The 71009-nt window shown below is 41.3% G+C and overlaps 5 protein-coding genes and 1 long non-coding RNA gene across 9 annotated transcripts in view; 2 read left to right on the top strand and 4 right to left on the bottom strand.

The window, feature by feature from the left end:
* Positions 1 to 2994: 2994 nt before the first annotated feature.
* On the top strand, positions 2995 to 5665 carry gnat1 (guanine nucleotide binding protein (G protein), alpha transducing activity polypeptide 1; the record flags this gene model as incomplete). The annotated part of the gene is made up of 8 exons (XM_083971634.1): positions 2995 to 3100; positions 4175 to 4217; positions 4307 to 4448; positions 4539 to 4696; positions 4791 to 4919; positions 5005 to 5134; positions 5243 to 5396; positions 5475 to 5665. 8 exons carry the CDS (start codon positions 2995 to 2997, stop codon positions 5663 to 5665), a joined length of 1053 nt encoding a protein of 350 aa, XP_083827760.1.
* A 1086-nt stretch (positions 5666 to 6751) lies between these two features.
* edem1 (ER degradation enhancer, mannosidase alpha-like 1) lies at positions 6752 to 18463 on the bottom strand. Its single transcript, XM_083971177.1, has 12 exons — positions 17863 to 18463; positions 15959 to 16031; positions 15388 to 15491; positions 14239 to 14410; positions 12560 to 12743; positions 12267 to 12441; positions 11664 to 11784; positions 11395 to 11565; positions 11232 to 11305; positions 10784 to 10880; positions 9095 to 9280; positions 6752 to 8992 (listed from the first exon to the last, which is right to left on the bottom strand). Exons 1-12 carry the CDS (start codon positions 18330 to 18332, stop codon positions 8903 to 8905), a joined length of 1917 nt encoding a protein of 638 aa, XP_083827303.1. The 5' UTR covers positions 18333 to 18463; the 3' UTR covers positions 6752 to 8902.
* A 1528-nt stretch (positions 18464 to 19991) lies between these two features.
* On the bottom strand, positions 19992 to 28761 carry arl8ba (ADP-ribosylation factor-like 8Ba). Its single transcript, XM_083971441.1, has 7 exons — positions 28567 to 28761; positions 24169 to 24249; positions 23978 to 24051; positions 23752 to 23845; positions 23543 to 23610; positions 22289 to 22359; positions 19992 to 20968 (listed from the first exon to the last, which is right to left on the bottom strand). The coding sequence occupies exons 1-7, from the start codon at positions 28687 to 28689 to the stop codon at positions 20919 to 20921; spliced, it is 561 nt and encodes a 186-aa protein (XP_083827567.1). The 5' UTR covers positions 28690 to 28761; the 3' UTR covers positions 19992 to 20918.
* A 14645-nt stretch (positions 28762 to 43406) lies between these two features.
* Positions 43407 to 43971, bottom strand: LOC310986434. The gene is made up of 3 exons (XR_014595408.1): positions 43834 to 43971; positions 43685 to 43751; positions 43407 to 43575 (listed from the first exon to the last, which is right to left on the bottom strand). It is a non-coding gene; the product is annotated as an uncharacterized lncRNA (long non-coding RNA).
* A 5238-nt stretch (positions 43972 to 49209) lies between these two features.
* On the top strand, positions 49210 to 61528 carry ddi2 (DNA-damage inducible protein 2). 3 transcript variants are annotated; one of them, XM_083972334.1, is made up of 11 exons: positions 49210 to 49312; positions 49476 to 49647; positions 52406 to 52535; positions 53382 to 53729; positions 53839 to 53965; positions 54122 to 54249; positions 54599 to 54727; positions 55818 to 55921; positions 56326 to 56518; positions 58459 to 58507; positions 58819 to 58917. In XM_083972334.1, exons 2-10 carry the CDS (start codon positions 49510 to 49512, stop codon positions 58467 to 58469), a joined length of 1308 nt encoding a protein of 435 aa, XP_083828460.1. In that variant the 5' UTR covers positions 49210 to 49312; positions 49476 to 49509; the 3' UTR covers positions 58470 to 58507; positions 58819 to 58917. The 3 variants fall into 3 exon arrangements, with proteins under 3 accessions (XP_083828460.1, XP_083828461.1, XP_083828459.1); XM_083972335.1 differs by having other exon boundaries at positions 53415 to 53729; XM_083972333.1 differs by lacking the exons at positions 49210 to 49312; positions 49476 to 49647; positions 52406 to 52535; ... (1 more) ...; positions 53839 to 53965; positions 54122 to 54249 and having other exon boundaries at positions 54674 to 54727; positions 58819 to 61528.
* A 6723-nt stretch (positions 61529 to 68251) lies between these two features.
* cplane2 (ciliogenesis and planar polarity effector 2) overlaps positions 68252 to 71009 on the bottom strand; it is a 3113-nt gene continuing 355 nt past the window's right edge. The window contains exons 2-5 of one of the 2 annotated variants that reach the window (XM_083971522.1): positions 70200 to 70352; positions 69813 to 69937; positions 69547 to 69686; positions 68252 to 68678 (exon numbers count right to left, since the gene is read on the bottom strand). In XM_083971522.1, the coding sequence (XP_083827648.1) occupies positions 68456 to 68678; positions 69547 to 69686; positions 69813 to 69937; positions 70200 to 70352 (641 nt within the window). In that variant the 3' untranslated portion in view covers positions 68252 to 68455. Of the gene's footprint in view, positions 68679 to 69546; positions 69734 to 69812; positions 69938 to 70199; positions 70353 to 71009 lie in introns of both variants that reach the window. The other variant, XM_083971523.1, reaches the window with a different exon arrangement.

A 71009-nucleotide genomic window follows, 5' to 3' on the forward strand; every position in this document is an offset into this window, starting at 1 on the left:
TGTTATCAGCTCAGTTCAGTCTAGTGCAGTGCCACCCTGCCACCGACCATGCCACAGACTTCATATGAACCTGTTTGTACTGAGCAGCTTCCATACAGTAAGAAAAAAAAAAAGAAGATTAAAAAAAAAAAATGTCACAAGTACAACCACTAACAAGTCGATCACCGCCTGACCTGAAGAGGAACCTGTACCACAGTCTTCAGAAGGTGACTTTTTCATTGTGCATGGCATGTACAGTGTATGTATATGGTATTTGTCTAAAATGCTACGTTGCTGTGGATGTCAGTGAATGTCTTTCTCGTTGTGGGAATATGGAAATACTATCAGTGCAAGAAAGATGTGCTCACACCTTTTTAATGGTGTGAAATACTGAAGGTACAGAAAGGTCAGATTGTGATTTTAAATCCTCTTTTTCTCTCTTCTTCTTCATCTTCTTCTTCTTCTCTCTCTCCCTCTCTCTCTCTCTGTATTCCTCTTATTCTTTTTTTCTCTCCCCACTCTCTCGTGTTCTCAGAAATGTGCAAAACAAATTTGCATCAATTTCAAACATGTGCATCGATTTTCTTTTCTCTGTCTGGCAGACTCTGCTCTGGGTCGTTGAGGTAAAGTAATGTATGATATAATGCACAGTTGATGTTATTGTAATGACTTGTAAAAAAATTACTTCTATCTTTTCTTCCTCATCAATGTTGCTGACTAATAAATTAAAGCTCTATATTTTATAATAACACACGTTCTCTTCTGTTTGACAATGGTGGACACGCACTTTGCAGGAGTGGTTGTGTCTGTATCGCTGTCAGTGCTCTTACTCTATCAGATTTTCCACATTATCTTGCGCAAAAGAATACAAACAAATAGTATCAGTATGATATCTGTAGTACATCTATAATGATTAATAATAACATTAATAATAATAATATTATCAAATCTTTAACCGTGTTTATTGCTTGTTTTGTCTCTTTCTTGGCAAATGCACTAATGCATAGGTGGAGAGAGTGTAGGCTATGTAATAACTGTTAGGCTATATCATTATATTATATCATCTCTTAAATAGTACGGTTATTATCAATAGGGGAGAGTGGGATAAGTTAAGCCACTTTTCATATTCAGGATCACTACTCAGGACAATTATAGTTTTGTTGCTAACTAATATATCTGCATATAGTTCAGGATGTTGTGCATCCCTACAAACAAACAGAATGACTGTAAATAGAAGTGTTTTGATAATATAGCGTGTCCAAAATAAGTGGTCTTGTGGCAATTACATCACATCTTAGGAAGAATTCCTCATATTTCTCTTTGAAAGTAAAGCTTGGCTCACCATGAACAGCTTCACCTCTTCTGAAGAACGTACTTACTGTAATCATAAACATCCAGAATTTAGATTTAATAATGAAGACATATACAGACAAAATACGCCCATGAAGTGTATTAGAGCAGGCGGCTGAATTTACCCCACAGCTACCATATTGACTGTATTAGTCCCCACAGCTAAAATGGTCATCATGCTCAGTTTACTACCTCATGTTGTAGCTCATATGGATAACACGCATATCCCAAAAAAACAGTAAATTGGATGCTGGATCTAAAGAAAAAATAATTAAAAGATCCGCACACCATTAAGCTGCTGTTGGGATATTTATTAGGTAACGTTTCAAGCCAGCAGGCTCTTCCTCAGACTTTACAATTGTCAATGGGGGCGCCATCTTTAAATATACTTCACTGCAATTAGAATATAGTGATACAGCTGCAGAAAAAACTAGTATTACTACTGAAATGGAAGTACAATATTTCAGTTCAGTTTGGTAGTGTCAAACCATAACCTACCTACCAACGTACATAATCTTCTCAGATTATCTCACAGACTTTAGAATATCAAAACCTTTCCCTCTATTATAAATTGTTGTTATAAAACGGTATAAAATAGGAAGTACAAGCACTGACGAAGCACTGTGCTTAAGTTAAAGTACAAATCCATGTTCCACTGCTGTTAATCTGCAGCTGATTTCATTCACGTTTATGACTCAGGAGCTTCATCACTGTGGAACACCTCTCTGAGCATCATGGCCTTTATGTCTGCTTTACTTTCCTAAACAAAAGTGCTACATGACATAAAAACAGATGAAAAAGAAAACAAGTCATTGTGTGTGGAGGGAAAATGTAGTACAATGCTCACAATCCCACACACACATACAGACATACACATACATACTGCACATGCATGTATACATAATTGAAAGTGAGTAGATTAGGATCCCTAACTAGCCTCAGATTGAGGTCAATGAGATCTGTCAAGTGAAACTGCAAAGCCCTTTAAGTACTTCAGCGCTCACCCATCAGTCTGCAGCACGCCAGAGGAAATTTCAGGTTGTCTGTCTATATGTTTTTGCGCAGAGACCTGGTGCTCTGCTCATCTGTGCATCAAATTAACCCCATTAAGTGAGATTGTATATCATAGAGAGTGGTCAATTTGTTTCAATACAGACTGATAATGTGTTCCCCCCTCATCTATCCGCTTTGCAAACACCAGACATATGATAAAAGTTTAATTTTGCTGCTCATGTGTTTGTGACCAAGTTCCTACATGAACACCAAACTACTGAGCTAAATATGCTTCTCTTTTAAAGGAGCCTAAGACAGCATCGAGAGATAAGCACTTGAGCCGATGTTCATCTTCCGCTGAGCACAGCAAAGTCCCCCCTAAAGGTTAGATCACCCGCCCACTGATGTATGTCTGCCTCTCCTCACACCTTTCGCTCTGCCCTAAAACACCCCTGTCCTTGCGCTCCATTGGTCATCTCCGGTCAGGTGGGGAGAAGATGCCCAAAATCCTTTCCTAAGACAGGAAAATACTCCATCATCCATCCAGTGTTTGCTGCTGCAGGCGGTTGACGCATCAGTTGCATAGGCAGTAGGCGATCGGCTGGGACCTGCTTCCATTTTTCCTGACATTTGGCTTTTTTGTAAAGAGGGGCCCGAGACAGGAAAACTAGGATGGGGGCTGGAGCGAGCGCCGAGGAGAAGCACTCCAGAGAGCTGGAGAGGAAGCTGAAGGACGATGCCGACAAGGATGCAAGAACTGTCAAACTGCTGCTGCTAGGTAACGACAGTCAGGCTGGCTCAATGGCTCAACGGCAAAACCTCAGCATGTGGTCACACATATTTTAAGGGCCTCATAGGTCCCCACTGTGGGAATAAGGCTACTTATTATTTTCGGAATAAGAGCTAGTTGGTACAGTAAGCGTGGCATTACTGTTTTAAAATATTGAGGTTGACAAGACAAACCTTTCTTTGTACTAATTATTTGTCACTTTGTCTCTATTTTTATTTACCATACTTCTAAATACTCAGTATCTAGCTGTTGTGAATGGAGTTATGAGTAATGTGATGGATTTGTCTAATAAGTTTTTTTTTTTTTTAATGCAAGTATTTTGCAGTTAGTTGTGATGCAGACACACAATATATACAAGTACAAGTTAAGGCTTAATAACCTGTGTCATTGAACTGCTGAGACATTTTAATAATCACTCAGCCCAATCCCTCGTTAATCCTGAAACAAGTCCTCCAACACAAAGGGCTTAACCCTGAAGGACACAGACACCCTACCGCCCAATCCAGAATTACAGAAAGGCCAATCGCTATTATGTGCAACATTAAAGCAATATGCAATATACATTGTAAGCAAACTGTACACATGTTGTTTGTATGCGGACAAAATTAGCAAATTAAGGTGATTTTATTTTTTATATTTCCTGACTAGTCAGTTCTGTTGAACAAAAATGTGTTTACTGCCAAATACAAGCTTACAGTGTGTTGTAAAGCCCAGTATATATGCTGTTCTGAAAAAGCCATCAGCTTGTTAGAAATATTGTATCAAACTCAGCTTCATATCATTGTGATAATGTAGGTCAGAGACTGAAAATGTTCCCTGACATCAGCTTTGGACAAGATTAGAGGTGTTACTGACTGATGAAAGCCAGGCAGTCACGTGTAATTAACAGAAATCCTCTCTCGTACTCAATTAATGAAGCATAAAAAAATGAAAGCAAAAGTTTGAGAGGAAGTTTCTCTTTCCCAAGAATCCTTGAAAGATTTTGAAGAGTAGCTGGGAATGTTTTTTTTTTGTTTTGTTTTTTATATCTGATGTAACTACAAAGATTTTTCTTTACTGTAGGTGCTGGTGAATCAGGCAAGAGCACAATCGTCAAACAGATGAAGTAAGAACTTTGACTTTTCACCAAATAATTGTCTGTTTTCTCATCGAGCTGAGTGTAAACGACGTAGTAATGCTGTGTGCTCTCCACAGAATTATCCACAAAGATGGTTACACCCTTGAAGAGTGCTTGGAGTTCATCACCATCATCAACAGCAACACCCTGCAGTCAATCATGGCCATTGTGAAGGCCATGACCACACTCAATATCAACTACGGCCACAGCGATCAGCAGGTAACGACGGCTGAAGCACGCCTCCTCCTACTGTATGTGCAGAACTGAGTACGTAGCTGTAACTTGCATTCGCTTCCACCCCCTTTGCAGGACGATGCCAGGAAACTCATGCACCTTGCGGACACCATCGAGGAGGGCACCATGCCTAAAGAGCTGTCAGACATCATCCTGCGCCTGTGGAAGGACTCCGGCATTCAGGCGTGCTTCGACAGGGCCTCGGAGTACCAGCTCAACGACTCCGCTGGATAGTAAGAAAACACCCAGAGATGAGATTTAGAAATTGTTTCACAATCTCACATCAGTGTTTTCTTTTTAAAATGATGTTATTATTTTCATCCTCAGTTACCTGAACGACTTGGAGCGACTGGTCCAACCAGGCTACGTTCCCACTGAGCAGGATGTGCTGCGATCAAGAGTGAAGACCACCGGTATCATTGAGACCACGTTCGGCCTCAAAGATCTGAACTTCAGGTGAGTCAGCAGCGGTGTGTTTCTAGGCAGGGCGCTGGATTGTGACAAAGTCCTGGAGATAAAACCCGCTTCTGTTTCCCTGCAGAATGTTCGACGTGGGTGGACAGAGGTCAGAGAGGAAGAAATGGATCCACTGCTTCGAAGGTGTGACCTGTATCATCTTCATCGCCGCTTTGAGCGCCTACGACATGGTGCTGGTGGAGGACGACGAAGTGGTACGATAACAGATAACAGATCCACCGTACACTCCATATGCTTTACAATGTGCATGTCACCCTTTAGGGGAGGAACCTGGTGAAATAAGCTCCCATCTTTTCCCTCAGAACCGAATGCACGAGAGTCTGCACTTGTTCAACAGTATCTGCAACCACCGCTACTTCGCCGCCACCTCCATCGTACTCTTCCTCAACAAGAAGGACGTGTTCACGGAGAAGATCAAGAAAGCTCACCTCAGCATGTGCTTCCCCGAGTACGACGGTAAGGTCACGATGGTACAGCACTCAGAGCAGATTTTAAAACACGACAGCCAATTAAATATCACATTTCCTCTTTAAGGACCCAACACCTACGAGGACGCAGGAAACTACATCAAACTGCAGTTTCTGGACCTGAACTTGCGTCGAGACATCAAGGAAATCTACTCTCACATGACCTGTGCCACAGACACAGAGAACGTCAAGTTTGTGTTCGATGCCGTAACCGACATCATCATCAAAGAAAACCTGAAAGATTGTGGTCTCTTCTAAGAGCCATACTCAGGAACCCATGATGGTGAGATTAATATATATTTATATATGTGTGTGTGTCCATATGATGTATAAAGTACTGACCATTCAAACTGTTGGACCAGCTAACCAGTGTGAATGTCTTTCTGTTTCCAGGGAGCTGTTGTCGCCCCCATCGCTCTCCACAAACCCCCTCCTCAATGAAAGCTGAGGACCCGAGATGAGAAACTGCCCCCGAAAATATCCATTCTCAAACTGGCGAACGCAAAGAAATAAAAAAAAAAACATTTATTTGTTGTGTTCAAAATTTAAAAAAAAAAAGTTGTAGCTTTGACCAAAGACTTCCTGGTCCACTGAGACCAGGAGACAGCTCAGCTAGCTTCACTCCAAAAACTCCTGTGCAGATTCCAGATGAGTTGAATTCTAGTCAAGCTAACTTTTCTCGTCTTCGGAGAGGGGGGTCCGCAATCTGTAGTTCGACACCCGTCAAAAACGCTTCTGTCAGCATAAAGTGATTTCTTCTGACGTGCAATAATGTGAATAGATGTCAGGCTAACGCATTCTTCTCTATGCTCCAGTAACTGGTCAGTAATTACCGCCAAAAAGCAAAAAAAAAAAAAAAAAAAACGACAACAAAAAAAACATAAAAAAGCAAACAAGATGGCCTCACCACCTGCAGACGCACTTCAACCTCTGTTAGAGATTTAAAAAGTACTTGTCAGTAGAAATACTACACAGCACTTTGAGACACTATTCAAGCAGGTAACTAACTGAATTTTTAAGTTAGAAAACGTAACTTTTTTTCTTTTTTTTGCACTAGTCTAAAGGGCCGTTGTATATAACTTAACTGATTCCTCTGGGACAGTTGATGAAGTGTGGTGATACCATGTTGATCTGTGATGCTGTTGAGTGGTAGATGTGATGTACTTGGACTTGAAGGTTAATTGATGCTACAGGCCTCCGAGCCCACTATTCTGTACAGGATCGACCAGTGTAAACCTCAACTTAACCTATTAAAGCTTCTGTAGAAAACTGAGTACTTTTCCATTTTTCACAAATAAAGAGCAACACAGCAATGTCTGGTTCATAATTTGTCATTTATTAATTTGTTTAATTCTATACAGATTAAAGGAATAGTTTGAGTGTTTTTTTTTTTTTTTTTAGAGATACACGTATTTGCACTCTTACAGAGAGTTAGATGAAAAGATTTCCTTCGGTAAGTTTATCATATAATCAAAACTAGCACGTACTTCTGATCCGAACCCATGAGAGCCCCGATCATTTATATGTTCTTTCTTAGAAATAAACATTTGTCAGACATGAACATATCAACATTTGCAATCTGCTTGCAAACAGCCTTTTCAGGAAAAAGTCCCTGACTGATGTCCGTCAGTGTTATCAGCTTCTCATCTAACTCTCAGATATAAAGTCAAATCTGCATATTTCACATGACGCAGAATCATAATCAGAACAAGGGGTGGATGGTGTGATATCAGCCAAATAGAAAATGTCCTTGTTATGGCCTGGAGAAGTTTAAACAACACTTGAGAAAATGAACAGGTGTCTCCCAACACCAAAGAAGATACCAGTGAAGTGATGTAACCACGCAGCCGGGGCTCGGACATCGAGGATGAACCAGCCGAGCCGCACCGGGATCAAACGTCACAGTCAACGAGACAACAATTTTACTTTTTTGTAAAAAAGTGTGTGTGTGTTTGGAACATTAACGAATACTCACAGTACAACTGTGCTTCAGTTCAGTGCGGTTGTTCTTCAACCTCAGATAAACAAGATGTAACATCTGCAATATAAATACCTAAGTCTATCCTAAGACATGGTAGGCAACAACATTTCAAGAAAGTTTTTTTTTTTTTTTTAATGAGAGCATTCATTGATTTTTTGTTTGTCCTTTAAACCCTGAGTTCTCACCATATGACAATTATTAGATATGATGTGCAATTATGTGAAAGAGGAACAGCAAATGAGTCTGTGCACTAAGAACGTCCTACAGAAGAATGATGGAAAACAACATTAAAATACATTGTATGGCTTGTTTTGTCTAAAAAAAAAAAAAAAAAAAAAAAAAACGTTAGGTCATAATCAGTGTAAAAATGTACATACACATGGAATGACACCTATTGTGCAATATCAACAGTGGCTTCAAAAAAAAAAAATCCTCAATGACAATGTTAACCACACTAATATGCACTGTGCAGCATCCACAAAGACCAAGACCATAGAAGGCACTTAAAAACCGCTAGAGACATCGTGACATCCTGAACCCTCCACGCAAACAAAGTCATGGCACATCTGCAATCTGCCCTTTTGTAAGACATCGAGTTACTAGAAGCCTGAGAGATGATGAGCACTTTTCATCTGTATCTTCAGAAAACAGCGACCAGGCCCGACGGTTTGGGTTCATGTCGTCCGTTACTCCCTGTTGAGTTTTACTTGACAAATGTGCAAAAACAAAAAGCAAAGACAGAAGCTAAATTCTAAAATTGCTGCATTGCGGTTAAGCCTGTTCAAGAAAAAGAGGAATTGTGTCGAGTGAGAGAGAGAGAGAGAGACATGGCAACATGTGTCAACATTTTGGAGAACAAACCTCTGGCTTACAAAAAAGACCAGCGAAGTTCCTACAGGCACCATCTAAAACATGGTACAACCAGAAGCAGGAAGCAGAGTTTTACAGTGTGTGCATAAGTCATCACCTGTTATTGTCTGTTAACGTGCAGCCCTTATGTAAAAGCACTGATCTAGTCAAGTCAATCAAGTGTGAAGAGGCACTAGTCATCATGTTCAGAGGTGAGTTTTTGTAGGCTATACAGTTTACATGTGTGTGGTTAGATGGCACTGTTCCCATAAACACAATATTATGATTCACAGCTTAGCTGTAATTTCAAACACAGACACGCAATGTATCCACACTCATACCTGAACACGCACCTTTTTTGCTCCACAGAAACACCCCAGTTATCCTAAAACCACAATCTCAGTTTATCAGCAGCCCAGATCTAGAGTTGTTTCCCTGTGCTGCTCACCACAGAGCAAAAAAAAAAAAACACCTCCAGACTCTTTGAATTAATACAGCAAGTGACCAACAGGTTTCCTTTAGTGTCAGTGTTCTGTCTGGATCCTGAGCACCGGGGCAGACGGGATGAGCATTTTGACCGAGGGTGGGGCGTCCTCTAACCTCGCTGCGTCTGCTCCTCAGGAAGGCTGCTTCATGTTCCGCCTCGCCACGTGTGGTCGTCTCGCTCAGAAAAGTCCCACCATGTGATCGATCTGCCTCATGTAGACGCTCTTCAGTGGCAGGGTGTAGCGACGCTCCTCCGGGATCCTGTTGCACTGCAGAACCAGAGAAAAAAGGAAGGAAAGAAGGTGACTGACGGAAACAGCGGCGAGCATAGAGTTCAGGAGTCGGGTAGGGAGACAAAGTGCTCTTCTTACGTTGCTGGTGTTGCTCGGAGGTGGACGTCTGCTCGGCTCCCTCTCCGCCAGCGCTCCCTCCTCGCACGGAAACAAGTCGTTCCACTGTTTCTCCCTGAAGCGCTTGTCTATAGGCACGATGTGGCCCTCTGTGGTGAAGATGTATTTGTTGTCAGACTTGTGAAGTGGGTTGTCCTCATCGAAGAGCTGCAACAGAAGAGGAAGAAAGGATCTATTTATACGGCAGTATGCACAAAGCTGAGCCAAACGTAGACCTGAAGGTTTTTCTGATGACAGCTGAGAATTGCTGTGTGCATTTCTCATCATTTTCTATTGTTCAACTACATGTAAAATATCAGCTGCAGCAATCATTTGTATTAGCTGAGTGTATTCTGGACTTGAAATCCAAGAAAATATAGCACTGAATCCACTGCAATATACAGTTATCACAGGTTAAAGACCCACTCCCGTGAAAATCGTGTTTTTTGAGCTTTTCACATGTTCCTGTGGCATTTTTCTTGTGTTAGAGCACATATCAGCAGAAAAGGAAGTGCAAAATTGCATTTCTGAGTTTTTCTGCCTTCAAATTGATGTGAACCAATGGCAGACGCAAACTGGCAGTTTCAGGAAGACTGGAGCTGACGTGTCACAGCTCCAGGGGAGGGCACTAGTGCTACAAGCTCCCGCCCCGCTCTGCATCTGGCTCAGAGGTGAAACGATTGACAGCTCGGTGTAGCTGTTAAGGTATAACAGGTATAGCTCACCTGGTAGAGCAGCTTGCACTGTGAGCAAGGCCTACAGTCCAGTCTGGGATCGAATCCCAGTGTGGAGTTTTACACTAAACACGCTGAATCTGTAATGGTACAATGTCCAGCTGTCAGCAAGCGGGGGGTGGGGTGCGAGGAGGTGGCTGGGCGGGTGTAGAGCAGCGCAGTCTCCGCCCACCCCCCAGAGGTGCATTGCTAATGTGCATGGCTAATGAGCTGGTTTTAAAATGACCGAAAAGGGTCGAGGGAGTGGGACTTTAAAGGAGTATCTACTGTGGCATCAGTGCTTCCTACACCCACTCCATAAACATCCAGCCCCACTGCCAACAGGCTGAGGTACAGGGCTTTTAGGTGCAGGAGGGCCCACTTTAGAAGAAGTCTGATTCTCTGAGCCGTTACAACCCTTAAAGGGATAGTTCAACATTTTGGCAAATTGTCCCATTGCCATAATCCCTATAGTTTTAGGTTGAGGTTAAGGCTAATGGAATTTGCCAAAATGTTGAACTATCCCCGCTGTTCAATGTGTAAGGGTTGATGGAAAGTTGCTGTTTTTGCTGTTATTGTGTTTGAAGTATTGCTAAGTCCGTTAAGTACTGGAATGGTTGAACTGCATTCTATTGTATTAATTGTTGCAGCTGTATTTTGATAATAGAACAATAAATGAACTTGTACCAACCTGCCCCAGGGGACAACAGATGAAAATTACTTTACATCGATGGTGAAACTGATATGCTGATCATCAATGTGCACTCTCCCTGTTCAATAAATAAATAATAAAATATTGTTGTTATGTGTTGTTGCAACTGTTGTCTTTTTTTTTTGTCAAACAAGTGCAGTGCTGTGGAAAAGATTTTCCCCTTGGGGACAATAAAAGTCAAAGTCATCATGATCTGATATTCAGATATAACAGCTCTTTCTCTAACATGCTCAGGTGGGGACTGACCAGGTAAAGGTATTTGCAGGTCTCACTGAGGAAGAAGCTCTCCATGCGATCCTCTTTGGATTTGTCCACGACGTGGTGAAGGGTGGCGTACCCACATCTGCAAATCACACAGCTCAGCTCAAATTAAACACATCAAAGCTGATAACGATATAATATAATATCAAGTTAGTTTTTTTCTTTTTTTCTTTTCTTTTATTATTTACTTATTTCTCACAGGGAAAAATTGATTGATTGATCAATTGGCTGCTGATGTTTTTTTTATTTACTCTTATTTAACTCTACTTTTTTTGGCTGCTGTGTTGCGGTGTTTTGCCTTTCTTGTCTTGTGCTATGTCATGTCTTCATGTTTGCTTTATGTTTGTCACTTGTATTGCACAATAAAAAAAACATACGTCAAAGCGTTGATAGATACATGTATGTATAAAAATATGTATAAAATGATCCACACCTGACTTTGGCATTTTTCTCAAGGCTCTGAAGAATATCCATTCCAACATGCAAGTAGAAAGGATTTTTGGTCGCCTGTGGAAAGAGGGAAAAAAAAAAAAAAAATTGTGAATAAAAAGAATTCACAGACCAGCAGCATCAGTTGTGTGTCTCCGTGTTGTTACCTGGTACAGCAGATAGGTGGACTCCACCAGCTCTGGTCTCAGGGGGTAGAAGAGCACGTCAGGCGCCTGCAGCTGCCAGTTGTATCTCTCTGGCAGAGCCCCGAAGCGCTTCCAGATGGCATAGTAGAAGGCGTGCAGGCAAATTGCATTATCCACATCACCATTCAGCACCTAGGACACACAACAGTAGAGTCTGACTTCAGTTGAACGCAACACAGTTTTTTTTTTACATGTTACTTTACACAGAGCCGGAAGTGCAATAATCTGACCTGCAGCCCAGGGAAGAAGGCCTGGAGAGAGTCGATCCAGGTGTTCATGATCTCCCCACTGAACATGTTCACATTGACATAGAGAGGCGGGTCGCCCTCTCCTTCATTACAGGACTCTCTCCTGAAACACAGAAGCAGACAGGGTGAAAAATAGATCTGTTTTATTTTTTTAGTAAAACATGTCTTCATTTTCCATATTTGATTACAAAAAGGCAACCGCAAAATCATTCGTCTGAGCTTCCCAGCTCAATAAGAATAGATGGGATGGCAATGTGCCTTGCTCAAGGGAGAGTTATGCTGAAGAGTTCAGCCACAAGCCTCAAAGTTCAGCTTTCCACATTCTTCACTTGAAAAAAATGATACTGGGAACTGGTCAGACTCCTCCTGTCTCATCAGTCACTCTATTTTTATTTATTTTATTTTTCTTTCCTTTTTCTCCTTTTTTAGAATTATTGTCTTGTCCTAAATGTGTCTCCTTTTATGCGTGTCCAGCAATATGACGTAGGGAGAACGGCTTTTTGCTCCCATGTATAACAAGGTTTTCATGGAAGTGACAATAAAATTGAATTGATTTGAATTAAACTGAATTGAATTGAGTCTCACCCTCTCCTCAGGTGGTTCTGGATGCTCTCATAAGCAGCTTGAAACATCCTGTAGTCCTCCTTCTCGCCAAAAAGGATGTATGATTTGAGCAAATACTCGTAGAAAGAATCCATCCCGGCTCCAAGACCACTCTGCTTTCCAACCCACTGGCCGGTCTGGATATTGACTACATTCCCTAAAAAACAGAAATCGCAAGTTCATAGAGGCACGCGCCACATTTACACACTGCAGTCGTTATCAAGCAAGGAGGAAATCAACCAACAAATGTTTCACGGAGCTACAGCTGTACATACCTAACAGACCGGTTTCATTGCTCCTCAGGTTCCACAGAGCTTTAACAGCTCGCCTGGCCACCCATTCAAACGTGGAGTCACCAATCAAGCGGCTCAAAATGCCAAACTCCACCAATAGGGACCCAGCTCCTGCAGTACAAGTCTCGTTGATGCTGTCAGGCGGGACCCCGGTCTTCAGGTTCACCTGCATGTAAGATAGAGATGAGTAAGGCAGAGAACCACAGTATCCACTATTATAACCGTTGGCTCATGTGTGTAGTATTACGGAAAACTGAATGGAATGGATAACTGAATCTTAAAGCAGAAGTAAGTGATATATTTGTGTTAATATAAGTCTTAAATAGTTATATCTTCCGACAGCAATCACTTACATAGAGTGTTTGGACCGAAACACGGGTCTGTCAGTCCCTCTGCTCTGCTCTGAGTCGAGGAGAAAACATTTATCGTATCCTACAGTTTTTATCCAATGAGGAGAGAGAACGGCATGCAGGGCTGTGTGTGCAGCCAAGGAACGCCGTGAATGTGGCGACGTAGGGACGAGGACTGTTATGGTGCGTTCAAGGAAACTCGTTTTTTTCCGACCTGTGAAGTCGTACCAGTTCGATCTGGTACATAGACTGTACAAAAAGACGTACTGGTACGATTTCACGGGTCGGAAGTTACGAGTGGCCGTTATAGTGACTTTCACCGGTAAAACAGGTCGGAAAAACACGAGTGGGTTGCCTGGAACGCTACAAAGTCGTAAATTGTGACTTGAAGCTGTAATTTACGATTTCAAAAGCCTGCCTGGAACGCAGCATTAGCGAAAACGACCGGATCACTCACTTCTGCTTTAACTGAATCTTATTATGTTTATCGTTATAAAACTATTTATTGTCTAAATTACCTCTATCCCCTTGATCTATCTACACATTATACATATTTATCTATTGTACTTTACCTATTTAATTTAATTTCATTAATTATTATTATTATCTTTTTTATTCTATATTATCATTCATTCTTATTCTATTTTATCCGTACACTGATCTATTTTACTTCAATTGCAAACGACTGAGTGTAAGATAGCGTTTCCTCAATGCCTCTAAATTCTAATGTTGTAAAACTCTTGTGTGAATGCGTATGTATATGTGAATGTATGTGTGTTTCCCAATATGTGTCCCCTATGTTCCTTGTTTTTATCATGTGAAGCACTTTGAGCTGCCGTGGGCATGAAGAGTGCTATACAAATAAAGCCTGATTGATTGATTGATGGAAATCTTTAAAAAGATAAAGACTCTTGCCTGTCTGTTGGATTTATTCAAATCTAAGATTTGTAAATGGACTCAGGACTCATACAAAGAACAATGATCATAGTAAGAGCCCAAAGCTGAAAACAAGCCAGTATCTTATCCTAGAGAGAGCAACAACTTGGGAGAATCCTCCCCTGGTCGACTGTTGGTGATGTCAGGCGTCATAGATTTAAACTCCCAGGAGTGAAGTTGAGATAATGAGCAGGAATGCTGATAAATAACTTCCACATTACCAGAGTCAAGGACAGTTTACTGTAACTCTAAGTGCACGTGCAGTTTATCAACTACTGAACTGAATCACACAATCACACAAAAATGTTCTATCTAGTGCATACAGTAGCTGTTACCTTGTAAAATGTAACTGTGACCCGCAACAGCGTGACTCACCCTGGGGTAAGGAATGCCTGTGCTGGTGTTCTCGAAGGCCGGCAGTAGGCGGACAGCCAAGTCATGAGCCAAGTGAAGCAGCTCATTATCGTAACCTTCAAAGCCCACCTTGCCAAACGGATGCTTTGGGTCAGTCAGCAGGATGTGAGCTGAGATAAGGCTTCCCAAAATCCTTCAGAGAAAAATACAATATTATACTAGAGGCAGGTTTGGATTTTTCCATTAATATCATTTCAGACTTCAAATTAAACATATCAAAATTACTTTAGAAATCACTAAAGTTTTACTTTGTTATTACCTGATTTTGTTAAATCATACCTTCCCAATAAAACTAAACTTGATCAGATTGGGTGGGAAATTAATGTTTGTCTTACTTCTCTAAATATTTGTGTATTTGAAGCAAGTTTGTTCACAGTGTTTATTAAGTTAATTGAGTATATTCAGAAAGTGAGAGCAGTCATCTGTCAATTTAACCTGGACAAATTCAGTGAAGGACCAAAGATAAATGACTGTTTGTACCCTGGAACCAGTTGTGAGCATAAATATATACACATAGATGCCGCCTCTGACGCTGCTGTCCATTGGAACGATACGTCAACGCGGCCGCCATCTTGGGTCGGGGCCCTGTCTACTTACTGCATTAACAGAGGCAGAGGTCTATAACCATTAAAATCGCCATAACTCACTGAATATTCAACCGATTTTCAAGCCGTTTGGTTTATTATAAATGTCAGATATATATTTATGATACAACAACAACAAAAATGTATATATATATATATTTTTATATTAAACATACACTTCTATACTCAGACACACACCCACATGCATACACTGAAATTTGTTCTACAAGGGTCTGACTGCTTGTCAGACGTATACCGTATGTCCATGGTCAGAAACCCCGACCCAAGGTGGCGGCCGTGTTGCCTGACAAGCCCGAATGCGGCATCTACGTGTATATATCTATGGTTGTGAGGGTTATTACAGAGAATGATGCAGGTTTTGTGTATTCAACGTTCTGAATTCCTGGGACAGAGATGTATATTAAATATCTACAAATCAAAAACTGTTCATTAAAAGCATGTTTATCAGTGGATCCCCAGAAAACCACAGAAGCCACTGAATGAAAAAAGCAGCAATATTTTTTACCTGATGTTTGCCTCAAAAACTTGCACAGTTGAGTCCTTGTCAAAAGATACAGTATCTATAACCAGCTTGACGGCTCTCTGGAATTCTGTCACATTGCCCAGCACCTGCAGAGAAACACCACGTTATGTAACCACTGTTTACGTACAAGCTGCATCATCATGTCTGTCACCATCATTACAGATCAGAACTACAGGTTTTCAGTGTGATAATAAATGACAGAATATGTTTATGTACAAAGATTTTTGAGGGGCTTCATTTTCCTAAGCATGTAGCTTGTGAGTGTGGAGAGGTGAAGGATAGGAGGCCTCTGGTGCTGACAGCACTGACAGGCAGTGTAGAAGATCTGCTCCACCTGACTCAGTGTCAGAGGAGGTCTGACGGTGGCAGGAAACCCACAAGTTACTACAGAAGAAATGTTAACCACTAGACCACCGTGTGTGTGAATGTAGGCCAAAGCACTTCTGCAAAACACACTCATGGTTGAAAATGAAAAGGTTTACATGCGCCAAATGCCACTAGTAATAAAAATCAGTAGCAAACTGAAAAGACGCAGTAAGTGAGTGTAACTTACCAACAGAGTGTCTAAGGTATCAATCAGTGTAAGGGAGTAGTTTCCCAACACGTCATTTATGTTGATGTTTGACCTGAAATGAAAGCAGTGAAACCGATACAGTGTTACTGTACATAAGTGTGAAGAAAAAAGTAAACCGATATGAGGTTAAAATCTTATACAAGCAGATGAGTCAGAATTTCAGAACAATTGTAAATGTGATTCTTTTTCTTTTTCCATTTACATTCTTCCCATGATGTCTTATACCGTGAATAAATCAGGGTTTGTGAGAGTATTAAAACAATCATCAAAGCCTGGTTGTTCTCTATTTTTACATTGACTAGTCACTTCAGTATCTGACATTATTTTCTCCACTAGTTAAAACTGTTAGGCAACAGTAAGAAATTTACCACCACAAATCAAAAAGCAATAGACGGACACACATCGTTATTTTGATCTGGAGCGCTCATGCATCCCTTTCTCTGCTGAGGACATGGGTTTCAAGCCACCAAGGTTTGCAGTCTGTCTGTATATATCTAGCTCTGTCCCCCATTATGAGAAGAGAAGACTGACATTTTTTTTTGCCTCAGAAGAAATCCAGTGCAATCGACTGTATTTAGGTGGCAGAAAAAATAGAGAGAGGCTCTAGAGAGGCTGATATCAGACATGGAGATAGAGACATAAGGTCTGGGTGGCATAATGTACCTTAACCTCACCTAACCCCACAGTGATTGTATTAGTGCTAACTAACAAGAAAACAGTTATGCCTGATTGTCGAAGATAGCCATTAGATGACACACCCAAATCAGTCAGAGTGCTCATTATTTCTATCGTGCATTTCAGTTTCTATATTCTGCAGAAGTGAATAAAGTGCATGGATGTGAGAACTATACAAATGCACACTGAAGCCAACGCTGCAAAACTGCCACAGAGAAACTGAAAAACCAGAACAGTATTTCAATTCATTTGGATATGAAGACAGTTTATGCAACTGCTGGACTTTGGGGGATTATCACAGACACTCCTACTTTATTTTTTGTCTTTTCAAAAGGGATTTTTTGACATTCTGTTAATTTTCTGAAGAAATAACAACAAACATATTTATGTTGATGAGATCTGATTAAATCCATTAACAATTAAATATGGCAATATTATTTGATAGATTGTTAGTAATCAAAATAATAGAAATGAATAATAGAAATAAAACAGCAAACAAACATCTATGCAGAACTTAATATACTACTTTTACTTGTATTGACCAAATACCTTAAAATATTTTGTGACATGTGACAAAGAAAAGGTGGAAATACAAGATGCAGGAATGAAACTTTACAGGAACCAAATTCAAAAATGGGCGTGGTCAGACCCATAGGTGCTGTGAGGTCATCTCTAAAATGTACTAATGACACTCATGTGTTGAAATGTCAACATGTTCGTGTTATCATACTGCTTAAGATGAGTAAAAAAAAAAGATTGCTCATCAAGTAATTTAAAGATTTTTTCAGCAGAAAATGCAACAGTTTAATTTTAATTTATCAGTTTTTGACCTGTCAGCTGTGAAGAGTTAATACGGTTATCTCTGAGTTTTGGACTGTTAGTTAAACTCATTGTAATTGTAGAAGAACATGTCCCTGTGGATTGGATGCAGCCCTTCTTATTTTTTATATTAGATATTAAAATGATGTCTCACTATCCTGATTTAAACAGTTACTTAATGTGATCAAATGGGCCAACAAGTTGTAGGCCTATGTACCTGGACCCTGGTCAGGTGTGTGAGGACAACCTGCTCAGCAGCACTGAGAGCAGCAGGATTACACTACCAGCTAATTTGATTACAAAGTGAACACAAACAGCGCGATCTGAACGGGACAGTTAACATGTAAATGGTTAGTCCAGCGGCGCGTACGGGGCTTTGAATGACTCACGGGTTCAGTACGTCTGGTCCCCTCCCTGCACAGTCAATGGGATTCAGCTCGTCCTCGGGAAAAGCGTATTTCATGTAATTGTCATATCCGAAGTAGAACATTTCTTTGGCCATGCCCTTCATTTTCGCTTTGAGCGCGTTGGGGAAGGAGCTGTACCTCCGGACGTACTCGTCCTTGTTGCTGTCGAAGAAGCTCAGGTAGGATCTCTTGGGTGACTCCTCGTCAGCCTTTGAACAGGTGGTCGCCGTCTCGTCATATTGGTGTCCGTGTATCCGTTGGGACCACGAGTTACCGCCCGGGTCGGTCCCTTTCTCGTCCCTGAACAACAAGTCCAGTTTGTGCAAATTGAAACTGAGGTGGAAGTTGAACCCCCAGCTAACGTTATGTCCCAAACCGAAGGCTAGCCACAGCACACAGCTGAGGGACAGTCTCAGTACGACTAGACCAACTACTATTGACCTCCATTGCATCTTTGCCCCGGTTCGTTGTTACAACGCATAATTTTTTAAGTCCACACACGCCAACAGGGGAGACGGACGAAGGAGGAATCCTCTGGTTGTCAGGCTAAACTACAAACACTCACAGAGGCGTAGTGATTCCACTTCACACGCTTCCTGTCAACAAAACCAGCCCCTCCCAGATCCCGAGCTGTGATTGGTCATTCCCTTGTGTCGTCACTCGGAGAGTGAGGCAGACTCGCCCGCTGATTGGCTGCAGAGCTGCCAGTCACCATTGCGTCTCGTGGCAATCCTGACGTGTCTGAATTTAACTTCTGCGCCAATAGAAAATAGACACAAGCGTGAAGAGATTATCGGTTCAGGGCTCAGGTTCAGAGGTAGGTAGATACTGTATCACTGGACACAAGGGGCTGGAAGATTTAAGAGATAGCCTACATCTATTCAGGACGAGAGAATGTCTATTGAAATAACATATGAAAAAGGACACCAGGGATTTATATGTGGTTGAACAAGTTTACACGACCTAGTCAATGCCAATGCGAGACCAATTTCAAGACCATTAGCCTACTGTTTAGTTTTAGTTTAGTTTATTATGGATCCCCATTAGTCCTCACCTTGGTAAGGACTATTCTTCCTGGGGTTCCTGTATTCAGTACCAGTACTCATAATAATTATGTTGGCTTGATATTTACATTATTCCTCAGCTAAAAAAAAAACAAACATTTTATAGAAAATCTAAACCTTAATTGAAACAAAGTTTGGATTGAACGGAAGAACACAGCAAAATAACCTGCTAAATTCTTCTACTGTTGACACTGGTGCAACCCAGTTTTGCAGGTGGTTAGGCTACTACAGGTGGTTACTACACAAGCATACACAAGTTATTGAATTAAATTACATAAACCAAAGTGAGTGAACGACAGAGAGACATTTACGGTTAAAAAAAAATGTCTTCAGGAAAAATCTTTCGAGTCCAGCTCGACCAGGACCTTGAAAATGTGGTCCATTTGGACCAAGACCGGTCTTGAGTACTACAACACTACTCACTAGACAGTGGTGGTGAACTTTTAAATGACTGTTGATAAAAGTAGGCCTACTTGGTATTTCATGAGGGAGGTTTACTGCAGACAGTGCCACTCAACTCAAAGCTACAGACTCCCTGTTAATACAAGATGATAGGTGTAATAAGGCCACATCTGTGCATGTATAACATAGATCTGAAACCCCTCTCATCACTTTCATACACAATGCACCACTTGTGGAAAAGGTATACAAAGCAGTATAAATCAAATTTGTTTATGCATTTTTTTTATTTATACTACATATTAACATTTTTGCATGAGGTGCACTTTCTGAAAACAAATGTTCCACCTGCAGAGGTATTTCCACTTCATCAGACCTCCTCTCAGAACTGTGTGAGTATATACACAACCTGAACCTGACTGACTTCTCTGTTGTGTGTTATGAATACATGAGCACAGGTAAAAGCCCATGAACGAGCACAACCCAGGTGTAATCAGCCAGGTAATTCAAAACCCCTGTGTACGTGTGCAGGGCCTTGTCTTTATATTATGGTGCCGCATTTGAATACTTCTTCCCAACACTGACTGTTATTCTTCTGTGACTGATGCAGAAAGGTGAGGTACAAATAACAGGACAACTGTCTAAATTAAAAAGCATGCCTTTTTATTTCTTGAATGTATTGAAGTGGTGTGTTTTTAGTCTACCCAGGTGGGCACACCTTGCATGCTGCTTTGCTTCAGAGGTGAGAGACATTGCACAAGGCACTTTAAATTCTGCCACTCTGTCAGCATAGAGGCAGCACAAAGGACATCATTCCACTGAGGCTACTTACAAACAGAGGCCGATATGAACCACACAACCCTGTACAGCTTTACTTTTAGTACATTCAGACTTTAAATAGAATCATATACTCATACACGCACATCTCACACCAGTAAAAATCATATTAGCTTGATATTTGTACAGACCTGCTCAAATTGATGTGCTTCAATGCACAATTTTTCTAAAACAGGCATGTCTTTGAAAGGAGAAAACCTGATTGAGCTAAGGGTGACAGTCATCAGAGCAGAGCTAAACACAAATGTGAAAACCTGCATGTCCACATCAGCCATCTCCTGGCATCATGATCCGACTGTGTGAAGAGTTAATGACAGTTGCCATTATGCAAGGCCTGTTTTGACAGAAGAAACCCTCCTTGAAGAGTGTGTAGTTCTGCACCCATGATTAGTTCTACAAACCGCTGGGTATCATCAACTGGGTAATGCCTGAAGGGTGAGAGTCGGTTCTCGGTCCGGGTTAAAGTACAGCTTCACAGGACGTATAATGCCAATTACATTCCTAAAAATTTGGTACCAGAAATTCATTTTTAGTAGTGCATTGTCAGAGTTTGTGAAATTCTCACAAAGTGAAGGGCAGGGGGTAGGGGGGGGGGGGGGGGGGGGGGGGCTTTGTATGACACAGGCAGAACAGTGCAACATGTGAGCTGAAGATACAACTGTACATCATCGCAGAGTGATGAAGGTGTGGCATGACAGTAACATGGCAAACACAGCTGGCAAGACAGCTCCTGCAGTTTCAGCTCCTCTGCGATTTTGAGTGCTGGATGAGCCACTGAAGCGTGATATCTGGAATCAAGAGAAGCTCAGAGTCAGTCTGACACATTTGTGACTTGCAACAAACATTATTGGTAGTTTGACAAACTGTTTTAGCAACACTGAACCGCATTTATTTTAAAGTACTATACCATCACAGAGAGAGAGAGAGAAATTAAATAAAACTGCTAAGCATAGATTATATTGCTTAGCAATTTTAATTCTCCCTGGTGCAATTTTATTCCTTAGATTTGAGATGAGATGCTCCCCTCTGGCAGGAGGAAGCAGTCCATCATGACCAAAACCTCATGGCACAAAAACAACTTCCTCTCCACTGACAAGGGACCATCAACCACTCTGCACCACACACACATGCCCCCACCCACCCACACACACACTCTGCCACCCATCCGTCACCACCTCCAGGATCTGACATAACTGTGGACTGCTGAAGGCCCACCATGAACATCTGCACTGACGTGAATTTAATGTTTACATTGTATATTCCTATGATATGTTATAATATTCTTATGTGTACTGTTGTCTTGTGCTGCAAACTTATGTCATCCACCTTGCCTGTTTTCTTTACCAATCACCAAAACAAATTTCTCATAGCTGTATAACTAAGTTGTATAACTACCTGGCAATAAATCTGACTCTGATTATTTAGGTCTCATTCTTATTTATGTTGTGTTTATAAAATGTACATGTCTAACTTTGCTCTTAAACATACAGTATATTTCTTCTATTTTAAAACAATTAAATAAAATTAATCTAAATAAATGAAAAAAATTAATTATATTCTGTTTCACTCATTTACTAACTCTTTCAACATCACATTTGAACTCCAGCAGGTGGCAGTAACATGCCAATATATGATGAATGCACTAACCAAGGTAGAGCAAGAGTGAAGGCTAGAAAACAGTGCTGGAGGATTTTTTCTTTTTTTTTTTAAGAATCGGCTTTGCAAAGACCTTATGCAGAATTTTTATGAGTAATACCTGGGCTAGCCTAACCATAACTTTACAAGAAAACTCACCAGGGCCTGTCGAAAAGACTATGACGCACATTAGATAGAACATTATTTTGATGTCACGTTGCTGATCAATCTTAGCATCTTTTCAGGAAATATTAAATATAAAAATAAAGATTAAACCTAAAGTAGTGTAAGCAGCTTGAATACAGGTTGGGACTGTATGTGGCCTGAGAGCAAAAACCTGAAGAAAAAGTCTGTAAATCACTCACTGCTACTTGTTAAGCTTATTATTTTGAGCACATAATTAAAAAAAAAAGTGAGGAGGATGTGCCACTCTGTTCCCACAGGAAAAGCTGCAGTGATTTATTCCAACCTACCAATGTTGTCTTTCTCTTTGCAGGAAATTGAATAGCAGCATATCTCTCTGTCCTGAATAGCTGCCAGATTCCTATTAAGAGGAAAAAATGCATGAACAAATATAAGCATGCGTCTAATTCATTCATGTGCAGCTTTCTGTGTATAGCTTCATAAAACTGATGCACATGTTCCTAACTTGACAGTTGAAGGAGACAGAGCCTTGCAATTAAAGGAATAGTTCACCCAAAATTCAATTTTCACTCATTATCTACTCACCCTCATGTGGACTAAGGGCTGGGAGAAGTTTCAGAGTCCTCCGTGCCTTCTCTGAGTTACAGCCGGGCTCTGTGCAGCAGTGCATGTCCATATGACGGTTGCGAACGGAGCTCACTTTTCTTCGTCCAAAAAGACACACCAAAAAAACATCCAAATACCTCCATAATGCTCGTCTGTAATGTCGCTCTTGTATTGAAGCCCCAACATGAGAAATTGTTGCGAAAAAAATTAAATAAATCTATGTTTTCAGCTTGTTTGTAGCGGAAGCTCCCAGTGTTGCTCTGCCGGAATCTTGCGCGATTTGCGGAGCCGTGAACTGGGTGTCAATGCAAATCGCACGAGATTTACACAGACACAGGCAAAGCAGTGAACTGAGACACTGGGAGCTTCCGCTACAAACAAGCTTAAAACATATACTTATTGAATTTTTTTCAGAACTATTTCTCATGTTGGGGCTTCAATACAAGAGGGACATTACAGACGAGCACTATGGAGGTATTTGGATGTTTTTTTGGTGTCTTTTTGGATGAAGAAAAGTGAGTTCCGTTCGCAACCGTCATTTGGACATGCAGTGCTGCGCCGAGCCACCCTGTAACTCAGAGAAGGCACGGAGGACTCTGAAACTTCTCCCAGCCCTTAGTCGACATGAGGGTGAGTAGATAATGAGTGAAATTTGAATTTTGGGTGAACTATCCCTTTAAGTACGACTTAACACAGCTGCAGTTTAACAAAGAAATTCAACCGTCAACAGTATGAGCATAAAACTAGTTCAAATGGTGTGGGATTAAAAGAAACAAAACGAGAAAAGTTGTAATATGAAGAGACAAGACAGATTAAAAAATAAATAAATAAATAAATCCCAAACTATTTGTCCTCTAAACAGGATCATTTTTATGAATCTCTGGTGCAGTTATGATTTGAAAAAAATGACACAACTATATGTTTGGTTGTGTTACAATTAAATGAATCAAGAACTTTGTACCATTTTTGACACTTACATTTTCTCAATGAGCTGCTTTTCATCTAGAGCACTGGGAAGATCCCTTTTGTTGCCGAGCACCAGAACCTACAAAAAAAAAAAACGACAATGGTAACTGAAATCTGCAACTGCAACATGAAAATGCTGACAGAACCCACACAGCATTCTGCATTACTGTTGCAGAGGTAACGCCAAAAAGTTCAAAGCAGTTTCTGGGAACAGACTTACAGGAATTCCTTGCAACTGAGGTTTGTCTAATAAATTATGAAGCTCATTTCTTGATGCTTCCACCTTTTCTCGATCTGCTGCATCAACCATGTACCTAAAAGTGAGCAACATTGAAACAGAGAGTAAGATAGAGTTTTGCATACTCACGGTTGCACAGCTGAATGTTTCTTTTATTTAAATGAGCATCTTATTTATTCATGTCAAAAGACAGACCTTGGATACTTACACGATTGCATTAACGCCCCGACAGTAGCGCTCCCACATGCTCCTGAACCTCGGCTGGCCTCCTATATCCCAGATCTACAGGAATAAGGGCACATCAGCACATGAGCTCCCAACTTCCAAATGTCACTAACAATGTAATAATCACCTCCTGTGAAACTGAAGGCAATTTCACTGTAAAAATTAGAGATTCACCTTGATGGTGACATTTCCTTTGGCGACCTTCCTCATATTGAACCCGACTGTAGGGATCATGTCTTCACTGAAATGCCCAGACTGAAAGGACAGACAATAGCAAAAGTCATTTCAAACTTAATAAAAATATGTACATCCACAATAGATTAATTAGGCCCAGGTAGCGTGGACCCCTGGGCCTTATGCAGGAAACCACTGCTGTCTGTTCCTCCACTCTCTCTCTTCTCTCCCCGTTTCCACACCTTCACTCTGTTCATCTAAATCAGGGGTCTTCAACGTTTTTCAGGCCAAGGACCCCCAAACTAATGGAGGGATGAAGCAGGGACCCCCTACTGAAGTTGTGTATTATATTAAACTGGGCCCAGTACCTTGTATAAACATACCCTAGATACAAATACTAAGCTATTCAAGCAATACACAGGTTCATATATTCATGTTTTTATTTTAAAGGTACAGTGAGTAGGGTGGCCCTGCCACTGTCATTTATAAACATACCTTCTTATATCAATAATGTCTGTCAATTAGATGATAATCATGAATACAAGGCTATTCCAATTGACATTTTTATTTAAGCATAAATGTGGAAACAAAATTGTCTAATCAACCAAAACCCCCTAGGGGTCACAGACCCCCTGTTGAAAACCTCTGATCTAAATGCATGCACACACACTCACATACATAGACATCTTTACATATTTATTGTTATACATGTCTTGCCGGTTCTATATTTATGTATTTTTAACTATGGCCTGCCCTGTGTCAGTAGTGGCAAATTAAACTTCATATGTATATGTACAGTACAGTGACAATAAAGACTTTGAACTAAAAAAAAAAGGCAAAAATGCATAAAACTAGTAATTATCAGTTCATACAGGATGTGGTGGACTTACTATCATCTTGAAATACAAAACTCACTATCATCAAAACCAGATTGAAGAAGAGTTTAAAATCCTTATTGTAAAAGGTTTAGGGATTATAGATATGTCATAGAAAGTAATGATGATATGATTTAGAGCAGGGGTCTCCAATGTTTTCAGGCCAAGAACCCCCAAACTGATGGAGAGATGGAGCAGGGACCCCCCTACTGTATAATGTGTAAAGCTGTGTTTTATAATAAACTGGCCCCAGTGCCAGGTATAAACTTGTTATTGTGCATTCAATACAAAGCTATTCACATAATACACAGGTTCATATTCATGTTTTCATTTTAAACATGTACAGGTACAGTGAGTAGGGGGCCGTGCCACTGCCATTTATAAACAGACCTTGTTAACTGATACCAATGCCAATATCATGCATGATAATCTGTTCTTGACCTATTTATTTTAAACATAAATGAGAAAACAAAAAAAAAATTTGAGAAAATTGTCTAAACAACCAAATATTTGGCGACCCCCGTGCAGTACCGCTGCGGACCCCCTAGGGGTCACAGACCCCCTGTTGAAGACCTCTGATTTACAGTAGAGTCATATAACTGAGTTTGTATAGCTGTGTCCAATCTTATGAAAAAGCATGTGTTGGTTGGAAAAGCAAAAAGGGTAAACAAACACATAATAAATAGTTTTACACAAACAAGCCAAGTGATAAAATACTGTCTCCACATGTTGTGTCTGTTAGCAGACTGCAGTGGGAGTCAGCACAGGGGCATTCCCCATGTTCTGTCTGCGTGCTCTCTGCTCCCTGCATGTCTGCCGGCGCACACGCATTTCACAGCACAGCACATGACTGGGCCCAGTCACCTGACGCAGCTAAGTGGAAATTAGTGCAGCGGTCTTATGACCGAAGAAGGAGGAACCACCCCCATGCTAAGCATTCACACACACACAGTCGCTGGCGAACCGGACAGTTTTTCACACTCTCTTCAACATGAAGGAAGGAGAAGAGACATGTCCCAACCCCACAAAACTCACTTCCTCCTCAGACACCCTCAGACGCTCTGCCTGCACAGACCTTCTGTTTCTGTGGGATCTCAAATGTCAATGTTTGTTCGGTGACTAAGTTCAACATGAACAGTAATGGAAAAAGAAATACTTTATTGAATTAGACCAGACCTGCAGCTTACAATTATGATCAATCTGCTGATTATTTTATTGATTCATCATTAGTATCAGTAGAAACTGCTTGTCCCAATTTCCTTCAGTCTCATTGACATCTTCAGAGGACCTGTTCGTCAAACCAAAACAGATATTCAGTTCACAATGATTTAAAAAACCACAAACAAGTACAAGATCCTCTGAAGCAAGAAGCTAGAACCAACATATGATCACTTTTTTTTTTTACTGTGCCTGATTGATAATCCATTGTTTACGCTTTAGTAGAAATATGTTTCCAGTGGTGTTGAATCTAAATTCCTACCAGTGCAGGGAAACATGTTGAAACAGCCACAGGCCTGAAACTTAGGAGGACATGACAATATTAGAATTCGAGGATTTCAGTGACATGTGAGGAATTGCTGATGTACTATATTTTACAGCACACCAAATACAGAAGAGAATATTCTTGTGCACCAAGGCTCTGCACCAATGACACGCAGTCAGACTGCACCTGCAACCAGTAAAACTCCATTTGATTGGTTGGAGATGGGAAGTGATGAGCGAAGGAGGAAGGAAGCATTATGTGCACCATCACCACTAACTGATAACAACTCTAGTATTAACCCAAGAGAAGTTTCTCACAGCATGCTGCCTACAGCCATTAGCCAAGAGCATTGCTCCACCACGAACGCCGTGTTTGAGAAACTCCTGTAAAGTTGCACAACAACAAAAAATGTCCAAACACAAAACCCAACAGAGATGTGCTCCTCAGCCTCAGGCGCAGGAGTTACAACACACACGTGTCATTTTAAGCATCCAAAGCAGCTACAGAGGTAAATCTGACATGGTTACAGGCTGCAGAAAGAACAACGACAAGTTGTGTTAATACACTGTTAATAGAAATGTTAAAACGCAGTGACCACATGGGCTCTTGATGAATACATGTTTATATTTTGATTTGCAGTAGAGGTCAGTGTGTGTGTGTGATGTTATTATTACTCCTCTCAGCACATTTTGAACTGTCATTATCACTATCTGTTGCACTTTGTAGTTTGGCCTTGGTGTCTCGCACTCTCTCTGTGTTTCCACAGATCCACTGGAGCTCTATCTCCCTGCACTAGGGATGTCACGATTACTTGTGTTCACAATTAATCATGGTATTAAACACCACAATTAATTAATCATAAAGATTCCTAAATACTGTCACTTTCCAAAAAAGATGACGTTCGAACCATATCGGTAGATGTGCGTCCAAAAAAAGGTACATAATGTAACATTGAATTGGTAGGAATTTAAATGTTAGCATGTCATTTGTAATTTAATGAAAACAAAACAAAAAAAGGATTAACATAAACGTAAAACAGACAATTTATGACCTGGATATTTCAAACGTTTCCCCTGGGAGATTATATTAATTGATACTTGAAATATTTTGTGTAAACAATGAGTAATGTAATTATATTTTGACTATATTTGATTGGACACATTCATAGTGTTGTGAAATTAATTCATGCATAATAATCGTAATACCGTGATTATTTCTGACAATAATCGTACCAAGAAAATGTATAATCGTGACATCCCTACCCTGCACCAACCGCTGCCCCCCTTCCCCTGCTGTTAGACCGGCCTGCCCTCCCTTCCCATGAACCAGTCTGCCATCCAGTCCTCCCATTAAGCTGGCCTGCTCTCCCTGCCTTCCCTCCCACCAGAAGCTGCCTCCATCAGCTCCTGTTAACATTTCCATGCTTTCCACATTCTCTGTTATAAACTGTTTTCTTGTCTATAACAACATCTATTGCACGGCTGCCCGTCCTGGGTGAGGGATCCCTCCTCTGTTGCTCACCCTGAGGTTTCTCAGATTTTTCCCTGTTAAAAGGGTTTTCCATGGAGTTTTTCCTCAGTCGATGTGAGGGTCTAAGGGCAGAGGATGTTGTTATGATGCCATGTAAATCCCTTTGAGACAAACTGTTTGTAAACGGGCTATACAAATAAAATTACCTTGCCTTGCCATTATGGTTAACATGTTTTCCAGTGATTTCCCTGGTGACAGTTTGGTATAACATGTATGTCACGTGTGTGTGTTTAGCATGCTATACAATCACAACACAAGCACCACTTAGCTCACGAGCAGCTAGCTCAGGTGACTTGGTGACACGGATTCAGTTTCAAGTGTGTGCGTGTGTGTGTGTTTGTGTGGATGCTGATGCGTTACGTCAGTCTTTTGGAGCCACAACAACAACACAGCCCTAGCTCGGTAGCTATTATCCCATTATTAGCGGTAATGTAGTGGTATTAGCAGCAGCACTGCCCCTAGCCAGGTGGCTAGCAGCAGCAGCAGCAGCAGCAGCAGCTGAGGACTTACAGCGATCACGTTAACAAATGTAGTTTTCCCCGAGTACTGGAGGCCGACCAGCGTCAGCTCCATCTCCTCCTTCCAGAACAGAGACCTGAACCAGTCCAGCAGCCGGTTTATGAGCGCCAGCATCTTGAGCTCGGTGTTCACGCTGCCCTGCGCTTCTGTCTCGGCTCTCCCTCCCTGTCAGATGTGGCGTTTTCCAGCCAGGCAGCGGAGGAAGGGAAGTGGGACGCAGGCAGCAGCTGTCATATGACCAGCAGCCTGGCCACAAACCCCACAAACACGTGCCCGACAGCGCCCCCCGCAGGCACACAGGCTCCCACACCACCCACTTACAAGGGCTGGACCCCCTCCCTCCGTGGACAGTGGTTCAGTAGCAACCGTCCATGGTAGCAACCAGTTTTCATTACAAAAACACAGGCTTGGTGTTTTCTTTATGTCAAGTGTGGAGTGTTGTTAAAGGGATAGTTCAACATTTTTGGAAAATTCGCCTATTGCCATAATCCCTGCTACAGTGGAGTAGGTTCATTACCTATAATTGTCCGTGCATTTTGTTTTGAGATCAGCGGGGCAGAGACGCGAGCTGCTCAGTGAACACAATGGAGGTGAACGGTTCAGCTCCCCTGTCCCTCATCAAACTCATTAAAATACACAATCCAAAAACTCCAAAACGCTTTCATGGACAAGTTTTGACCTGCACATTCACCACACTATAATAATCATGTAGAGTATTGATGTAGCATTATGACCGATGAAGCAAATACTCAGAACTACTTGTGCTTTTGAAGTCACTCTGCCGAGCAGCCATGTCTGGAATGTAGTTCCGGCTACGCGTTTGCCTTGAAAACAACTTTTTGATGAGGGACAGGGAAGCTGTAGTACCGTTCACCTCCATTGTGTTCACTGAGCGTCTCCTATGACTATGGGATTATGGCAATAGGCACATTTGCCCAAATGTTGAACTATCCCTTTAATGTAAGTGACATCCAGTTACTCATTTACTCAAATACTCATTTAATCCTGCTTTATAACTCTACCACATTTTATGAGAACATTTCTATTGCATACCTCACCTGAATTCAATATACAAAAGTAGACAAAAACAAAGAACAAAAGTAAAAATGCATACAGTATTCAATTAAAAGTTTTACATATTGACATGGTTTAATAACAAGCTGTTGTGATGCTCTAACAATATTTTATAGCATGTGAGCTTTTCAGGGAGTCGTTTTCTTATTCATGTTCCCTGTGATAACCATGAGTAACCTGATACACTAGATTACTGATTGTGCTCATTTTGACCTTATTATCATTATCATACAGTATTTACAGATAGTGGAAAACTGATTCTTGCTGAGTTTTTTCTATTTCTGCATTGCATTAGTTTTAATCCTCTACAATACTGAGTAGCACTACTGGACCCGGGAAGTGTGTTAACAGGGAGGGAACAGGTGCTGGTCTTCAGCTTCCAGTCCAGGCCTAACCCATCAGAGATCAACGCTGGGGCCGTCATTCATTAAGCTGTATCTCCAATCTCACCAGGTTTCACTGTTGACCAGGTGCTCTGACTCTGTACGTGACATCAACACTGTGAGATGTAGCATGTATCTAATTAGACTCTTTTGTTGTTGTTGCTGTTTTAACAAATATGGATCACATTTCCCACGAGGAGTTCATCAGAACTGTTGCTGTCCTTGCTTTCACCCTGAATGAAGACCTGGAGTCCACTCTCCTCCTTTGACAGTTGATAGTCATCAGTGTTAGTGGCGAGGGTGAAGACAGGATTTTTATCTGAGGCAGAGGGAATAAAAACAATACCATGTTACTGTATAATTCACTGCCCACTTCACTAGCCTATATTCTTAACACCACACTGTAAGTCTGTGATTGTAGGTATTTGAAGTGAAAGTCCACTACGGACCAGGTTTAGATTTATCTTTATTGTGCTTTTCATTGAAATATTAAATGTCAATTTGTATGTACAAATGTTCTTCAAAAAATGTTGCTTTCAAATGCATATGTTGATTGGTAGTCTGAGTGATTTGATTAATGTGACATTTTTGACGCTGATCAACAGGAAAGGATCCCTCAGTATGACCTGACCACTTCACAAATCCTGATGAGAGTTTGAGCAGTTTTTCAAAGCAGCACAGGGGAAATGTCCAAGAGACAACGCGTCAGACTTGTCTCTTTCTGGCTCACCACATGGAGATGTGCGTGACATTTAATTTAGCTGTAGTCCAAATGATGCTGACTTTTCACATCCCCCCTCCCCTGACTTGTGGTTTTCAGTCACATTTCTGCAGAGCGGGGTAGAGTTTTTCTTTGTGGTGTACATTTAACAATGATAATGACTCACAGAAAGTTGTATCATCCACAGAAGAGAACAATCAATGTGCAATTACCCAATGCTATGGCTTCTAAAAGTAACTGGCTGCATCACTGAGTTGAATTATCCCTTTAACAGTGAAGCAAGGATGTTCAGCTTTTAACATTAAAGGTCCAGTGTGTAAAATGGGGGTAAAACGGTGATACCTAGCATTCAGATTCTAGATTACAGATGGTGACTGAAAAAGTGACGGTGGCCTCCGAGGACAAAAAAAAACGTGTTTACCATGACTGGGACAACTGGGAGTATTTCAGGAGCTTCAGTAGCTTTTGGTAGCAGGAGAATATGCCTGCTGTTTTCTACTCCTTCTTTCCTATATATATATATATATATATATATATATATATATATATATAGGCCTATATATATATACATATCGACATCTTGCACCGCCAGCCAGAGAGCACGTTTTGCAAGTTTTTGCATTCATAAGAAGAAGGCAGAAGGAAAGAAGAGTAGAAAACAGCAGGCATATTCTCCTATATATATACTATAATAGATAGATAGATAGATAGATAGATAGATAGATAGATAGATAGATAGATAGATAGATAGATAGATAGATAGATAGATAGATAGATAGATAGATAGATATACTGTATATTTAAACATGTATATATAAAATAATAATTAATTACTGTATAAGGCTACGAAAACCAAACAAATTTCATTTTATTTTATAGCGATTATACACTTATACAAATATACAGTAAGTATATGCCAATAAACCCTGCCAACACACTGGACCTTTAATCTAGTTTACAGTTCATTTCTATTGTTACTGATTGTGATAAGTAGTAGCTTTAGTGTTCGGTTTCAGCCACATGAATTTGACTCTGATTTCTTTAATCATGTCAGTGTTTTATTCAATGAAACCTACATGTCTTAGATGTCTGAGTGAAATTTACTTACTCGCTTTGATCCTCCTCAGTTTCTTTATACTGACAAAGAACAGAAACAGAAGGAGGCTGAGAGACACCAAAAGGAAGCTGATGTAAACAATCAGGTGAATGGGGTCTCCACCTTTACTGTGCATCATCGCTGAAATATCACAGCAGAGTCACATTAGTTCACTTCAGTATGTTGTCATTATGCAAAAGTGTAGAAGGAGAACAAAAGTGCTACTGGTGAAGATAGCTGCAGGGGCCATGCCTGGTCTATGTACCTTGTACAGCACAAACTGAGTCATGGGTTCGGTTTCCTGGAGAGAGTTCAGCAAGTCCAAGCACACTGCACCTAGAAACTGTACTGTTAATGTACATTGTTGGTTGTTTATGGAGAGTTGTTATTATAATAGAACTCATTTGAATGGGTCTTACTGTTTCCATGGTTTGCAGAGTGTGTCCTTCACATCAAAATAGGCCTTTTCAGGGCATGGCAGATTTCCAACTGTGGAAGTGCCTGCATTGATAGGTAGCAGGTAGTTAGCTTGTTTGTGTTTAATGCTGATTAGCAATTGTCAGAAAACTATGGTGAACACGGTTACCACCATATCCTCCTCACATGAATGTGACAGCTGACTAAAATTGCATTAAAGGGATAGTTCAACATTTTGGCAAATTGCCCCATTGCCATAAACCCTATAGTCATAGCAGTAGGTTCGTTACCTTTAATTGTCAGTGCAAGCTATTTTTAGAACGGCCGAGCTGAGCCGCGAGCTGCTCAGAGCTACACTACAGAGGCTAAGACAGTGTTTTTCAACCTTGGGGTCGGGACCCCATGTGGGGTCTCCTGAAATTCAAATGGGGTCGTCTGAAATGTCTAGTAATTGTTGAAAAAAAAAATTACTGATAAAAATAAAAAAAATAAAATAATTATTACCATACTCTTTTTAAAATTATGATTGAAAACACCACACACAATCTTAAACAGCTTTATTCTATACTTTAACTTTCTTGAATATAAATCGAGTTCAAATAAAATGCAGCATATAAAAATATTTGAGCTGGCCCTCCAAAAAAATGGGGGTCGCCAAAAATTTGTCATGTGAAAATGGGCTCACGAGTCAAGAAAGGTTGGGAACCACTGGGCTAAGGGGATTTCTTGGTTTCCCTCATCAAACTCATCAAATACACAATCCAAAAACTCCAAAACACTCTCGTGGACAAGTTGTGACCTGCACGTTCACCACACTATGAGATAATAACAGAACATTATGAGACAGAGTTGTTTTCGAGGAAAATTCATGCAAAACCGCTGATGCGCGTTCCCGTGGGGGGCAGTTTTAAAGTAACGAACCTACTGCTATGACTATAGGGATAATGGCAATGGGCCAATTTGCCAAAATATTGAACTATCCCTTTAATATTTAACTACTGTACTACTGTCTGACTTCCCTGAGATAAACGTCTGACCTGCAGACTCATGTCAATCAGTTCACCTTTGCATCTCCAGTTTAGCAAGATTCTCTAATAAGCTCTTCATGTTTTATTATTATGGGCTAGCCCACATTATCATTAACTACGTTTCTGATCCTGATTGTGTGTGAACTGGCACTTCAAATATTTTGCACACTGAGAATATATCATGTAGTTAAAGGGGTTGTGGGTGTTAATCCAACCTGCATACCTTTGTCAAACACTTCATTTCCAATTGCACATCCCATTAAAACATCCATACTCACAGTGTGAGTGCTTCCACTTGTTACACCAGATCTGTGCCAGATGCATATAACTTTGAGACTAACTAGCTGTTGTAACAATGTATTAGTTCAACACAGTCCCACCTGCTGTGGTTAGTTCCTCCCTTGTGACGTTCTTATTTTCCACACAAGCAGAGCAGACATCATCGGAACACAGGAAACCAAGGGGACATGAGCATTTTGTGTCTGTGGTCAGCGTACATTTCTCAGCGTAGGCTGTAGGCAGATGAGAATAAAAAAAACACATTTCAGGTGTTGACTGTGTCTTTTGTCCAGTTTCTTAAATGTATTGTCTATGTTAGTGGCAGATGGATTACATTTTTCTCTATTAAAATCAAACATTTTATTGATAGTGTAAACCTTACCATGTTGGCATGACTGACACTCCTCACATCTGTCAAAGAATGTGTACTCATCTGAGAAGGAGCCATCAACACAGTGTCCACACACAGTTTTCTTTGTCTTAGAACAAGGGATCAACACATAATGACCTTCAAAACAAGAAACAGATGTAATCAGTGTCAAAAACATGGAAAATATTCATTTCTCAACTTATATCACAAACACGTGAACTACTGGTTAAATCAAGAAATTTAACAGAAACACATTTTATGTCATTATTTCAAAATTAAGAATTATTATCATTATCATTATTCTACAATATATCTTACCTGGGGGGCACATGTCACAGCACCGCTCTTCAATGGCAATCTGTCCATCATTACAGTCTATACCATATCCTATAGTCCAAATACTCAGGGCATATACAGCTGCCAGCACACACCTCAGAGGAACCATTATTACCAGATGTTTGTCTGTGCTGCCAGATTTTATCTGAGTTGCCTGCTGACGTCACTGAGATGTGGTTAACAAGCTGAGAGACTGCGGAGGCATTTGAGTAGTTGGAAGGAAGTGAAAGACCACCAGCAGTGATAGTTTCATAAAGGTAGACATACACGGAATAATGATTTGATATTTCCATATTTTATTTGAACCAGTGTGACTTTATATATCCTTGTAATTTTTGTTTTTTTGTTAAATTTTTTATTTCATTCGTTTAAAGCCAGACATTTAGTTGGTCTTCAGGAGGGAAGCCTGGTTAATGATCATTAAAAGGAGAGGAGTCATTCAGGAGACATCCCCTTGTGACTTCTATTATGGATCTATTTGTCAAGGTTTTTCCAGTAGCGTATGTCGATGGTTGAGACGTTGTTTTCAGTTCAGCTTTGAGACACCTCAGCACAACTTGGGGATAAAACAGATGACATTTATCTGCTCTCTGCACACCCAACATGCGCAACAATAGAGCTTTAGCGGTGGTTTGTGGTGTGGTTTAGATACATGTGTGAACACGCGTCAGATTGGGATCTATAGGCAACTTTCTCTTGTTAAAGGGTCAGTTCACATGAATAGCTGGGGGGAAAACCTGGGTGGTGTCCACTCATTCAGACAGATGTATCTGCATTTAGAGAGGCACAAAGAGTGATGATATGATTTACATCTACTGTTGGAAACTGTTGGTTAACACTATTTGAAAATCAAAACTATAATTGAAAGAGTTTATGGAAAGATATAAGATATAAGACTATTATTTATTGATTCCACTCATAGGAAATGTAGGTGTTACAACAGCAACCACAAGGCAAACAGGTAAACAAGGTAAAGGAAATATACAAAAAGAGAGAGCACTCTAGTATTGTACATAGAGCAGGGGTAGGGGACACTGGGGATGGTTGTAACTCATCACTTTCACCAATAAGGGATAACATTAGAGTTATGTGATCAATGTCATGTGTACCCACTCACTCGCTGACATTGCTAGGTTTTACAGCCAAAAAACATTATTTAGGTCATAATATTTTGGACCAAGTCTAAATTTTGACTAGTATCGATACTGTTGAAGTTTGAATTAGGTAATTTGTATAAGATGGTTCTTAGTTAAATGTGAGTCATTTAATTAATGTTTATTTCAAACTGCCATGCTGGTACAGCTAGTCAAACAGTGACTGACAGGGGTGGGGATGTGACACAAAACAACTTGTTTTATTAAGTGTCACTAAGTGTCAACCATCTTTCCTGGAATTATAGCCTACATGAATTATTAGCTGCTTCTGACCTCTTGCTGAAGGTTTCCATTCATACATGTTCACCTTTCATCTGTATTATCAGAATAATGTTCTTTAAGAAGCCTTCTAATGTTAGGATCCACAACACTGTCACTGTTCTTCATTAAACCATCAGTGATGAGTTCTTTTTGTATACTGAACCATAGAAAGATGCTTTAGTGTTGGAACATGCACAATAAACTTACATAGATGCACGTTTTTTTGGTTTGGTCTTATCTTTTAGTATATAATCTCACTGTTACAATTGACCCCAGGTTGTGTTACAACCTAGGTTGTAACAGTGGCACTCCTTGCATTTGACATCAAATTGTGAATTCTTTGATATACTTTGAGAAGTTTAAGGCATTGCTATTTGTAGTGGACAAATGAGGGTACTGTGTCAAAATTTGAGAGCCCTACCATGAACACTATGCAAGTTATGGGAGCTGAGACAAAAAGTGTTACAACCACCCCCGGTCTCTCCTGGAAGGGCCAGAATTTTTCTCAACAGACACCTTGGGGGCCGAACATTCAAATAGGCCTACAGTATAGAGAAATACCGTATAAAAGGTAAACTAGTAGAACTCGGGGCCGGACTGGAAGGTTTAGAGAGTACACAGCGCGCGCGCGCGTGTGTGTTAATACCATAGACTGTCCAAACTAAAGAAAAAGATCTCCGCACACTTGGATCTATGCAATTCCACTTGAATTGCATAGATCCAAGTGCGGAGATCTTTTTCTTCAGTTTGGACACTTTTGATGCCTCCAGCACCTTAGCCAAGAACCAGCCGGGTGAAGCGGCAGCCCCCCTTTTTGCAAATACCATAGACTGTAAAAAAAATATGGACGTAGCGTCCGTGACGTCACCCATTGGTTTTGGGGAGTCGTTTTTGTGACTCAAATATGGCGGCCTGAACAGCGCCATGTTGGATTTACCGGCCGAGAACCCGCCCACTGGCCTCGAAGCAGTTGTCTCCGGACCTGTCACTCAATGTTTCCGCGCCCTAATGGGCTTTATGCACAGCTCCACTACTTCCTGAACTTAAGGCTGCTCTTTTATTTCCTGTCTTACATTATTGGACAAACTGATTAATCCAGGTGTGTCTGAGTAGTCACAATGGCCAGACACACCTGGATTAATCAGTTTGTCCAATAATGTGAGACAGGAAATAAAGGAGCAGCATTAAGTTCAGGAAGTAGTGGAGCTGTGCATAGAGCCCATTGGCGAGAATTTAAAACCTAATAATAGTAAAACGGTAGAGTTAAAAAAGAAAAGAAAATTCACCCCCCTCAGAGTGTGTGCGGGGGTAGAAACTATCAGTTGAGACCAAAAAACGTGATGGCACCAGGCTTTGATCATGTTTATTGAGGATGTAAAATCGGCGATTTTAACTTGAGGGTCTATGGAGAATGCTGCCTTCTGACACCAGCCCCCAGTGGCAGCCGAGAGGATTGCAGTTTTTTGAACGCGGAAGTGAGCTTCACTACTTCACAACTCCCCCCTTGGTTAATACACAATAAAACAATATTATCAGCATTAAACACAATGCTGCCAAAAGCTCCCTCAGTGCTCTCTCTTCAGTTAATTCACAATCAAATAGCACATGAAACCGTGATGATCAGTCTGACAGTGAATACTGAACATGACATTAAAAAGTCAGGAAACTCGAGCACAAGTATCTGAATATGACTCAGCCTGGTCCCTGGGAAACTCATAGCCTATGAAGTGAAGACAATACATGCAATAAAAGTTTTCCTCAAATTTTCAGCAGCATCCCCCCAAAGGTCTGTGCAACAAGGGCCAGGAGATGAAAAACCAAACATGTAATATCATTCAGTTTAATCAAGCAGTTAGCTATGAGTCATGTTGTGAGTAGATTAGCCCTGAGAAGAAACTGTTGCTCAGTCATTTAAAAAAAAGTGTGGTTAATAGACTTGGGGTTTTTTTTTTCCCTCTTCAGAACCGTGCTAAGTGTGCACATGGTACAGTTGAGATTCCTACTGTACATCTTCATCATGGGCTTCTGAGGCTTACAGTAGCCCACGTGCGTGTTTGTGTGTGTTAATCAATGGCCTTTAAACATGTATTGGTTCCAACTCATCACTTGTGAAGATTTTCTGTGTTTCTCTGTTTAATTTCATTGTATGTGGCAACCTGGAGGCATCAGGTGCCATTAAAGCTTTATAGACCTCATGGTCCATGGACTGATCAAAGAATAATTAATGACCTAATCTATAGTTAAAAAAAAAAAAAAATATATATATATATATATATATATATATATATATATATATATATATATATATATATATATATATATATATATATTTGGTTACAACCCGACTGTTGCTGTTGACCTGTTGCTCCAGGTCAACATAACTGAATCATGCTGTGATTAATGTTGTTTGCATACATTTTTGACTGTGGAGCCATTTTGGTTTTTTTAAGTATATTTTTTGGCTTTTCATGCCTTAATTTGATAGGACAGTTGAGAGAGACAGGAAATGGGGAGGCAGAGGGGGGGGGGATGACACGTAGGATAGGGCCGCTTGACACGGGATTCGAACCGGGGCCGCCTGCAGTGAGGACTATATCCTCAATACATGGGGCGGGTGCTCTACCAACTGAGCTAAACACTGCCCCATGTGGAGCCGTCAGGTTTGATTTCACTCTGTAGAAATGTAACAGTTCTCATATCAGATTTTATAGCATGACGGTGACATCAAACCCTGTGTTTTGGAAAATAGATCAAAGGTGGTATCCCCTGGTTGAATTTACAACCCCTCACGACATCACAGCAGCTGCACGACCAAGATGAACAAGATAACCTGCCTCGCTCTCTCTCTCACGCAGAGTTACAGATACACACACGCAGTTTCAACCATACAAAACTTCTGTCAGGATGTGACGTTTGTCTAGTTCTCAAAAGCAGTCACTGTACAACCACAATAGTTGAGGTACTGTCAGAAGCTGGATTTCCCTTCAAAGTTGCTTTGAATGATTGCCATCGGCTGTGTGGGCCGTGCGGTTAGGTCGGTGGAAAAAAACATGTGCTGTCATGGGGCCCAACATGTTGCTTGTCGAAGGTTATGACATTTAATTGTACAGAATATAGATGGCATTGCCTACATAAAAATACCCACCTCTTATTTTAGATCACAACAGTCACTGAACAAACATGATTCAGTTAAAAAGTCGTCATGATCTCAGAACTTTTCAAAAATCTATGGCCGAGAGAGCTCAACACACACAACTAATGACAACACGTGTACAAATACAGTCAATCAGTTCACTAGCAAAGACCAAGCCAATGCAGTACACTGAATGTTAAATGTTTAATGAAAATCTGAAATAATCTAAGTTACGAATGTGTGTGAGGTTAGAAGGCCTTGAAATGTTGTGCGCCCTGACAGAGGGAGACTCAGAATGGCGGTTCCATTGAAGACTATTGACTGAACCTGAAATAAGGGGAAGACACTCAGTTGACCAGGATGGACTGAAGGAGGAGGGTTATTGAAGGAAAGAAAGGGGAAGGAGGGCTGTTTCTGACAAACATGCTTCTGACTTCATGATTGGAAGATATCGATAGCGGTGGGTGGCGCAACAGGTCAAAAAACGAAATCAAAATATAAACATGATTTGCATGCTGCAAATAAAATTTTCAATGCGAATATTCCGGCTGTACTATTGTTGTCAGTTAGATTGCTTAGTCTCTGGTGACATATTGGATGATTTTATGATCACTTGCCATTCATTTCTTACATATAGCTCCTTTAACACCTTAATACCCATTATTACAAACACATGTGCATTTTTTGTGTGTATTTGGAGCTCATGTGACACCGAATTGATGGAGGTGTTTTCTGCAATTTTAGCTAAGAACAAACAACTGTTGAGAGAACTGATTACAACAACAAAAAATCTAACAAAGCTGTACACTATTATCACATGAAATAGCACATGTAAATGTAAAAATGTACCTGCAATCTGGAGGAAATATAACATCCTGTTTGCTGCTAGTTCAACTGCACTCATGCTGTCTTGACTTTCATTCTGACCATACTGAGGATACATCACAGGCACAGTCCACACACATGATCATAGGACATTTAAACCATGTTTTATTATAGTTTCTTATCACATGTATCAAATGATTTTTTTTTACAGAGTGGTTGTCACTATTTTGCCTGAGTAAACTAATCATCATGTATGCAGTGGTCTGCTGCAGCAGTGGTAGCTCAGCGAGGGACAAGAAGAGACTAAACAAGCTCTGTCCTGAACTGGACTGCTCTCGGCTCTATCAAGGAGGTGGGTGAAGGAGGATGCTGGCCAAGTTGTCATCTGTCATAAACACAATCCCTCTCACCCCCTGCATGAGACTGTGGGAAACCCAAGCAACAGACTGCTGTATCCAGACTGCTCAACACCAAAATCACCCCTGCACTCTGGACTCCCATATTCGTACTGTTGTACTAATGACCTGGGATTTTGCACTAATTAATCATTTCTTTTCAACTCCACCACAAGCTGTATTTATACAAGGCTTTTTTTTTTTTTGCTTATGTTTATTTTCTGTATATTATTATTCTTATTCTGTATATACACACACACTATATTTTTTGCATGTACAATATCATCAGCCAATGCAATATACAATTTGTACAAAGCTGGACAGTATGTCTTCTGCTATGCTTTTTATTTATTACATTTTCTTTTTACACTCCACTTTGACATGTGGATTTCCCATACACGGGATCACAAAAAAAAGTCTTATCTTAATTTATCTTATCTTAATTGAAAGGGTAGTCATACTGCTGCTCAACTTCGTTCTGCGTAAAGTAGTAACTTTTGCTTTCACTGTCGCTTCCCAACACATGTCATTCAGTGAGTGCAGCCGACAGGTAAAAGGTTTATGTCATGCACATAGTGCTTCTTAGAAACCGCACACTGACTTCCTTAGTCACACACATTTACTGAAAGTCTTTGCATGAATTGTTTCCAGTGCAAGAGATGCTCATTCTCTGTTGGTATAACCTATATACAATAATACTAATTCATATGTAGATTCACACATTCTCAGGGCACAAGACAAAAAGCATTGTATGTATGCTGCAGTGACAACACAAGTAAAAGATGAACTATAACTAAATAATTATATAACTAAATTTAAGAATGAGATGATGAATAAACAATAATAATGAAAAATTACATATAACCCATAAACAAAGTGCAACAAAATACATCACACTGTGATTACATCAGTGTCTCCCACCTTTGTATAAAAGCTGTATCTATCTGGGATCCTTTGTCACATTCTTTGTCTCCAGGTGGACAAAGATGGACATTTCCCTCTAAACTTTTCAGGTGGTTTCATTTAAACAACAAAAACAGACTTTTGTAAGCACATATTTTTTCATATTTTCTGCTGCTCCAACATATCATAATCAATCCCTCAGATTTATCTAGTGAGCCTTTGAAGGGTGCAACAGGTTTACTGGACTAAACTGTTTGGCTGTATATATCAGACACACATAATTACATAAATAGAAAGATGCTATTTACATTACACTGATGCATCAATATTAACAACAAAAACAGTAATAATAATAGTTCTGGGCTTCTGTATTTTCACAGGTATGATTTTAAACGTAGGAATAGTGGAGGAAGAGTATTTTCACATTTCACAAAGGTGTGGTACTTTTGACCCACCATTATTTCCACAGAGTATTCAGAAAAGCTATTAATAGAATAAATGAGGCAGCCTGGTAAAAGTCAAGACAGAAAAACAGATGAATAAAAAACCAAAGACAGACTTTCATTACTCCTGTAACTATGCTAACGTGGGGGAAAGTCTCCAGTGAGATATAAACAACATGAAAGTCCTCACATTTACACTTTGAATCTTTCCAACGGTTGAAATGAGAACATGAGAGGATGTACTTCTTAGTGGGAGAAAGAAACATATTGACTCCATAAGGGGAACTCCCCCTATACCCACATATAGTGCTGTAAGCAAGTTGTTTTTTTTGTTTTGTTTTTTTAATTTCAGCTTAACAGCACAGGCTCTTCAGTAGTTTGTTTGACTTTATATTGTATTATTTTATCAGTGGTATTGATTGTTTCACTGTATATTTCTCAGAAACTTGTCATTTGCCACATTAAACCATTTCACATGAGGTCATAAGGCTTTGAAAAGCAGCAAAATATATGTAGGCCTATATCTATTTTAGAAAAGATTAACAATGGTATGAGGCATTTAAGGGCATGATCCCTGAGGTCATTATACAAAAATATACATACCCAAATTTGTAATAAATATGAAGGCAAAACAGAAAGTTCAGTATCTGAGTATTATCTTACTAAAGAAGGTATGACTGCTTAAAAACTGTTTGAGACGTTAACTTGAGTTAGTTAAATGACAAATACCAAGGTATGATGCATACAAATCTCTCGGATAACAGAAGTCAAATATTGACCACATTGCAGAATGTTAGTATACAATACAGATACGATCAATCATATTTCTCACGTATCTCTTATATAACCCAACAATGTGTGAGTAACATTGTTCATTTCCTAATTAGGCGATTAAAAAAGAAACATTCACAGTACTAGCTGGCACATCCATGCTGAGCAAAGTTTCACCTCAGGGCTCCGGGTTCAGTTTGAGAGAGGACAGGCTGCCATCACCGATCTCTTCAACAGGCCTCCGGCACATTGAGTCCTTTGCTGAAATCAAACAATAAAGCACAATTCACAAAAATGTTCATGTTTATGCCACACTGCCACATTTACAACCCATAGCACTGATCTTCCAAAGTACCGTGGATATACAAGCCATTAAAAAAAACAGAAAGAACATGTTCCTATTCATAATGAAAAACACTGCAGACAGAAAGTGTGGGTGTTCACTGGAGAGTAATGACTAATCAATGAGTTATCAGTAATGAATGATAAGGTTATCACCCAGGAAATCTAGTTGTACAATTGCCTGCTAAAACTTAGAGGACGCTATCAATACCTTTTCCATATGTGTATGCTAAAAATGAAATTACAGCTTTGAGCTAATTGCCTTCGTTTAGTTGAACTTGTGTTTAATTATGATGTGTTTTGTCACTGGAGCAGTAACTTGTCGGAGTGATGGCACTCCCTCTGGTGGGCAAGAAGCAGTCGGATATCTTAACCCCTGTAATAATGCTAAATGTTGCTTTTACATTGTGTTTATATGAAATTTAAACAACATTTGGACACAGTCAGGCTAATTGTTTCCCTCTGTTCCCAGTCATTGTGCCAAGCTGAGCTTGACTCTAGCTTCATATTGAGCATAGCATATAAGAAGTCAAATACAGCGCATTTCCCAAAGTGTCATGCTATTCCTTCAAAGGCAGCACCAGATTAGTTTTAATGCAGACACATACATGGTCCCGATGGGTTTCTCATGCATGGAGTGATGTGCAGTTTGCAGGTCACAGCAGTCAGAATGATCAGCGCACCAATTGCAAACAGGATGAGGACCAAACCTGTACAATATTTAAAAAAAAAAAGGAAATTACTGCATATCATTTCTTAAATCTGAAATTGCACCATAAAAATACAGCAAGTTTTACCAGTATAGTTGCCTGTGTTGGAAGGAGGAGGAGGCTTTGTGGTGAGGTTGTGTCCTGGATGAGCTGCAGTGGTGGTGGTGGTGGTGTTGGGTGTGCTGATGGTGGTAGTAGTGATGGTGGTGGGATCCCTGTTCTGAGTTGGGGTCTGTTCCTGTCGACAGTTTGGTGTTGAGCATGCAGTGTTGGGTGTAGTGATATCAGGGTTACTCTTCTGCTCATTACAGACGACATCAGAGGTGGTGGTTCCATAGATCTTCACTCCGTATTGACACCTTGGATGAAAAAAAAAAAAAGAATAAATAAATGAGGCTACAAATCACCAACCACTTCAGATGTAGAGTGTGTAAAAAAACAAAAAACACTAGAACATAGAGGACGTACTCTTTCCATTTCCTACATGGCTTGTTGATGGCATTGTTGAAATATCCGTTTTCACATTTTGAACATTCTGACAAAAAGAAGAATACAACGTTAAAAAGATGATATCTTTGACATATCGCATGTAATACTGTGTAGTCACCTCTACCTACTTTTATTTTGTAATCCAAATCCAGCTTCACATTTACAGGTGGAAGTATCTTTACCCCAGGGAACAAAACCCTCACGGCACTGACACTTTGTGTCTGTGTCCTTTGTGCAGCTCTGTTCCATATAGCTCCCCCGATCTGCAACAATCAAAACAAATTTCAACTTATTAAAAAGGAGTTAGTAATGAGCTGCAAGGTTTTGGCTCTATGCGCGGATTCATGAGTGACTGTAATTCTGTTGCCATAAAAAGATTCAACACTTACCTGTTTCACATGCTGTACAATAAAGGCATCTATAGGTATCATGTTCTTCAGGCTGGAATTGTCCTTCAGAACAGATTTGACAATCTCCTTGTTGTGTTCTGAAGTGACCTTGATTATTTATTTTTTTCACAGAATCAAATGAAAAAATGAACTTCAGTCACAGTAACACAGTCACATGATAAAAATGAGGAAGTTACAAAGGTACAGTATAATGAGGAAATTGTTCCAACAGTTTAGAGTTTAAGGATGAAAACTACAGTTCAGCACAAAGAAATTCATACTTCACCTTTTCCACAAGCTGCATCCAAATCTACTGGTAGTTCACAAAATGTCAAAGTGAATATGAGAAATTTGAGCTTATCCATGTCTGACACTTCAATACTGACGAGTGTTTGTTTCCTTTGTGAGACACCACAGACACTGAGAGTGACGAGTGTGTGTCCTCACTTATATAGCTGCCGTGTAAAAAAAAAAAAAAAAAAAAACCTCACAGTTTTAACCAATTAATTCACCAACACTGTTGGCCCAAACTAAAAACAGGGTTAAGAAACATTCATTTAGGGGAAATAATAAGGATGGCAACGGTGTACAGTTTGAAGTCATGCAACTGACATTTAAAACACTTTGGAGGAAACATCTGAATTGTTGTCAGTCTTCTTTGTCACATGGAGTTTGATCAGTTGTTATGGAGAAAGAGATGAAGATGGAGATGTGGCTCTGGAAAATATAAAACTAACAACCTTTGACTAAAGTTTTTTATGAGTGTGCATGTCGGAGAGTGGATTGTGATTTTTCAAAGATACTGAATTATCATGTTTCCTGCTTATAATAGATAATGAACAAATGTATTTTCTCAAAGGCAGCTGTTACACACTGAACTCAACAATAATTCAATAATCCAACAGTCAAGACCTGCCTGTCTTCAATTTTTATATTTGATAATGGCACTGAACCAATGTGTGATTTCATTTGATCAATGCAAAATAAATCATAACATTAAAGGGACAACGAGGAGTTTTGGAAAAGCGAAGCGTTTTCACACTACATTTGTGAGCCTCCGCGCGCACCGTACATTTCTTTGACCGGGCGCAAGACGGACTCATGTTTTCATTCATCAATAATTAAAGTCAGAGGTTCAAAGAGGTTCACATACCACCGTAGTTCCGACCATAAACGGCGATGCGGCTGCGTTATTCTCATGATTCGCAACGAAGGAAACGCTGGTCGGCTCGACCAGCACTTCCGCCACCACTAATAATAACAAAATAACGATAGAGACAGAACGATATATTTATCGAAAATGGGCCCATTAACAAGTGTGGGTAGCGGAGATTCATCCACATTAATGTGAGACTTTTTTATAACCGAATAGAAACTCCTCGTTGTCCCTTTAACATAACTATTTGTTTCATTGCACTTTATTTGTCATAGCAGTATAAAAACTGACAAAGTGATCATGATTTTCCATCTGTGCAGGGACTTTATGAAAGTTCTTCTAGAAACCGTAGGTTATCCTCCATAATGAATCTTTAGAGCTATTTTGATGTGTTCACTTCTAATCTGGGTTTCTTTCAGGACTAACAGGGAAACAGGTAAAAATCTGTCGGTGTCGGAAACTATTCAGTTTTCTGTTTTCTGAACTTGACATGGAGTTAAGGGCAAGTGGAAACAACCACATATTTTGATCATTCTGCAAGATAGAACCACACAAATGCTAAAAAGCTCGCTTCTTGAAAACGGATGCTGAGACACCTCCACATTCTCGGCATCAAATTTTAAACATGTTTTATTGCCATAAGCCAATTTTGCAGACTGGAGAAATAAAAACTGATCTGGAGATAATGGGTATTTAGAGACCAATGTTTTTATGAAATGTAGTTAGCGGTAATCTGGTGGGTGAAGTTTAAAGTAAATATTTATATGTACCCAGATGTTTATCACTGTGAAAGCCCGTCGTTTTAATTTTTTCCATTTTAATAAAAGCACAAAAGTTTGTTTTCTCATCTGTCAGTGATGTAGGAACCTTCTCTAATGGGATTTTGTTCCAGAGACAAAGCAAACAAACACCTCAACCCGTTCCAAAGCTTTGTCAAGGCAGTGGAACTGTAGTGACACACACATTTCCCTTATTTGTTCTTTGATGAGTTTGACATGTACCGCAACAGAGTAAAATGAGTCATTAGTAATCATTTACTGTCTGTTTACGCTGCAGCATATGGTGCAGGCATGCATTTTACATTATATAACAAAATGAAGATGAGCTCAATTGGACATTTGAAAACAACAGGGCTGTTTTTAGATCTTCACTACACCATTGTCATGGCTAAAAGAAGTCATGATGCTGATTATACTGAGATCTACAGACAGATTGAAAAAGAAGATTCATGTTTGACTTGTGGCAAATGTGTAAAAATAAAATACAAGTGTAGGGTCGTGGAAAAAGGACAATCTCACTTAAAGGGATAGTTAAACATTTGTTGCCAAATTGCCATAATCCCTGCTACAGTGGAGTAGGTTCATTACCTATGATTGTCGGTGCATGTTGTTTTGAGATCAGCAGGGCAGAGACGCGAGCTGCTCAGTGAACTAATCAAACTCATCAAATACACAATCCAAAAACTCCAAAACGCTTTCATGGACAAGTTGTGACCTGCACATTTGCCACGCTATAATAATCATGTAGAGTATAATCGATGTAGCATTATGACCAATGAAGTAAATACTCCGAACTACTTGCGCTTTTGAAGTCACTCTGCCGAGCAGCCATGTCTGGAATGTAGCCTAGTTCTGGCTAAGCATTTGCCTTGAAAACAACTCTGTCTCATAATGTAACATTATTATTTCATAAGCATGGTGAATGTGCAGGTCACAACTTGTCCACTAGAGCGTTTTGAAGCTGTTGAATCGTGTATTTGATGATTTTGATGAGGGACAGGGAACCTGTACCGTTCACCTCCATTGTGTTCACTGAGCGACTCGCGTCTCTGCCCCGCTGATCTCAAAACAACATGCACCAACAATTTAAGGAACCTACTCCTCTGACTATGGGATTATGACAATAGGTGAATTTGCCAAAATGTTGAACTATCCCTTTAAAAAACTGAGATAAGGCAGACAAATAAGTGATGAACAAAAGCCCTAACATTTGTCATAACATTATCATGTTCATATCACGATTATTGACACACTTGACACACCCAGGTTGAGGTAACATTTCCATTCCAGCTCTCTGAGTAAAATATAGAAATGAAGATCCTCAGACAGACGGTGAATGGTGTGTGAATGAGTTATTGTTCAGGTTGTTAAATAATCCCACACAGTTTTGATTTATTAATAACAGGAGTTTATATGACACTTCGGTGCTACTGTGCATTATCTTTGTGAGGCTGAGTCCAGTCAACTGCACCACTCCAGTGCCATTCAAAGGATAGATGGTGAATTCTATGTGTCAGCAAAAAATGATCATTGAAAAAAAATTGTCTTTACTGTCACTAGCTAACCGGATTCGTGACAAGACGGCACGCTTTTGCATTTTCTGTTTGTGTTTGCTGTTTTTCCTTTTCTCACACCTTTCAAGGTACCTATAAGCACTCAGGATGTGCTCGGATTTATGCACTTATCTATGCAGCAGCAATTGCAAACAGTTACTTGGAAGTAAAACGTAATATGTGGTTAGCGTAATGTTTTATATTTCCTGTTCCAAAATCCCACGAGCTGTAGCCACAGTAAACACACCATTGCAAGAAATGAGATATATCCTACCGCAGGTCATCATATATGAATCTCTCATGTTCCCTCAGATTAACATTGGTACTTCTTATAATAAGCAACTTGTGTTTGAACCAAATAATAAAACTAAGATAATAAATTCATCTTATTAGCCTACTTACTACGGTCCTATAACATTTACTTTTCTTTATCCTTATCATGAAGGCAGCATTGGCAGCCTCAAGTTAGATGTGAATCCTGATGTGTTTCATGTTAAATCAGACTTTTATCAGGAAATAGCTAACCACACAAATTAGTTCTTAATAAAAGAAAGCATGAGCTGACTTTGGCTTTTTGCTTCTAGGTTAAAGAGTGACTTTGCACCCAGCTCATTATCATGCACCTCACATTTAGTCATCCTGTATCAGTGACTTGCCTCATTGTTTTCAGGTTGCTCATATCTGTCCTATTCTCATGAAAGCAGTATGACTATTGCTTTGATGGATTTCTTCTAGTTCTTCCAAAAACATTCAGTTCACTTAAGAGTATTTGTCAGGATGGGGCATTTGGACAAAATATTCAACTTAAAGGTGGCCGTTATGTGTGGCCACCGGCTGTCTTTTTTCATTGATATCTATTTAATTTGAGTATGTAGGTTTCCATGTGTAGTCTCCGTTCACATTATGTTTCATTTACATTATGGAACCAATGGTTTATGTCTGTACCCCGCTATTGTCTGTGTCGCCTAGCCGGTGTCTAACCCCACCTATTGTCTCATTTTTGAGGTCAGTTATGTTGAGTTAAAGGGATATTTCAACATTTTGGCTAATTCACCATATTGCCAATCCCTATAGTCTTCGTAGGTTCATTACCTTTAGTTGTCAGTGCAAGCTGTTTTTAGATCGGCAGGGCTTTGTAAGTAAATACATTTGTTTTATTAGGCTACTTAAACAATCTCCTCCATATGTGATTTTAAGCTGTAAGAACGTATGATCTCTGTAAGTTTTACCAAATATTCACTGAATAAGGTTATTTTCTTTTTTCCTGTCTTGCTGTCAACCCCTGGCATGTTTATGATTGTATGTTTGTGTATTAATGTTGTAGGCCTATTACACATATATTTTTTTTATTCATTCATGTGTAGTATAGACTAACACACACACATTTAACAAGCCGTTAGCCACTGCCAGCCATTGTTAGCAATGGGTTTTGATAACACTGTTTTACACACAGTGTAGGAAAATGTCCATGGATAATTGAGTGCTATGCACATGGCTGACTAAGTGGGAGATGAAGAAAACAGTAAAATTGGGGTCCAGTGGAGGGCAGTAACACGCCTCGACCAGTCTACTCTGCCGGAAACAACAACTAAGAAGAAGAAACGCCCACGACTGACACTCCTGTAATACGACATGTCGAAAAACAAGCAGGATGAAATGCGGCACTACTGAGCAATACTTGATGTTTAGTTGTTGTTAAAAGAGAAACTGTCACATCAGGCTTCGTCCCAGTAAGTGCAAAGCTGTCACCGTCTTTTGATGTACTACCAGTCTCCCTTTTATCATTAATTTCTAGTTAAACTGGTCTTTAAATTTGGAGGAAAAACCAAAGTAATAACTGTTTTCCATTGTGAAAACAAGGTAAGCTACAGCACTAACCGCAATCTGTTACAGCGGGTTTGTCCAGTGTTCCTGCCCCGAAAAAGCGATGCTGGTCACCGTTTTCTGCGCGCCGAGGGATCGCCCAGAAACCACCTTCGCCCTCGATGTGTCCCCGGACCTGGAGCTGAGAGACTTTGTAGCACTTTGTGAACTGGAGTCAGGAATCCCAGCCGGGGAAATCCAGGTTAGACCCCAGACTCGCCTTAGCCTCGGAGCTAACGGAGCTAACAGCTAGCTAGCCGAGTCGCTAGCATGAATCGGACTTTTGCTGTTTTCATGCACGCGCTGTTGTGAAACTCCAACAACAGACAGAAACGACCGACTCGTGCCCCCAACCGTCACCAACGGCTACGAAGTGTCGGCCTCGTCCGTGAGCAGCGCTGGCCTGGCCCAGGGGCAGCCTTATGTCAAGCTAACTGTTGTCTCGTGGTTACCGAATGAACCATTGTAGCTGCTTATCTTGTTTTACCTAATCACAAAGCTTTGACGCCGCCGTCAATAAACGGTTTTCTAACGGTACTTAGGAGACGGGGCCGCGAGACCTACAGAGTAAAGATCTGTGTTTAATTCTGTTTTGAGTTGAACACACGACTGTATGTTAATTAGTCTATATTTAGCTTTATTGTCCTGTATGTCCATGAGCAGCCACTTGGACACTGTTATTGACGCCTTGAGACGTGGTGCAGTAAATGATGAGCCACTAAATAGTTGTCCAACAAATAGAACTGTTGCATGACATTTCATCAAAACAGCCCCAGCGTCAATGTACAATTTATATTCATGTAATTAGCTTCATATAAAGTATCAGTATGTTCTCAACCATGTGACTCATGTCTGGTAGAGGAACCTTGACTGTGTTATATTTTTACAGTTTTGGTTACTTTTTGTGTTTTATTCTTTTCTGTGTAGTGAGTCACATTTGTTATACATGGAAACACCTATCTGGATCACTTCCATATTTTGGATTCTAGCATAGAGATGACAGCAAAGTACTCTACCATGCTTCATTTGTCAGGGTGCAGGTTGCCTTTAAAAAAACAATGACACGTTCACATAACACAATAATTTTGTAAAATAAACAAATATAATGAAATTCATCATCTTACTGTAGGAGAACTGTAAAGCTGCAACTATCAATTATTTCCATTATCGGCACATTTAACAATTATTTTTCTGTACTCATTGATTATTGCTCAGTCAAATGTTAGAAAGTAGTGAAAATGCCCCTGAGCTCAAGTTGTCCAAATGTTATGCTTAATCATACAAGTTCACTGTGACGAAAACTGGGAAATATGCACATTGAGAGCAGAGATGTTACAGTGTTTTCCTATATTCCATTAACAAAATGTTTAGAGTAGTCAGTAGGTTAATCCATGAGGATTATTGTGTTTCCCACAGTCTAAAATGTACAGACTTCACAATCCAATCCATTACTTCAGCCTGAGAGCACAGGCTTTGAAAGTACCTCCCCTGCTTTCCATTCTTATTATAGAGTGGTATCAGGGTTTCCCGCAGCGCTTTCCTGTTAAGGCGGCCGCCTTAACAACAAAGAGCTGCCGCCTAAACTAACGTTTTAAAAAAATAAAAATGTAGCGATATTCACAGCACACACACACGACGGTGACATTAACGCGCGCCGCCACGTCTGCTCATAGCGCAGCAACAATGCAGCAGCGTCAGGCCGTCACTGAAACGCTCCGTGGAACCGAGACATGACACGGCGCGCCCGGTGTAAAAGTTCTCAGCCCCGGTGACCGCGGCGCTGACGATTGGGGGTGAGTCGCGAGCGTCATGGTCTTGGTAGAGCACGGCCGCTGCAGCGACCCTCCGACAGTCCCATCGCTGCGTGTCAATCCCCCCTCTCACTTTCTCTCCGCGCCCCCGTCTCTCTCCAGCTGCCCTTTCAAAATAAATGCATAAAAAGCCAGAGAAAAAAACAAAGTAGGGGAAACACTGCTTTGTTTTCTCTGTCTTTTTATGGTTTAGTAATTCTTTCATTGGTGTAGTAGCAGCGTTCAGTTACCACGAGCGTAGTTGTGACCTGTTGTGATCATAGATGGCATGGCATATGTTTTTTATGCAAGTCCCTTCGAAAAGTCCCAAGACCAGCCAAACTCCTAAAAAAAGCGTGATTTATAGTTCATAACATGGTACTTTTGGCATATGGCACCAGGGCCGTTGCTAGTAATCCTTGGCCCCCTGAAAGTATACTAAAGTGGGCCCCTGCCCCCTGACTTTTCCACTTTTACGTATCTATTATCATTTCTTATTTTGCCTACTTTGTTTTGATGCTAATGCAGCATTACTATGAGTATCAGTCAGGGTCTTATGCAGAATAATTCAGTCATACAAAGATTAGTTTTTGTGGGCCCTACTGGGCGCTGGGCCCCTATAATGATCATCACCTTTCTCCCCTATACAACGGCCCTGTATGGCACTACAGGACCAGTTAAATATAAAACACAATTTTATACAATATACTGTATATAAGTAGGGGGTCCCCGCTCCATCTCTCCATCAGTTTGGGGGTCCTTGGCCTGGAAAACGTTGAAGACCCCTGCTCTACACACCACAGAGAAGCGCATAACAGCAGCGCGCATGGTGAAAGCGAAACTTAATACGGCACACCCCCCCCTCGCCAATCAATCGATCCGCTCGCGCGCGCACATCCCCCCCCCCCCCCCTCACACCACCTTAACTAACACATTTTCTGGGGGAAACACTGGTGGTATGTAATGAAATCTAGTTGTGGGCACGCTGGAAACAGAAAGTGAGAATGATAAATTCCCCTGGTGCATGATAGCAGACAAGTAGCTAACATTAATGTGTTTTTGTAGATCTGTGTTAGAAGTCGTTGTTCCATCATGTATTGGGTTATATTGCCTAGTTATTAAAACTGTGTATTCCATTGAATTAAATGCTGTGTATTTTTCTATGTCCAGATCACATATGTAGAACAGCCCCTGAAAGACCCGACTCGTGCCTTGGGGACCTATGGTGTTAAGGATGGAGATGTGGTGGTGCTTAGGCAGGCAGACAGGAGGCCCCCACCAACTCAGCCAGCCTTCCCAGGTAATACATGTGTTGAAGTTACATGAACCACATCAGGATGGCGGTAGAAGGACAGCAGACACGTATCTCACATGTAAGAATGCTGCTGGTTAGCAAGGTAGACTCGCAGGCATTTTTCAGTATGGAAGCAGTTGGCAATAAAATCGAGATAAACCACTGAAGGTATGAGGAACGTCACAACATTGAAAAGACATATCAGATTAATGCAGTGGTTCCCAACCTTTTTTGGCTTCTGACCCCATTTTGACATCACAAATTGCTGGCCATCAATCAAGATGCGCCAGTTCAGATATTTTTAAATGCTGAATTTTAATTGAACTCGATTTACATTTGAGAAAGTGAAAGTATAGAATACAGTTGTTTAAGATTGTTTGTGGTGTTTTTAATCATAATTTTAAAAGGATAATAATTAGTTGAAAGAATATTTGTATCAGTAATTTTTCTTTTCAATTACTAGACATTTCAGGCGACCCCATTTGAATTCCAGGCGACCCCACGTGGGGTCCCGACCCCAAGGTTGAAAAACACTGGATTAATCTAACAACTGTGTATGAACCAACTTGCCCACCAGAGGCTGCCTTCGTCAGCTCCTCCTCACTGCACTACCCCATTCTCCAAATTATTCCATCTTCCATGTCGATCCCTCCTTTGTCCCTGTTAAGGGTTTTCTTCGTAGTTTTTCCCTCAGTCGATGTGAGGGGCCAAGGGCAGAGGATGTTATGTCGCTGTGTAAAGCCCTTTGAGACAAACTGTTGGGGTGTACAAATAAACTTTCCTTGTCTATTTAATAAGCAGTCTTAGATGCAGTATCTCAACATCTTGTTCTTCATCCTCTACGGCCCTTAGGTCTGCCCCATATCGACTTTCGTTCCATCACAGTCCCAGGCACCTCTTCTTCAAGCGGTCAGCGTAGTGCAATAAGGCCACAGCAACCGGCTCCGCAGCCGCAACCGGCTCCGCAGCCACAGCCGTCGCCACAGCCGTCGCCATCGCAGCCGCAGCCACAGCCGTCGCCATCGCAGCAGCAGCGCCCTGCACAACCTTCCACGCCAACGGCCTTTCGCGGCTCCTCTCCTCAGGGGATGGACGACCCTGCCTTACTCCAGCAGATGCTACTATCCAATCCACATGAACTTTCACTCCTGAAGGAGCGAAACCCACCACTCGCCGAAGCCCTTCTGAGTGGAGACTTGGGTAAGTGGAACAAAAAAACAAAACAAACCACAACATGCCAGGATTTGTTTCTAGTCCTCAGTTTTTGACAACTTATGAGGTGATCGTGTGTGACTTTCTGGTTCCTCAGAGCGTTTCACCAAAGTGCTGTTGGAGCAACAACAGGATCGAGCCAGAAGAGAGCAAGAGCGGATCAGACTCCTCACGGCTGATCCTTTTGACTTGGTTGCCCAGGCAAAGATCGAGGAGGACATCAGGTACTTTCTTCAGCAGTGAAAAATTTGTTGATCATTTTATAAATATCACTGTATTTTCAAAGTAGAGAAGCAACGGCTTCACAGCACACAGGCAACATATTTTTATTCTTATTTAAAAAGCCAAGTGTCTTACCCTTGGATTTGCGCATATTCCAGACAGCACAACGTGGAAGAAAACATGACCATTGCGATGGAGGAGGCCCCAGAAAGCTTTGGGCAGGTGGTTATGCTCTACATCAACTGCAAGGTCAACGGCCACCCTGTGAAAGCTTTTGTTGACTCAGGTAATGAGCATTACATCCTGATCTAAGATGCAGCTACAATTTTGTTTTGGCCAAGAGCCAGAATGGTACTAAAATGTCCGTGCACTGCAGTGTTTCTGTTTCACTGTTGTGGCTCAGCAGGTATTTATGTTGTGACAGTATTGGCTGTTATGTAACTCTCAATGTAATCTTGTGTTTTGTCCAGTGACAGTTTGTACTGTCATCACCTTTTTGCTCAGCAAATAGCATTAAAGTTTACTACACTTTTATCAGTATCATTTACCTTATTGCCACAGATTTTTGACTTGATTGGGTTTTTAATACTTCAGATTTCGTACATTTCATAGAACCTGACGCTCCTTTTTTTTAGGGGCCCAGATGACCATCATGAGCCAAGCATGTGCCGAGCGCTGCAACATCATGCGGCTGGTGGACCGACGCTGGGCCGGGATCGCCAAGGGAGTGGGTACCCAGAAGATCATTGGCAGAGTTCATTTGGGTTGGTGTAATTTATTATTTTAATTTTTTATTTAGTAATAAAAGCAAGTCCAGACTGTGAATGAATGGTTAACATAAAAGCTGGATATTATCTTTGAGGGCACTCCCTGTTCTCTTGCGACCATAGCTATGTTTTTAACATGTACTTTGGAATGATAATCACATTTCTAGGATTTTCTTTTGAAATGTTTGTTAGTAACATTATCAACATTAGTTTAAAGGGATAGTTCAACATTTTGGCAAATTGGCCCATTGCCATAATCTCTATAGTCATAGCAGTAGGTTCGTTACCTTTAATTGTCGGTGCAAGCTATTTTTAGAACGGCGGAGCAGAGCCGCAAGCTCCTCAGAGCTACGCTACGGAGGCTAATGGGATTTCTTGGCTTCCCTCATCAAACTCATCAAATACACAATCCCACAACTCCAAAACGCTCTTGTGGACAAGTTGTGACCTGCACATACACCACGCTATGAGATAACGGAATGTTGTTTTCGAGGCAAGTGCAGAGACTGCTTGCCCAAAAACTGCCCCCGACAGGAATGCGCAGCAGGGGTTTTGCATGAATTAACCTCGAAAACAACTCTGTCTCGTAATGTTCCATTATTATCCCATAGCGTGGTGAATGTGCAGGTCACAACTTGTCCATGAGAGCATTTTGGAGTTGTTGGATTGTGTATCAGTTTGATGAGGGAAACCAAGAAATCCCATTAGCCTCCGTAGCATAGCTCTGAGCAGCTTGCGGCTCTGCTCCGCCGTTCTAAAGATAGCTCACACCAACAATTGGTAAGGTAAAGGTAATGAACCTGCTCCTAAGACTATAGAGATTATGGCAATAGGCCAATTTGCCAAAATGTTGAACTATCCCTTTAACTCTAAATGCATTGAAGAAGATACAGTCTTCCTACAGATATTCATAGCTACTGTAAGTCGAAATAAATTACCATCAAAACTGTGTTGTCACAGGTTGTTGTGCTCTGAAGGTAGAATCATTCTCCCGCACTTGGTGTTTTCCTTCAGTGACATCTATATTCATTCCTGTATGTGACGTTTTAGTGGAGCATAAATGTTGTCGTCTCACCTCCTCATTTAGCTCAGGTCCAGATAGAGGGGGACTTCCTTCCCTGCTCTTTCTCCATTTTGGAGGACCAACCCATGGACATGCTGCTGGGCCTGGATATGCTGAAGAGACACCAGGTGTGAGCCCCTTTTTATCTGATCAGTGTGCAGGACTGAACAAGACTGTACGGAGTTACATACATTCATTCAAACTTTAATACCTTGAGGTAGAGACCTCAGTTACAGTTTAGCCGAGCAAAGGATAGGTGAAAAGCTCTTAGACACAAGAATGTTGAGCTTACATGAAAGCATCAGGAAACACAAACACAATAAAATCAAAAAAGGTGCCAAGAAATGAAGAATAGATTAAAAAATAGCACTGTACAGATCAGCTAAAACAAAAGCAACTGGAAGTAAAGCGATGTAAGGGCCTTAAAAATAAAAATGAATAAAGTGTTTCCATTTGTTGTCCATATTATACTCGATGTACAGAAAATAAGAAATACAACCCAGGTTCAGTATTTGCTCTGTTCTTCCTCCAGTGTTCGATCGACCTGAAGAAGAGCGTGCTTCTAATAGGCACCACAGGCACCGAGACTTGCTTCCTGTCTGAAGCGGAGCTGCCTGAGTGTGCCCGCCTGGCGTACGGAGCAGAGGGGCGTGAAGATGCCCGTCCAGATGAGATGGCTGACAGAGAACTGGCAGAAGCGCTTCAGAGATCCATACAAGAAAGCGGTAAGACAGCTGCCCCTCCTCCCCCCACAGCCCTGCACTGCAGCCTGGTTTTCATTGAGCTTTGTTCAGCTCAGTTACAACTACATTTGCATGTGCCACTTAAAGCTTCTTACTCTCAACCTCATTTATGAAGTCATCTGGATTTTCAGTCATATGATCATCTCATGTCATCACTACAGCAGATTAAATGTGCTTTGGAATAAGGTCAGGGCGGGTCACTGAAAGCTTTTGGGCCCGATATAAGCATGATGTGTATAAAAAAGAGAAGACAAATCAGTTCTTGGCTGAAATCAAGCTTTTGGGGCTTAAAGGGAAACGGTAATGATTTAGTTTAACTTAGTTTCTGTATCATAACTATAGATAAAACACCTCTATATGACAGTAACCAGGGCAGATAAGCCGACATGCCACAGAGCTGCTTTCTGTGTGCTTTAAAACCTCTGCAGAGGATCTTCCAATTGATCTTCAGCCCATACCACCTGCCCATGGTGTGTATGATGAAGTTGGTGCATTAACACATATATTTCCAGACAAAGAGTCATCTCAGTTTGGACGGGTGAATTGAGCCAGATTTAGTGCAGATGGATCTGAGGAAGTGTGAGACCGGCACTTGAAGCCACCTACAAAGACAAATAGGAAGGAATATGTAATGCTAATTATATCCCGGCAATACATTACACAGACCATGAAATAAACATTTATTTGGCAAGATATCATAGCAGCAGCAGAACAAAAATGGATTGTAATTCTCAAAGAAATTGAATAATTTCCTCATTCTTATCCAGTATGATTTTTTCATCCAAAAAATCAAAAATCGTGTCTTGCCATTTTATGAACATGAGAAAATAAGTTCATAGTCGTAAGATCTGAATTATATCATCTGGGCTTAAAGGGATAGTTCAGCCTTTTTGTGTGGGGTTGTATGAGCTACAAATGCCCATTAAATACACTAGATGCAGTAGAAAGTTCTCTGCCCCACCCACCACTGAGAAACACCGGTGCATCGCTCTGCACCGAGACACAGGCAATACACAGTAGCTCATACAACCCCACTTCAAAAAAGCTGAACTAAACCTTTAAGTGTCCTTAAACCGCTGATACAGATTGAGTGAGAAGTAATAGGGATGATGCTCTCCATGTGTATGCTTGAACAATGGCTGAAGATCCCTGCAGAGTGCTGCTATACTAATGATAAAAACACCATTACTAAGTCATTTCAATAGCTCCCAGAGTCTCAGTCACACCAAGCACAGTCAGTTGTTTATTATATTATACTATACTATTTTATATTCTCAAAGCTTTCTAATGATCATAAGATGGTTGTTTGTCATGTTACAGGAAGCTGTGGGATTGATGGTACACATCAGTCAGACTGCTTGCTCCAACACAAACTTGCAATGTGTGTGATTTTAAATATAAAGTTGATAGAGTTAATGGTAATTGTTTTCTGAAGGAAGTCTCTTCTTTTATGGGGTATTTGATTAAATGGGTCCAAAAACATTTTAGTTCCATTGGCAGAATCAGACAGACTGTATTCATGAGGTCTTGTTTTTGCTTCGATATGGCCAAACATAATCATAGGTTTCCCTTTAACGCTTTTCAAGGCTCACGTAAACATTAGTGCAACTGCCACAGGAAGCCACAGCAGAGCTGAGACGCAGTCAGTCGGCCGACAGTCTCTCACTCACGTCCAAAGTGATTTTTACTAAAGTCCTGAAGCAATCTCATTTGGGGGGTTGGGATTATTATCATAGATTGACCTCTGTATCAGGACACAGGCTCAAGTTGGGGTGTGTTTTTTGTTTTGTTTTTGGATGACACTTTTCACATCTGTGTGTGTGAAAAGGCTGATAGGTTGGTGCATGCCCTGTGTGTGTGACTGCTAACTTTCTCCGTCCCTTTGCATGATGTGTGTGGTGTGTGCCCTAACCCCTGAGCAGGACAGCACTGATGCATTTGGAGACAGCTGGAGAGGGCCCTACCAACCAGGTACTGCAAAATCACAAGTCCATTGCCAGTGCTAAGTCCATTGCTGTTGATTTCTTTTACTTTGCTGTTATTTTGCTGCTGGATCGGTTAGTTGATGTTGTATTTTTGCATTTTTTATGTGTGTACATAGAACTGTTAAAGTGGGAAAAAAAATAGCACATGTAACAAACGATATAAACGATTCTCGAGTATTTCAAGTTTCATTATTGACAGTTTTTATGAAAATGCACATTAGTCAAAGTGATGCTCCCAGACAAGAGTCATACACGTTCCAGCTGTTTAATTCCCAGTTATATTTTCTCTTACAATAGACACTGCAGATGGACAAACTACCTCACCACAGCCCCCACCATTCACATTACCCAGAACCTTAGACCAAATGTCCTCATCCACCTCCCCCTCCCAAAACCCTTCCTCTGGCCCGCCCCAGACCCTGGATCGCTCTCAGTCTGCCCCGGCCGCCATGGAGCAGGCCTCGGCACCCGGGCGGAGCCAGGACCCGCCCGGCTTTCAGGAGCCGCTCCGGCCTCCCACCCCACCAGAGGCCGCCGGCTCGGCAGCTCATCAGGTCCAGCCTCACCCTCTGCCTGTCCACAGCGACTCTGAAGTGCCCCGCGTACCCAGTCCCTCCTCGGACACCCCCCCGCCGCGCGCCCCTCCCGCCGACATGCCTACGTTACCGCAGCGTCCGGAGGGCGAGGCGCTTTGTACAGCCACAGACGGTGACGCTGAATCATTGGAGGTAGCAAACAGCTCCGCGCCCCCCCACCCAGAGGAACTTTCCCCCGTTCAGCCCATGGAGCAGGAGATGGCCGAGTCCGACGAGGCCGACGCCACCGAAGCCTGCCCGAGCGTCCCTAGCCAATGTGACTCGGTGGAAATGGAGTCCCCCCCCTCCTCCCACGCCGCGGCGGCCTCGGAGAGGGACCAGCCCGAAGGAGAGCGCTGCTCCAGCTCCGACAGCATCCCCTCGCTGGCCGCCGCCCTGATGGAGCTCCACGAGCTGCTCGTGTCCAACAACCGACAGAACCGCAGCACCTCCTGCTCCCCCTCGCACCCGTTCAGACAGGACCCTGACGAAGCGGCCCCCGAGCCGCACACCCCGACCCCCGAAACCCCCCAGCCCGCCCCATCTACTGCCATTACAGCTGGTGAAGAACCAAGCGATGCCAAAGCCAACCAAGCTGCTGCCGCGTCCGACGAGGGACCGTCGAAGTCTCCCGCGCCCGACCCGTCTGGCCAGGACGAGCATCCCGGCGGAGACGCAGCAGAACCCGCGGAGGAGCAAGGGCCGCCGGAGCACCCCGCCTGCTCTGGGGAGAGGGGGGCAGACGGATGTGGCTTAGACGGAGCCAACAACACCTGCAATTCTCAGCCTAAGCCCAGTGAGGGTCCCCCCGATCCGGCGGGGAGCCTGGAGTTCAGGGAACCTCCCGAGGGGCAGCAGGGGCGAGGGGTCGCAGACGGACAAGCCTCTGGCACCAACTCCCCGGACACTCTGGGCCTCCAGACTGAGCAGACTTTCCTCAGCCCGCTGTCCATGGCGGTGGGCTCGCCTGAGGAAGTCTCGAGCACCTCACCGCCCTCCGCCCCCGCCCCAACTCTCGCTCCAGCCCCGCAGCCCACATCCGCAGCCCCTCTCCCCCCGTCTCCGCATCCCTTTATAGAACAATTTCCAGCTGAGCACATCCAGAGAATCCAGGCAGCGGGCTTCTCTGCAAGGGAGGCTGCAGAGGCACTGGAGCAAGCCGACGGGGTGGTGGAGCTGGCCCTGCTGGCGCTACTAGCCCGCAGCATCACTGTGCCCACCTAGACTCATGACCACTCATGCGAGTCCCCCAGCCTCCTCCCCCCAAACTCAGCATCTGTCTTATTTATACCTTGTTACTGATCCAGATGTCTCAGTCCCTTTTTAACAGGGAGCACGTATACACACAGGGAAACGCTGTCTCTTGGTTTGTCGTACAGAATATCCGAGAACAAACAGGACAACTGGTATTACTTTTCTGGATATAACAGATATGTGAGGTGTGTTTGCATGCAGATGTTTTGGGTGCCCACCCATTTCATTGGTTTTTAGAGATTTGGTATAATAGATTGATTTTTTTTTCTTTTTGTTTTGTTCGTCCAACATTGACATATTATTAAATGCCCAGTGTGTGACTGGTTCTTATAATTCCCCCTTTGGCATCTTATAAACTATTATTATGCAAGACTACAATTTGTGGAGCAACCATAAGATTATCTCAGACTGGAGTAGCTCTTCTGCTGCTCCCTATGGCAGACTAACACCATCTGGTCAGCTTTAGATCACTCAGCACTGACATGGATATATGAAAGGAACCCCTTCAATTCACTTATCACAACCCACTTATAGAGAAACAACATTGTGGGAACTGCTGCAGTTTGGAAGGGTTGATTTTTTTTTTTTTTTTTTTGCTCAAGTTTACAAATCATTTCTGCAGTAATGTGGAAACCCCCAAATTCACAGCCATCATCAGTGAAATATCAAGTGTGTTTATTGAAGTATGATCATAGATGGAGTTTTTTTCTTCCCAAAATCAGTATGTGTATTACAGAAGGTATCTTGTACTGTATGTATCATTCTCCAGTTTGAAAGTCTTACCATGTGTAGATGACAAAAAAAAAGGTTTGTAGCTACTGTTCAAAAAGTCCATTTTGTGTCAAATCATCATAGTGCGTGTGCTCATACCTTTAAAAAAACAAAAAAAACATCCATTTTCATTTTCTAATCTGTTCCAATATGGCCATTTGCGACTGTCAAATGTTTTTGTCAGTGCGTCATATATCAAGGATTTTAATGGCTTTGAGTCATATACCAACAATGTTCAGGCAGATTGAATTATTTACTTTTATCTTGTATGAAAATTTTAAATTGCAAATAAAATGGAACTAGTATTTGTACATTATCTGTCATCGGTCATTTTCAAAAACACCAAACAACTGATGGTTGCTCTAAACAACTATCACCCCTCCTCCCTTCATTCACTCAGGTGTTGCACTCCCCCCTGGCTCACATCAGAAAATAAAGTCTATCTCTCCCAGGGGCGCACTAATATATATTTTAAATCTTTGGCTGCAAGATAAAAAACTGCATGAATCTCACAAGAGCTCACACCTCTGGTGGTGCTGAGCTATCATATAAACAAAAAACATTGACAGTTCCTTCATCTGAGTAAACTGTAACTAGTAAACTGCACACTTAAAGGGATAGTTGAACATTTTGGCAAATTGGCCCATTGCCATAATCCCTATAGTTTTAGGAGTAGGTTCGTTACCTTTATTTGTCAGTGCAAGCTGTTTTTAGAACGGCCGAGCCGAGCCGCGAGCTGCTCAGAGCTATGCTATGGAGGCTAATGGGATTTCTTGGTTTCCCTCATCAAACTCATGAAATACACAATCCAACACAACCTAATACACTATAAAGCGCTCCACAGACTCCATTACTCGCAAGAAAAGCTACATAAATTTTACCCTGATGTCCCACCAACATGTAACCGATGTAAATCCTCGATAGGTACCCTAGCACATTCATTCTGGACATGTAATAAACTTCATTTATTTTTGGAATTGTTTTTTTCAATCTTTTTCTAAGACTTTTGGTAAGAATCTGGCACCAAACACTCACAGTTGCCATTCTAGGGGCCACAAATGTCCTTTCTTCTGTTAATAAATTTGAAAGAAGAGCAGTTCAATTTGGGATGGTGATAAAAAGCTGATTTTACGAGTGTGGAGAAGGGACTCTGTGCCTATGATTCATGGATGGGAGAACTGTCAAACACTTTATATCTGGAGAGACTGAGATTCTACAATGAAGATAGAGGGGATACGTTTGATAAAACATGGGACCCAGTACTGAATTACCTTAAAAGTGTGAGCCCGTATACTAGCTATTGTACAAAAGAGTACAAACGAGAGTACGATTTTGTATATATTATGTACCAACTTATTTATTTTATTATTTTTTATATTCTGTTTGTAGTAGATACCCATTTTATGACCATGAAATATCGTTGTAACGCTTGATGTGCTGTGTTCTTTCCTCTCTTTTTTTTCTTTTTTCTTCTCTTCTCTTTTCCTCTACTTATTTTTTCTCTCTTTTTTCTTTATTTTATTTCATTTTTCATTTTTCTCATTGAAAATCAATAAACATATTACTAAAGAAAGAAAAAAAAAACACAATCCAACAACTCCAAAACGCTCTCGTGGACAACGCTATCACGCTATGAGATAATGGGCCGTTACAAGACGGAGTTAGAGGCAAATGCAGAGACTGCTCTCTGACAGGAAGGCGCTTCAGCTGTTTTGCATGAATTTACTTCGAAAACAACTCCGTCTTGTAACGTTCCGTGAAACTCTGGTTTGTGTGAGGAAAAAAAACACACCTGACTCTAGTTGTAGTGATTGAGTCAGAGGGTATTTAATCTGAGTGATTGGGAGGGAGGGCAAAGAGGTCAGACAGACACTTGCATGCATGCTGCAGTTGCATTGTCAATAATCTGCACTCCCACTTTGGAAATGGTCATGTTGTGAGTAGTTTGATATCACAAATGTCAGCGATGAAGACAGGAGAGCAGCTTTCCTCAGATGTCCCCGCCCTGGACAGCAGGAGCCCTGAGGGGAGCACTGACTCCCTGAACCAGCTTGAGGATGGAGGCAGGTAAATGGAACATGGTGCAGCTAGAACAGTCAGGTCATATTTGTCTTTACTTAAGATAATGGCAATAAAACATCTCTGTCCTGTCCCTGTCCTAGTCCCCCTTTGGACTCTTCCTCTGCAATCAGAGCAGTGGCCTTGAAGAACACATGGGATCTGGGCAAAATACACACAGTCCCCAAGCTGTTCTCTGTCCCCAGCTTGTTAGATGAAGAGGGAACTTGTTCAGAGGGGTAAGAGATGCTATAAACCTGCACTTTTTAATGTGGACATTAAACTTAAAGGGATATTTCAACATTTTAGCAAATTCACCTATTGCCATAATCCGTATAATTTTAGGAGTAGGTTTGTTACTTTTAATTGTCAGTGCAAGCTGTTTTAGATCGGTGGGGCAGAACGTGAGCTGCTCAGCTAACGCAACGGAGGCGCCCAGTATTTCCCCTCATCAAACAAAAGAGCACTCTTCGTGGACAAGTTGTGACCTGCACATTCGCCACGTTATGAAATCATTACCACACATGAAGCAAATGCTCAGAACTGCTTGCTCTTTTGAAGTCTCTCAATTTCCCTACGGGGACAAATAAAAACTACTACTACAAAAGTGAATTTGCCAAAATGTTGAAATATCCCTTTAATATGACTTTCCAGAGAGGAGGAGGAGGAGGAGGAGCCGAGCATATCGTTCCAGTCCAAGTATATCCATATCTGTAAGTTGACCTTTCTGCTCAAGGCCTTGTGTCTTTTGGTGTTGACACTCCTAGAAACTGTTAACAGCCCTGACTGACTATCTGCCGCACTCTGCTCTGCAGTCCCTCTGTATCAGGACTACTGTCTGCAGGCGCTGAGGGATGACCTGCACCGGCTCAACAAGAGCTTTGTGTCTGAGCTGATAAGGCCTCAGTGTCTGCAGGGAGTGCAGTCCCGTCTCATCGCTCGGTCTAAGTCCCCTAGATCAGACTGCCCTGCTGAATTGATCTCGCCCTCGCCTCCGCCCCACCCTGTCAGGGTGACTCCATGTACACTGTGGCAAGAGCTGGACGAGGTGAAGGCGTCCGGCCTGATCAACGCACTGACCTCCAGAGAAATTCGCCTTCAGGAGGTGTGGAAAGCTTCTTAATTCACACGGGATATTTCAGACATTGGACTAATTTTGAGATCATATGAAATGATGCCCCCCTACCCCTTTTTTATATTAAAGAATGAGCAAGACAAGTGTAGGAGTGATTACCACAGGAACTGGAGAAAACACTTGACCAAAAATCAGGATTTATCGTCTCATCCTGCTGATGATGTGATGTGTTACTGCTGGATGTCAGATATGCAGGATGTAACCTATTGTTAATACTGCAAATATTAGCTGTATTAGCTCCTGCAACAAGCATGTCAACATTTAATGTTTACCTTTGGCTTTAATTTCAAGCTTCTTAGTTTAGCATTTCACACTCATTCTGCACTGGGTTGCAATATTGACATAAATCTCAGTACGTATCTCGGTTCTGGACCCTTCTATACTGAAACAAATATGTATAATATGATGGTTGTCTTTCTTTACTGTCAATCAATCCCATGAAATGACCAAAACCAATGACTGACTTCCCTGCTCTGCATGGGTCTCAGCACCACAGCCGTTCAGTCTTCTCTTCTAAACACTGGTCACCAACATATTTTAGAGCTGGTCACTTCAGTTTTTAGGAATTTCTACTCAAACAGGAGTTAGCTACTCGTGAAGTTCACTGCCACTATAATATAGCAAAGAGGAAGGCTCTTTCTCGGGCTTTGGCTATAGACAACATTTATCAGGACAAGTTAAATTCTTGTTTTAGTTTTTCATTGGCTTTTGAAGATGAACAACAGATGATCCCTAGCGTATCCTTAAAGTTTCAGTGTCACATTAAGATTATCCAGAGATGGTAATTTTCTTGCTCCCTCTCATTTTGTCCTTACAAAGTCAATGTTTGAGTTAATTGGATCTGAGGCGTCATACCTGAGGAGCCTGGGAGTTGCTGTCAATCATTTCCATGCATCAAAAGCACTGAAACGGACCCTGTCTGGAATGGAGCATCACACTCTATTCTCCAACATCCGTCGAGTCACGGCAGCCAGCGAGAAGTGAGTTCCCACAAACACTGCTGCTTCTGTTTTTGGTCTGGTGATGCTGATGCTGAGCCAGAGCCAATCCTCCTTCTTTTTCTTTCTCCTTGCTTCTACTACTTTCTTCTTCTAGGTTTCTCATGGATCTAGAGATGCGGCTGGGAGAGAGTGTGTTGATGTGTCAGGTTGGAGACATCGTGCTGCAGCACTGCCCTGAGTTTGGCTCTCTCTATGTGCCCTATGTGACTAACATGATGTACCAGGAGGCCCTCGTCAACCAGCTGCTGTAAGTCCCCGCTCTGTGATCAACACCACAGAACACACTCCACACACACCACCAACTCCTCACGAGACATATCCACTCTCTTTCAAGGCAGCAGAACAGACACTTTCTGTCTGTGCTCAAGAAGCTTGAGAGTGAGCCGGTGTGTCAGCGGCAGAGCCTCAAGTCCTTCCTGGTCCTGCCCTTCCAGAGAATCACTCGTGTGAAACTCCTGCTGGAGGTAGGCAGCTCAATCGAGCTCAAAGGAAATTCAACTTGGTACACCATGATTCATAAGTCAACGTGTGTGTGTGTGTGTGTGTGTGTGTTTTCCCCTTTGATTTCAGAACATCCTGAAACAGACTGAACCCGATTCTGATTCAGTTTCAAATCTTGAAAAAGCAATAGAAGCCATTCATGAGGTAAAACAGTTTTTTTTTTTTGGTTTTGTTTTTTTCCTTTCTCAACCGTTCAGAGCTCTGCACTCATGCTGCACTAAATTTAACATAATTTGACATGGTATTGTTAATAACTTGCTCCAGTGAGTGTAGGTACATTGACTCAACTACTGTTCTTCTACATTCATGTGGGTAATTTCAGTTAAGTTGCAGAGTAATTCAAAATGGATTGAGTACTCGGCAGACCCAACGGTACACAGGAAATTAAAATTAAGCCCACCTCTGGCAATAACAATATGCAGATGCATCCCAATAAATTAGAATATCATGGAAGTTAATTTCAGTCGTTCAGTTCAAACAGTGAAGATCATATTATACAGATTCATTACACATATTGCATGTCTTTATTTCTCTTAATTGTAATGATTTTGGCTTGCATTTACTAAACCAGACTAAGAGATTTACTGAATTCTGGGTTTTCATTAGAGAAGACTGCTGACCTGACAGTTGTATACATTGTATCAGTAGTTGTAATCCAATCCTGTACATTACTGTGAGTTGTCCCAGTCTACTCTACTGCCACTTCAGCTGAAATCTTCCTCCATGGTTCTGGTCTCACCAGATCGTGTCCGAGTGCAACAAGGGGGTCCAGAAAATGAAACAAATCGAGGAGCTGGTTTGTCTGGAGATGCTGCTGGATTTTAGTAAAGTGAAGGTGGGTGTGTTTCTGCTCACTGATTCAAGATTTCTTACGCCACAGACTTGACTATGTTGTGTAACCTGCAGACAGCAGTATCCCCTAACTAACAGACCACATCCTCCTCCATCCAGTCAGTTCCTCTGGTGGTAAGCGGGCGCTTTCTGGCGCACCATGGTCCCATGAGACGGCTGACTGTCGGCGGCACCTCCAACTCCAGGACGTCCTCCATGAGTGTCTACCTGCACCTCTTCAATGACATCCTGATCATCTCCTCCAAAAAGTACTCAAGCCCTCACTTACTTATTAACATACTGAAAGCAACAATGACTTTTCTAACAAAATTAAAAAAAAAAAAATCAAGTGTGTACTTGTGCAGTCCAACCAGCAGCTGTAAACCAAACATCCACACAAATACTTAATTCAATACAACTTTGTTTATCCTGAGGGCCACTCGGTTTGCAGCTACCCAGTCCATAAACGCATTCGTTCCAGCATGTACATTTCAGTTTCACAATTCATAGATATGCACTAGTTATGCATCAAGTTGAATGTTGGTACCGGTAAATAATTAATTGGTTGAATTGAGGGAATGGTACCAAGATAACATAGATTTAAAAAAAAAAAAAAAAAAAAAAATCGGGCAGTTACTACTGTCCAGGTTTTAAAACCTAATGGCAAAAGGGAGGCGACCTAGAGGCACTAGAGAACTCACTGGACAGGATGTGATTTGTCTGGGTAATCATGACCTTAGCCCTTTTACTTGAATATCAAATTCTGATAATTCAGTCTTATTTGGGAGAACACTGACTCATTTACTCCAAATGTAATTGTTTTTGCTCTGTCATGCTCAGGGATCAGCGGTTCATAGTTGTGGATCACGCTGAATTCCCCACACACGTGCGCATGGAGCAGCTGAAGACTGAAGTCCTGGGTTTACCCCCAGAAGCCTTCCTGCTGCATCTCCTTCAGAGTCAGACGGGTCGCCCGACCGCCATGATACTTGTAACGTACACAAGGTAAGAGTGGACGTCCTCCGTCTAAATGACCTAGAAATCTCCATTAGCAGCTAATCATCAGTGATTCCTGTGTTTTCTTTTTGCTGCAGGTCAGATAAAGAAGAGTGGATAAAGGTGCTGTCAAGTGAACACTGATGGGAACAGCACAATTTTGATTTTTATATTCATCCAACTGGGGTCTTCTAACTTTCACATTCATGCATTTTAATTGACACACTTTAATGTTCTTCAGTTTCCCTTAACCTCACTGCACTTTATGTACAAGTTTGTTTCTCGTCATCATAAATCACTGCTGCTCTTTTCCTCAAAGTCATTCATGGACGTCATTCGTGGACTCGTCTATTTCACTTCATCACAATTAGCATGCACAAAGTTGAGGGTAGCCTATACTATTTTTCTTTTCTTTTTTTTTGTATTGAATAATGCCCCCTTTTTAACCATGTGTTTCATGTTGTAATTAAAATGTTATCACATCAGCCTAATGAAACTGTCTCAACCAAATAACAGTGCTTTCAGCTGGCATGAATACACACACCAGTAAATTGAGCCTGTGTTAATTTCTTCCCACCAAACTTTACCACATTAATATTAAACCACAATCCTAGACAATTCCTTATCATGATGTTGAAATTTTAACACATTTCAGAATTTAAAAAAAAAAGAGGTTTATGGAATACAGTCCATTCATCTGCAGCCTCTGCCGTCTCCTCCAGAGGGATGTGCGGCTCCCAGCCCAGCTGCAGTCCCTTGGAGCCAGACACCCAGTCCACCTCTGACTGTCTCCTTCAAGTCATTGTGTGGTATTAAATCAGAGTCACTGATTGCTGCTGTGTGTGGTGGCTCGCAGATCCAGCTGTGACACAGTCCTGATGCCAAAGCTGCTCTGCCAAGCAGTTGAGGAGTGGGGCTACATCTCCCAGCCCATCACTGACCTCCCCTCCCATTCGCAGCAGTGGTACGCTCCATGTTTCCTGGAACTCCCTCACATCCCTCTCTGCCACATCACAGTGCATGAAGAGATCAAATCTGAGAAAAGGGTTAAGGTGCATTGATACTTCCTGTATGTATATGTGTGTATGCACATAAAGATGAAAATATTTTAAAGGGATAGTTCAACATTTAAGCAAATTGGCCCATTGCCATAATCCCTATAGTCATAGCATTAGGTTAGTTACCTTTATTTGTCGGTGCAAGCTATTTTTTAGAACGGCGGAGCAGAGCCGTGAGCTGCTCAGAGCTACACTACAGAGGCTAATGGGATTTCTTGGTTTCCCTCATCAGACTCATCAAATACACAATCCAACAACTCCAAAACGCTCTGGTGGACAAGTTGTGACCTGCACATTCACCATGCTATGAGATAATAACGTAATGTTATGAGACAGAGTTGTTTACAGAGACTGCTTGCTGAAAAACTGTCCCTGAAGGCAACGCGCATCAGCAGTTTTGCATGAATTAACCTCAAAATGCACCGGCAAATAAAGGTAATGAACCTACTGCTATGACTATAGGGATTATGGCAATGGGCCAATTTGCCAAAATGTTTAACTATCCCTTTAAATGTAATGTATTGGAACGTACACTATCACTTTATAGTATCAGAAATGGATCATACTACACTGAGACATATCAAAGCTGAATCATCTAAATGTGTAGAAAAGAACTGGAAAACTAAACGCCCCATTAGGGATCATTTTCCCTCTCAGGAGTGTTTATATTGACAAAAAACTAAAAGAAACCACGTGCCTTTTTCAGCACTGATGGGAACAAAAAACTTGCAAAAGCTCAGAGCCGCTTGTTACTTTATTATAATGAGTATGTTGAATTTTAAATAGTTTTCAAGTTTAAGCCCTGTACTTTTCAAGTTTTTTCTTTAAGGAAAACAAAAGGATACTTGGTGCCAACCACCAGTTTGGCAACTCGGCCCACAGCTGGCCCCGTCCACTTGGCAATTTGATTTGACAGATCATCAAAGGACGTCCTGTCAGTGAAGGAGAAGAGAAAAAGGACAGCATCCACCTGCTCCTTACAGGACTGAGGGAGACAGGGCACAGTGATACAGCATCAGGTGTGATGGGCAGCTGCAGAACAATATACAAAGTTCACGGCTCAGTGCAGGAGTTTAAAAACAAAACAAAAAACAGTCGATTTCACACATACTGGAAGTAAATGGTCAAATCTACGCAAGGCATTTTCTCCACAGTCCCACAGCTGGAGACGGAAGAACAGCACTCTGCCGCTCTCTCTCAGCTTCACCGGCCAGTATACCACTGTCGCCTCAATACCTTCCACACAAACAAACAAAAGAGAAATTACACTTTTTCTTATGAGCCTTTGATTAAAAAATATTCAGCTGACTCGCTCTGATTCTACTCCGACTCAGGAAACTATTTAGTCAGGAGTTACAAAGTCAGGGCTGAGTTTTGATGTATTTTGATGCTTTCTAACCGCTGGTTGTGGTCTTTAACCGACAAACCAGCCGTCAGTAAGCCAACTCAACCAGCACACAGCTGTACGTATGCATACACGCTGCTGACGAGGACCCACCTGTTGTTTCATAGTGCGCATTAGGAATATTCAGGCCTGCGAGACGTGCAGCAAGAGCAGTTTTCCCAACTCCACTCTTGCCAGAGATAAAGATCTTATAATGAACTGTGTCCACAGCTTCATGTGGGGGCATCACTGGAGACTCCAAAAGGCCTGCAAAATAGTGTTTCTGTTGTCAGTTCACATGTGGATGTTTCTTGTGTTTTCCATGATTTTGCTCTTTTTTTTTTGCTTCTGAATATAGATTATTTCTGCCAATGGAATAGGTCAGTCTTTCTTCTTGTGTTCTAGTGTTCAAAAGTTACACAAAGTAATCATTAACTTTTAAGATACTCTCTGAATTGCTATTTGCTTTTTTTCCCCTGTTCTAGTAGGCTGATGATGTGTCATTTTCTTTCCCTTTTTTCATTACATAACCTCAAACATCAGTTGCAGAGCTTACAGCCTGTTCACTCTGTTAACTAATACTACTAGTAAAAGTACTGAAAGTATTGTGAGCAATAGTATTTAATGTAGAAAAATGCCCCCTGTGGCTGTTACTCCTACACAATTTATTATGTAATGTATTATTATGTAAACTGATTTCCCCGTTTATTGCAGGAGGCTGAAACACATCATTGATTTCCCACCAGCAATTAATAAACACATGGTGTGATCGCCACGTTAAGCTATATTTTATTGGACAGTTCAACCTCTAGCCAATGCACATATTCATGCTGTATGTAAAACATTTAATTGTACAGTAACTTAAACTTGTTGGAACTGTAGTGAGGTAACGTTAGAACAACTCAAATGCATTCAGGTAACTTA

The sequence above is a fragment of the Trachurus trachurus genome (assembly GCF_905171665.1).
Source record: "Trachurus trachurus genome assembly, chromosome: 5".
NCBI lineage: Eukaryota > Metazoa > Chordata > Actinopteri > Carangiformes > Carangidae > Trachurus > Trachurus trachurus.

Excerpts from the sequence above, each read along its gene's own strand:
- edem1 (XM_083971177.1), bottom strand. The coding sequence starts at position 18,332 with ATGCAATGGAGGTCAATAGTAGTTGGTCTAGTCGTACTGAGACTGTCC. Across the intron at positions 16,032-17,862 it reads GGACCAGACGTACTGAACCC|GTCAAACATCAACATAAATG; the intron begins GTGAGTCATTCA and ends CTTTCATTTCAG. Across the intron at positions 11,785-12,266 it reads CAGAACCACCTGAGGAGAGG|GAGAGAGTCCTGTAATGAAG; the intron begins GTGAGACTCAAT and ends TCTGTGTTTCAG.
- arl8ba (XM_083971441.1), bottom strand. The coding sequence starts at position 28,689 with ATGCTGGCGCTCATAAACCGGCTGCTGGACTGGTTCAGGTCTCTGTTC. Across the intron at positions 24,052-24,168 it reads AAGGAAATGTCACCATCAAG|ATCTGGGATATAGGAGGCCA; the intron begins GTGAATCTCTAA and ends TTATTCCTGTAG. Across the intron at positions 22,360-23,542 it reads AAGCAGCTCATTGAGAAAAT|GAATCTGGCAGCTATTCAGG; the intron begins GTAAGTGTCAAA and ends TCCTCTTAATAG.
- ddi2 (XM_083972333.1), top strand. The coding sequence starts at position 56,450 with ATGCCCGTCCAGATGAGATGGCTGACAGAGAACTGGCAGAAGCGCTTC. Across the intron at positions 56,519-58,458 it reads GAGATCCATACAAGAAAGCG|GACAGCACTGATGCATTTGG; the intron begins GTAAGACAGCTG and ends ACCCCTGAGCAG. Across the intron at positions 58,508-58,818 it reads GAGAGGGCCCTACCAACCAG|ACACTGCAGATGGACAAACT; the intron begins GTACTGCAAAAT and ends CTCTTACAATAG.